Below are 60948 nucleotides of genomic sequence, written 5' to 3' on the forward strand. Positions count from 1 at the left end.
TTCAGTTTGTACAAAATGCGTGAATTGTGAACTGCTATGTATTCGAGCATGCACTGATGAAGCGATTGCCTGATTGGTCCCTTCAAAGTTATATTCTGGACAGCATATAGATCCATGATGCTATGCAGTATGTACAGTACTCAGATGTAAGGATGCATGCAGGCTTGAATCGCCATGTGAAAATTAATTTTCACCCTCCCTGTGCTGTCAGCTTGATTCGACATCATTGAGGGGTGCCATTTCATCAGCTAGCCTCGGGTGTCGAAATAGCTTGGCATGTACTTGTGTGGCCTCAGTGGCACCCTTGGCACCTGCCCCAATGCCAAGGCGTTCCTACGCCACTGTCCCTCCTCACGGGTAAGTATCGAGTTGACCTCCAAATTAATTCAAACTGTCAGCCTCAACTACCTGTTAGGGCAACTTGTTCAAGGAATCAATAACTCTCTGGCTAAAAGAAAACTTTCTACAATCCAATCTAAATCTCAATCCCTCTAATTTGCATTTATGATCTCTAGTTCTGGAATTCTTTAGAACAGTGAGAATTCCATCTTCATTATTCATTTTACTAATCCCTCTCAGAGCCTTATAAACCTCAATCAAGTCACCTCTGAGGTGCCTAATTTCCAAGCTCTGTAGCCCACAATCAGAATCTTCATACAGTCATCCTTTTGCCAATTTCACCATTTGAGTTGCTCGTCTTTGGACCCTTTCATTCAAGCAGCTTGATGTCTTTTTCAGATGACGTTTCCATACTTAAACACAATATTCCAAATGTGGTCTTACAATTGCCTTATACAGTGGGATTATGACCTCCCTATCTCTAAGGAATAGCATTTGATAAATCATTGACAGGACACCAGGCAGCCACGAAAGTCCATTTACACTGTTCAGAAAACTTCATATCTGCCCATTATTGTAACTCCCAGATCCCTTTCCTCCTCTGCTGTTTTTAATTGAACCCCACCAAGTGTATAATTTATGTGGGTTGCTATTCCCCAATGTAAGACCCTTGCATTTAGCAGCATTAAAATATAGTACCACTTCTCTGACTATCTTTGAAGTCTCTTCAAGTCATCCTAAAGGAGCACTGCTTGACACTGATCATTAACAACTCTGCCAATCTTTGTCATGTGCAAATTTTGACATCACACTTTCTATTCCTTCATCGATGTCATTTATGAAAATGAGAAACAGCAATGGTCCAAGAACTGATTCTTGAGAGACCCCACTCCTGACATTACACCAATCTGAAGAATATCCATTAATCGCAACTGAAGCCACCCAGCAATTCATCTTGATCCGACTAAGGGAACATTCTTTTTTTACACCTTCAGGTAGTTTTTGATCAGAAGCATTTTCCTCACCCTTCTGCCCTTTCCTGTCTCTTCTGAACAATAATAGTCACCATAATGGTCTTAAATTACTGGCAGAGTTTGCTTCTATTACAGTTTCTCTTTGGGTAATTAATGGTTGCACACAAGTACTCTCGGAGAAGGTGCAGGTATAATTTTTTCCTCTGCCTCTATCCTGAGTTGATCAAGTCCTGACTTCCTTAATCCTCACTTCTGACCTAGCAGTTTTCCTGAACCCTTAATGGCATTAGCAAAAACCCTTGCACTTCTTCTGTTTAAGTGCATATCATTTTTATAAAATAAATTCTCTCTCTCTCTGCCAACTAAGGCTAGCCATGTTGAGAAAATTCTCCCCACTTCCTCTGTAAGCCTTACAGAGTAGATCTACATAGCTTTCATCACACTATCCTTCCTATCGTGTCTGTGGGCAGAATTGCAGACACAAGAACACCTATTTCATGACACCTTTTTTTAACAGGACCCATTTCATAATCAATTCATCAGTTCGTTTAAGCTTTAAATGAGCTCATGGCAAGTGAAACTCAACCAATGGTATGATGAAAAACTCAGGACTCACCTGGGCAAGCAAAATGACTGCTTTGGGCCCTGTGCTCTAGTTGATTTAAAAAAACAGAATGTGTACTCTGTATGCATGAAAGATGTTTTATTTTATGTGAAAACATCCTTAGACGTTAAAGGGCCTTCATAGTCTTCACTTCTGCAGTTGGAAATTCTAAGAGAAATAATGGATAACTTTCTGGAGTGCACAATTTTACATCATTTTTATACCATAATTGATCATGGACATCACAAACAGCTTCAAATGTGTTTTTCAGAAATTGTCATTCAGTTCTTTATAGGAATTAGTCATGTTCAATGTTCTTGTAGATGATTTCATGCTCGACTACTGTTGAGACTTGTGGAGGGTTTACAATGGGTAGTTGAGCTGAAATATTATTTTGTTTCTTTTTGGATGATGCAATCGACCTCAAATTTTCTGGATTGAAATCTTCAGGAAGTTCTTGAATGTAATTTCATGATTTCAACGTTCTAGCTTAGTTTCTTGATGAGAATTCAACATAGAAGGTTGATGTTGATCAAAATCTTGAGAAACAGATTTTATTAAACTTTGCTTTTTTTTTTTTTTTTTTGTCATCTGTGTTTTTGAACTCGTTCTTTTGTCAACATGGGAGGCTTCTTTGGTGGCTTTGAAACTTTTATTCTTGCATAATATTACTACCTGCTACTTACTCTCCCGAATCAATGCTAGTGACTGAATTAGTGTCATTAGCATAATTTAGGAAGTGATGGCATTTGGCTCATTTTTCTCTCTTAGTATGAATGATGTAACGTTTTATTCTCACGCTCGCTACTTACTCTACCGAATCAACATTAGTGACTGAGTTAGCATCGTTAGCGTCATTTAGGAAGTGACATCATTTCTGTCTGAAAATTTCGCTACCAACTGGTTTTGCTTCAGTCCAAAAATATAGTAGGTGTCACCAAAGATGTTTTCACATGGAAAAAAAAAAAAAAAAAAATTTAGATATGTAACCTGCCATACAGAAATCTGACCAAGAAATTCACACAAAACAGTAAAAGAAGGTTAAAGAGAAATAGAGAACTATATTTTAATGCTAGTGTGTATGTGTATTTTTTTCAATATTTATAGCACATATAAGCAAAAATATGTGATAACCATTTTAAATTTTGTGCTGCTAATGATTTTAAGAACTTCAAAATGGGACTAATTGGTTCATTTTTATATTTTAATTTTATAACTTTTTTTTTTTTTTTTTTGAACAGAATCCATATAAAGGTTTGTTTCATTGAAAGTTACATGCGTAAAAAAATGTACACGTTTTCCCTTTTAATTTTCATAATATTTTTAATTTAGAATATAAAAATTACATATAATAATTACACACATAGTATAGCCAAACAGAATTAAAAAAAAACAAACCTGAAACAGAAAAGGAAGTTAGGTATCTGTCACTGTAGTGCAACCACTTTTGTTAAATAGGGGTGTGACCCTCAGTTAAGTGTGAACAAACTAGGTGATTGTTGAGGTGTCAGGGTGACACATATAGGCTCCTCTTGTGTTTATTCTCACATGCCCATTTTCAATGCCAGTTTTTATTCTACAAACTATATTCAGCCTCTAACAATTTTCCATATACTGCATGAATGTCATGATATAGGCAAAATATATCTAGCATGTATAAGAAATGAAACACTTTCTCAATTGCTAGATTAATATTTTGGAAATTAAAGTCTAACAGTTTTCCTTAATTTAATTTTTTAAAAAAAATAGCAATACTAGCAATGTGCTTTACTTCTCACTTTTGAATAGCTCTTAAAAGGCTGTGGAAACTGAAGACAAAACATCTGTATACTTAGGAACTACTACAGATGTATAACATATGCAAGACTTAAAAACAAAAGAAAACATAACCTAATAAAATAAAACAGTTAACAAAATAAGATATAAAATAAATTCTCATAACTAAATTTAGAAATCAGATTACTCTAACTCAAAAACCTATTATAAACAGAACTACGTCAAAAGTATCATAATGAGCCAAATTCTGTCATCCACTTTTCATGCTTTTCCAGTTCTTCTTTATTTACAGATTTGTTTACTTTTTTCATAGCTTCTTCAAAATCCAAAGGTGTTAAAGGTTGGTCAATTTCTTCTACAGTTAAATTCTTAATTTCTTCATATTTCATTCCTGATATTTTTCTTCTCATAAACATCATCGATGCATCTCTATTTCCGAAAAAAAGCAGCAGTGAAAAGTAACAAAATTTATCACCTCTCTTTTCTTTTTTTTAATGATAATAATTTCATTAACATCGGTGCACTATGACCAAAAATTCTCAACTAACCAAAAGTTAAGGTGTACTCAATTTGCACGTATGCACGTTATTTTGATATGCAAATATAAGGTTTTAAAAACAAAGTATCTAACGGAACATCATTCAATTGTATTTTAAGTATAGTTTTAATTTTCCATATACTGTATGTTATATTTTGAAGTGATCAAATGTTTATGTTTTTTGTAGTGATAAGAAATGTTTAAGAGGATCCTACATAAAACTGAATTTCAAATGGAACAAGAGATAAGATGCACAATGTTATTATTATAATTAAAGTAACGTTAAAGTAATATATAAAAAAGGCAATTGCAGACTGTGAAATTGTAGAGGAATAAGTCTCCTTAATAGTGAAAAAATATTTGCAAAAATAACAAACTAGGGAGGTACTATAGTGAAAAAATTGGAGAAAAACAAAATGGATTCAGGAAAGGAAGATCTTGTGCAGATGGATTTTTTACTTTGAAATTACTAATTGAAAAACACAAGGAGTTTAATAGAACAAACAAACATAGCATTCATTGATTATAAGAAAGCGTTTGACCATGCGGAAAGAAATAAACTTTTAGAAATAATACTTGATGAAACTTTAAACCAAATAATAGTTGCAATCTATAATATATATAGACAGAATTCAATTGCAATTAAATTGGGAACAGAAATTTCAAATTGGAAACCAATAAATTGTGGCATCCGACAAGGTTGCCATCTATCTCCTCCACTTTTCAACATATACATCAATGCCACTGTCAGACACTGGAGACTTAATAACCCACAGAAGTATTACATTACAAAATGGTAATCAAAATGGTTACATTACAAGTTAAAATACTCACTACACATTCTAAAACAAACTTACCATGGAAATATCAACTGCAAAAAAAACCAAACCAAAACAAAACATGGCCTTTCAAGGAAAGGAACCCATTCAAAGCAAAATTTTTATTGGTAATACAATTCTTGAACAAGTAAATTGCTTTAAATATCTTGGCTAGAGCCTGAATTATGAAAATAAAATTATATTAGTAACAAAATTTAACACTATAACAGAGTTTAGAATAATTTAGAACATTTAGAATAATCAATCAAGTTTTTAATCCAAGGAAAGTGCAGAGACATACCAAAATAAAAATATACAAGACACTAGCCAGACCAGTATTCATATAGGGAAGTGAAGCCTGGACCATCAAAAAACAAGATGAATGCCAAATCACTTCAGCTGAAATTAAATTTATGAGAAAAACTACAGGATTTATATTGCTAGACCACATAAAAAGCAAGGACATACTAGACAGACTAAAAATGACACCCATAACCAAATACACCCAACAGTACAGATGGAAATGGCTACAACATATAAAAAGAATGGATAAAACCAGGATACCCTGTCAGATTCTTCAATACATCCATAGAGAAAGAAGAATGCCAGGAAGGCCAACCAACCAAGAGATGGCTGGAGATTGTGACAGTCTGCTAGGTCTATTACCTGATAGGATTGTGATGATGATGGTTAGTTGGTTGGTTATTAGGAGTTTTACGTGCATGATGAGGTAGCCTTAGCGATGATTTAGATGAGTGTGCAAATTCCATGCCAAAATTATGTAAATACAGGCATCTTCTGCTTAGCACTCTTAAATGGCTGTAAAAACAGAGCACTAAGTGAATCCACATTAAGTGAAGGACGGGAAATAATGTAAATAATTTTAACTGGTTAGCAGATTAGTGTTTCTGGTCAATTTTAAGGCACCATTTCTGTATAAAACAATCTTAAATATAGTAAAAATATTTAAACCTTTAAATATAAATTTTAAATATATAAATTATGCAATAAAACATACAGTATATTTTCAAGAAATGCAAATAATCTTACATTAAAATTAAGGAACCTTATATGTATAGTGCATTTATGTTATTTATAATAATAAAACCACTAAATGTAGCATAAAATGTAGCTCTCTCCTGAATCCAGTCATTTTCAGAATTTTCAATTTAGTTTCCAATGACAAGTTTTTCCAATAGCTTTTCACCTTCTCTTCACATTATTAGCACTAGCTGACTTGATCTCTTTGAGGCCATTAAAAAAACAGAAGTTGAAACTATTTAAATGCTAAAGTAAAATCAATCACGGGGATACAAAATATACACAAACAACATATAAATCATAACTGCTTGAAGACCAAAACTAAACTGAAAACAGCATTGCTGAGCAGTGCTAGTGTGCAGCATTCAGCTAAAAGCAACTCACTGTCAGAAAATAACAGTTCCTAAAAAGAAATTTTATAAACATTTCAACACACTTCAGTTAATTAGAACCACCAAGTGGGCACTACCTTTCCCATAACACTTCTGGGTAGGAGGATGTATAGTGTATATTTTTATAATTTACAAGAAATCGTGCTTGTGTATTTTATGGCTGTGGCCACAGGAATCTTGTGCAAATACAAACAGCTACAAAAGTTAACACAGACATAAATTACTCACACTAAAAGAACTTTTGAGGCAATAAGCAGGCACTTTCTAAGTTCCTCCGTGCCATAAAATGGAAATGCTTTGCAGCATTTGTGTCCAACAATTCAGCCATTTTCTGGATAATGACAATATTGGTTAAAAAGACAATTTAAATCAAAGAACGCACCTTTGAAGGCAAACACTATGAATTGCAGTTGATTAGAAAATTAATTGGAGAGCATTAAATTTTTTTTGGAGGACTTCTCATGACACAAACACCTGCTAATGATTAACTCCCCCCATGGCATTTGGAATGAATAGTGCTATTCTGGGGGAAACTGTAATTTTAGGGGAGGATATGAAAAAAAAAAATAAAAACCAGCACGCTATGACAAATTAGTGCTGAGTAAATGAGTGAATATTTTTAACAATACTAAGTGCTAATGTGTAGCAGGGGACAACAGTATTCTTAAAATTATTGACTTCTTTCACCCCCCCCCCCGCCCCAGGTTTATTAGTTTGAATTTTAGTTCTTAAGAATTTTGGTATAAATATAACATGAATAGTCATGTTATATTTACATAAACAAGAATATTCAAATATAGCTTTTAAGCTTATAAGAGGATTTCTTTTATTATTTTATTTATTTATAGCAATTTATTGACACTATTCATTTTTGCAAGATCCCCCATCTTCAACATCAAAGAACAAGCAATAACTAAATTAAAATTAATTTTTTAATATCTGGAAGGTTTTGTACTAACAGTCCTCTAGTTGCATGGCAGTATATTTTTTACCAACCATGCTATCACTCGGCCAATAATTAGATAAAAAACCCAGGCCTGGACTTAGGGTAGGAGACAGTTGCCTTGGGCCTTGCACTCAGTTGATAAAAAAAAAAAAAAATAATAATAATAATTAAATATGCAACATGCTATACAAGCTGCATAATTTTTCCAATACCAATAGTAATGTGGTACATTAATTATTTCCCTGTTAAATAATATGTGATAAAATCCATTTTATGCAATAAAAGAGATGTTGCCACAAAACTACAAATACCAGGTATGCATACATATTTTGGTTTGATGAATTTTCCACGAATTTTGCATGAGCAAAATTTAAAAGTAGCATGTTCAAAGAACTAGCAGTTTCATACCAGAAACAGGAAAAGGTGAATACTGTATACAGGGTGTTTCAAAAATGATGGTCAATAATTTAAAGTTGAAAAGTAAAACTAAAATAAGCAAAAAAGTCCCAGTGAACATCGGGCCGCAAATGAACTGTTTTCAAGATAATGCACATTTTCTGTTAAGATCCGCCACTGACTATGGGAGCACTAGTTTAGCAAAAAGCTGTGAATCCTTTGCTAAGGGTGGTTTTATTAAACATAAGATAATACATTTTTAAGTTTTGGTTTCAACACAACAGGATTTTACAGATGTTATATTTTACAGGATGTTCCAAAAGGTGCTCAAAATGCTATCCTTGCATCCGTATGTAGCTTTGTAGTCTTCTCTGCATTGAGTTGCGAATCCTCTCAGGCATTCCTGGGTCATTTCTGATTTGCTGAAAGGCTCCTTCAACCTGGCGCTGCAATTCCTCAACTGTGTTAATGTCAGAAGTGTACACCAAGCTTTTTACATGACCCCAGATACAAAAATCCATAGGATTTAAGTCTGGTGATCTGGGAAGCCACATTACAGGCCCACCTCTACCTATCCACCGTTGACCATACCTTCTAGTTAGATACCGAATCACAACTCGAGCAAAATGTGCCGGTGCACCATCATGCATAAACCACATGTTCTGGCGTTGCTGAAGTGGAATATTATTATCGTCAAGGAGGTCTGGAAGAACATTCTACAGGAACTGAAGGTACAGCTCGCCTGTTTAGCAGAAAGTGTGGTCCAATTAGACGGTCTCCCAGTAGTTCTGCCCAGACATTCAACGAGAAATGTTGCTGATGTCATGACTTGTGAATTGCATTAGGATTTTCGTCAGATCAAACGTGACAGTTATGAAAATTAAAAATATCATCACGAGTAAACCCAGCTTCGTCAGTGAACAAAATGTTGTTTAAAAATTGGGGGTTCAGGTTAAATACTGCATTCAAAAAAATTAATGCTTGAATATCCCACACACATTTTTTTCCCTGAAGAAATGGAATCAAAAATTTGGGTCTGTCACTTATTTCCAAATTTAATCCGAAGCTTGCAATTTCTCCTGTAGCTTAAGAAAAATCTCAGTCTGTAATCTATAAAGGAATTGTACAAAACACCATGAAATTATTATCTTTCATGGTTAGTGAAAAACTGAAAATAGTTCAAAAGGCAGAAAAATTGGAAATCATGCAGCTGGTAGTAAATAAATTCATATAACTTTTTTTTTTTTTTTTTTTTACTTAAAAATGGAATGTATGGTTTGTTCAAAGATGCAGGGTATTTGAGAAAATATGGTAGCTATACAGATATGTGAGCAAGAAGCTCAGATTCTATGAAAACAACAATTTGAATTTAGTAAATAAATAATTTATAAAAAGGTGTTGCATAAGTTGCATAAATTGAATGGCAGTTATCTTGTTTCAAAATGGTGGGTAAATCAGTTTTGGATTTTAAAAAAAATTACAATTCTTGGAACATTTTCTTGAACAAAGAATAAAAGACTTCACTTTTGTTGTTGTTGTTATTTGGTTTTTTTAGGAGCATTAGCAACTAAGGCCATATTGCTCCGGGATATGCGATGGTCATTCCCTGACCTTTCCGCATTCTCCGTATTTGGTGGTGACGGGCTCGAACCCCGGTCTAATCAAGAAGCATGTGCTACGCACTGCTGCACCTTCCCACCTGGCTACGGAGACGCCTACTTCACTTTTGTTTGATGGCTAGTGTTAATACAGAATATAAACGTAGTTGTCATCCAAATGCATTATACCTAGTAGATTGTCACTGTGGTAGTACAATTTAGTACTGGGATGTACTTTTTAGCTCTACCATGATTTAATACTTTCACCTTTTTTCTTGTGTTATAATTTATGCTAAGCCAAAACTGCAATATCTTTGTCAAAATAATTAAGGTTATAACCACTGCTTAAGGTAAAATTTCATTGATGGGAACATATGTTAATATTGGCCACTCAAATTCCAAAAATTCCAATTATTTTGAGAAATTATCCTTAAATTAAGTTATATAGCAAGAATAAAAGCGAAATCGTTAAACAATCTCCTACCATTAATATCTGGACACCCTGCTGCTGTTCTGATAATTGGTCATGTCCTATCTAAGTATCATGTGTCAGACACAATTATAAATATGCTTCAAGGAGACAGTAGTATGATTGTGAATGCAAGATGCCATGATTAACAGACTTCCAGCATGGAATGATATTAGAGTGCCACATAAGCAATCAGTCTGTATAAGACATTTCAACGGCACTCAAGATCCCTAGGTCGCTGACTGATGTAACCTGCAAACGGAAGTGGGCTGGCACTGAAACCATCACAAAACAACCCAGAAAACCTCTGAAGCTGATCGAACATGATAGGAATTGCAAAGAATTGTCCATTGGAATGTAGATCGACATTACTGCAGCATGTGAAGAGATATTGTCCAAAAAAACAGAGCTGAACTGTTTGCCACTTTGAAGGCCAAATAGTGAAAAATATCAGAGGACATTTACAAAAAACTGGTGGAGAATGTTCCATGGAAGCTGGAGGTTATCATAAAGCTTAAAAGGTTTTAGCATATTAGTTTTCCTGAAAATAAAGGTTATTTGTAGATATACAGATATCTGGATATTAATGGTAGGGAAGTATATAAAAGATCCATGAAATAAATTAAAAATAAACAGTTTTATTACTCAGCTAGAGAGTTATTTCAGTAGATCATTATAAAAATATAATATTTAAGTAACATTATACATATTATATATTTATTGGCTGCAGAACAAGAGGACATCACAAAATGTACTCACAAATGCTCACCTACAAACAATGGTAATATCAGCTCCTGAATATCCATCTAGAGCTTTAGCAACCTCTTTAAAATCAAAGCTATTTGCAAGCTGTGCATCTTTCAGATTAATTCGCAATAAAGCTTCACGAGCTTCTTCTACAGAATTAATCACATTATTAATACAAAAGAATGCTGAAAATAAATTACTTTACTTAATACTAAACTAATAAAAACTGAACATTTCAATAAGCTAAACTTGTATAAAATGATTTAAATGTTGTGATCTGTAACTCGTACGCGAATGTTGCCTTCAGAATAAGAAAGAAAATTCAGTCTGAATTTTTTGTGCTTCTTTACCCTGTGAAATACTTATTTAAAAATTAGTTTGAGGTTTAATGTGCACTTCCTGTATTGCAACACACACAAGGGAAATTGTGAAAAAAAAAAAAAAATCTGGGAAGTAACAAATATTTCTTTTATTCTTCTTAAACATGTTATAATAGTGCAGTTAATACAAAACAGCTGTTGACTCCTAATTGTTTTCTCTTATTCAGATCTTGTCCTATCATGATGGAATTGGAAATCATACTTTATATAATGGTATATACAAGTCTATTTTTTCCTGTTTTTTATGAAAGCAGTAGCATAGACATGATTTGAAATGAAGAGGAAGGGGGCTTAAAATCCACATGATTGGGGTGTGGACAGAAAGGTTTAAAAATAAAATTAAAAAGTATAAGAAACAATGTATTGCTTAAAGATTATTTTTAATAGACTGCTAATATGTTTAAAAAACTGTATATTTTGGGAGAGGAAATCAAATCTTTAAATATTAAATCAAATCTGGGACTTGATTTAATGTCTATACAATAACAGCCTATAATAATAATACACATGGGGGTGAGATTCAGTATAGATCCACACCTGAATTTGATTAAAGAAATTATATTAAAGACTATAATTAATTCCACTGAATTTAGTATCAGTATTAGCAATGGCCACATGGTGCAAGAAAGCCTATGGCTTATGCTGCACCAGCCAAAAAATAAAATAAAATAATAAAAAATAAATAAAATAAAATAAAAAATAAGAATAAAAAAATAAAGAAAAAAATAAAAAAATAAATAAAGAGAAAATTAAAAAAAAAATAATAATAAAATAAAAAAAATAAGAATAAAATAAGAAAGAAAGAAAATAAAATAAGAAAGAAAAAATTTTAAAAAATAAATAAATAAAAAAAAATAAAGAAATAGACAACCTATGCATTTCCACTCCTGTAGGAAATTATCCAGCTGACCTTTGAATTTCCCCAAACTGTCAGCCGCTACCACCCATGTAGGTAACTTATTCCAGTAATTTATAACTCGCTAGCTAAAATAAAACTTCCTACAATCCAGTCTAAACATCTTCCCTTGTAACTTGAAATTATGGCCCTTAGTTCTAGAATCATTTTTTTTTTATAACTGTGAAAATTTTGTCCTCATTCATTTTACTTATGCCTCTCAGAGCCTTAAACACCTAAATCAAGTCTCCTCTAAGGTGCCTAGTTTCCAAGCTCTGAAACCCACATATTCAAAATCTTTCCTCATATGGACACCCTTTTGCTGATCTCACCAGATGTGTTTCCTGCCTTTGGATCCTTTCAAGAAGCACAATGTCTTTCTTTAGGTGCAGTCTCCTGCTTAATATTCTGATTTCAATAATTCATTCTTTCTCTTTTTTTTTTTTGGGCTGGAGGCCAATTCTCTAGAGGAAGCTTTGGACTGACTTAAAATAGTTTATGAAAGATTCTGCTATTTAATTATATGAACAAAATTTAAAATTACATATTTCAAACTTTAACACAGTTTTAGTTGCACTAAAAAAGCCTACAAGTTCAGATGGTGTGCTTATATGTAACCTGTGATTGACAAGTGTGCACATTGCTGAGGTCTTCTAATACTCATTAAAGAAAAAACTGAAGTTAAAGAAAAAAGTTAATCCTTATGCATTTATTGCAGTGTTTCTCAACCTTTTCTGTTTTACTGATCCCCCCACCCTCTCTCACCTAAGTTTGTGAAGTTTTTTTTAACATCCTGTAGCATGGATCAGTTCAACAGATAATTATATAACATACAACTATAAAGCATCTCAGAAAAATGTGCACACATTTTAGGCAATATATAAAATTAATTACAATCTCAGAAACCATTATTGGGTGTGTACAGAAGCAACAGAGTATGACACATGGTGAATTAGCAGATTTTCAAATTGTTCACTTCTAGGTACTATTCACAGTGGTGAACTGAATGATATATGTTCTAAAAATGTAACTGCTGGGACAGTTTCACATGCTTAATTTCATCCTTTAATTATTAAAAGGTAGCTATTTTTATACAGCACACCACACCCTTTAGACTTGTGGATATTCAATTCCTTGTTGGCCTATCCACAAATCTAAAATTATTATGAAAATGGGCCTGACATCTTGATGATAGTATGGATGTGACGTGACCTGTTAGCAGTAAACCACTTCATTCCCATATAGATCATAAATGGAGGGCACAATGGCACATTAAGTATGTGGAGGTACATATCACATGTATCTGTCCCTTCAAAAAAAAATATGGCCCAACATGAAAGTTTCTCTACATGAATGTTTTGATTATCAGGGTACTAATATGCATAATTATATCAGTTCACTGTTTCATTAAGCTTGAATGCTGCCTCAACTGGCCAAACAGTATTGTCTGAAAATCTTGCCTCATTCATCTTCTTTAAACCATTCACAAAACATAACCTGGCAAGTAGGATTATCTTCACTCATATCATGTAGCAATTTGGCACATAAGGTTTACACTTAGCACTTCTGAGAAAGCAGTGCACACTTGTGCTGTTGATTCCAGTCTCACAAGTAGATTGCCTTACAGATTTTGATCATGTTCACACAGATTGATGCAACAACATACAACATTTTACTCACTCATTGATGAGCAGTCTCCTAGACCTTTGCTAATACAAATCTTTCACAGTATCATACATCTCAAATTTTTAATGAATTCTCGAAACTGTTTTTTACAATTTTGGTTTTGTGGTAACTTCATGTCTCCACTGTTTTTGAATTTCACATTTATTCTTGGGTTTCCAGTCCATTTTAAAATTATTTTGTACAGTTCAAACATCCAGCTGCTATGTTGTTTACACTTTGCATTATAGATACCATTTCACTTTTAACAACTAATGCCATCTTTTATCAGAAAAATATACTAATCAAAGATGAAAAAATTTAAGTTCAATTATGATGTAAGTAATGTAAATAAATCATATTAATGATGTTTCATCATTAAAAATATTAATGATGAAAATGAGTGTGTCTTTTTTTAGGCAATGAATATTTTGATTTTATTATAATAGATTAGAAAGAATTAATTATTCCATTAAATAAAGCTTTGGTTAGGCTATGCCTCGAGTATACTATATACAGGTTTAGAGCCCCCACTTCAGGATGGAAGAGCTATTGGAAAAAGTGCAGTGAAGAGCAACAAAGTTAGTTATTGAATAGTTATTGATATAAAGAAGTATTTCTATATATAAGAAGAGTCAATTTTGTGGGTTGCAACCAAAGACTATATTGCTACATGGGGATTTGATAAAAGTTTCTTTGTTTGTTATTTGGTTTTTAGGAGCATTAGCAACTAAGGCCATATTGCTCCGGGATATGCAGTGGTCATTCCCTGACCTTTCCGCATCCTCCGTATTTGGTGGTGACAGGCTCGAACCCCGGTCTAATCAAGAAGCGTGTATAATAACATACACGTAAGTTATAATCCAGTTTAATACAAATATATACTAACAAAAATCAGTAGCTTTCGAGACGCGAAGGACCTTTCAATCCCTGACAACACTGTCATGGCATCATTTGATGTGATTTCTTTATTCACTTCAATTCCTGTCCAACAGGCCGTGCACTGCGCCAGAAGGCTCCTCAAGAACGACTTAAGCCTCCAATCCAGGACATCACTATCCACTGATGACATCTGTGCCGCCCTCAACCTATGCTTATCAAGCAGCATCTTCACTTTTGAGGATTCACTCTACCAGCAGGTACGTGGCACTGCTATAGGTGCCCCTGTCAGTTCCGTAGTAGCCAACATCGCCATGGAAGATCTGGAGGAGCAGATACACCAGAACCCACCTACACCTATTACAACATGGTGTAGATACGCTGACGATATTTTTACCGTAATACCACATGGTTCTGAAACTGCACTGCTGGAATACCTCAACTCCCTATCTAATTTCATCAAGTTTACCATAGAATCAGAGGTGAACGGTACGCTCCCATTCCTGGACTTCCTAGTGCATCGTGTAGGCCCACATCTAGAGACCTCAGTATACCGCAAACCTATGTGGTGCGGTCAATTCACTAACTACAGTTCCGGCCACGCACCAAGCCATCTCAATAGCACTGCCCGCACCCTATTCTCCAGGGCTTGGAGCCATTCCAGCACCAACACAATTAGGCGTAACGAGATCTCCCGTGTGAAGGCAGACCTAACCAAATGTGGTTATCCATCCCATGTACTAAGCAGATGCCTATTACAGGCAGAAGAACTCATATCCAACCCAAGACCACCGAACCAAGTCGGTATATTCTGCCTACATTCCCTATTATCCAGGCATGTCAGGACGGATCTCGAAGGTCCTTAGAAGTTACAACATCAAATGTGTGCAATTACCCTGCAGGAACCTATGTTCACTTGTCTCCAGCGTGAAGACTCCTGTCACACCTGTCTTATGCAGCAATGTGGTATATCGCAACACCTGTAGAGACTGTAACAGTTGCTACATAGGAGAAACATCAAGGCGTCTCCAGGATCGCCTCATGGAACATGACAGAGCAATCCGGCTTGCCGAAACTGACCAGTCCGCGGTCGCGGAACATTTTTGGGCCACCAACCACGATCTTGACCCCAAACGCGACTTTGAAATAATAGACCACTCACGACACTTTCGCCACCGCCTATGGCTAGAGTCACTCAACATAGTAAACAATCCAAAGGCATTAAATCGCCAGAAAGGCATATGTCTACATCCCATCCTAGAGACAACCGTTTTAATGCTGGATGATCAGTGGTGTAGAAAGCAGCGCACGTCCGTGCAACAACAATGACGCATGATTAACGTGCCTCACTCAGCTCGTATTTTTGTATTTAATTTGTCAGTTGACAAAGAGACACGCGTCTCGAAAGCTACTGATTTTTGTTAGTATATATTTGTATTAAACTGGATTATAATTTACGTGTATGTTATTATAAACTATGGACCCCAGTACTCCAGGCCCATTCGTTACTACAAGAAGCGTGTGCTATGCACTGCTGCTCCTTCCCACCTGGCTACGGATGCGCCAGTTTGATAAAAGTATTTAAAGCTTTAAAAGGCTTGAGTAAGTTAAATTATGAAGAGATCTTTTTTCTTTTACAGGCGGCACAAACTATGGCACAAGACATGTACTTAAATTATGGAAGTACCGTATAGTTATAAACTGGATACAAACAAATTTTTAGCACTAAGGGTGATTAACCCTTGGAAAAAATTACCATAACCTTATAGAATTAGAGAGCTTTTATAAATTTAATGAAGTGTTGGTCAGATACCTGGAATAAGCTTGGCTTCCTTTCATTAATTTGCCTTTATGATACTAACATTTAAAGAGACTTTAAGAAATATATACAGTTTCTTTCTATTGGTCCCTATAGTTCTCCATAACAACTCAGTCAGCACAATACTTCATCATCTGCCACTCATTTGGACAGGTCTGAATTCAATTCCACTGACAAGAAACAACTGGAATTTCTAAAGTCCTCTTATCAAGGCTGTAAGCTGATCTCAGGCAGAGGGTGTAGGGCCCACCCCACCTAAAGTTATTCCTGTTTTTCCTTAATGGATAGGCAGTAGTAGATTTGGTGCTTCTGGGGTTCTAGGTGCAATCTAAAGTTTTGTTCCCCATTGCTTTAACACAATTATTTGGATTATGTTCATTGAGGGTTGAGACAACAGTGTGCAGTGCAATAAAGCATAATGTGTTTAAACATGTTTCATTCTTACCTCCATTGCAGTAAGATGTTCACTCACTTATGGAAGTCTGTTATCGTCAGAAGAAAATGAAGATGTTTTCACATTTAATTGTATTTCAAAATGTTAGAGTGCACTGTGTGTGTGTGTGTATGTGTGTGTGTGTGTGTGTTGTTTTACTTTAAAATCGCAAGTAAAACATTTAATCTATTTAAAATGAATATGGTAAGTGCAACAATGTATACAAGTTTTCACAAAATATATTGCTGTTTCAGAGAGGGTAGAGAGTCTTGTCAAAAGTGTTCTGCAATTTGAACTTCAACAAATGATGAAACCAAGTGTGGAATAACTGGGGGCGAACTTTGTGAAATTGCTGAAGAAACCTGTCTCCATCAGATCCATTCATTCCATTTTAATGAAAACCTTGGATATTAGGCATGTTTTCCCAAAGTTCGTGTCATGGCTGTTAACAGAGGAACAGTGTGAACACTTCTGATGTTTTTGAATATGCAACTAAGACAAGACTTTTTTCAAATGTATCAAAACTGGGGAGAAAATATGTGCTTAATCTTCTTCCTCCTGATTGAAAAATGTGTGGCAGGTGAACAGCAGAACAAAAGCCATCATGTTGCTAGCATTTTTTGACTGTAAGGGTGTTGTTTTCCAAGTAATAAGCTCCAGAGGTACAAACAATAAAGAGTTCTTTTAACAATATCCAAACAGTAATATGATGGCTCAGCTTTTCAGAAGTGCTTCTAAGAGTGGAAAAACTGTTGTGCTAAGTGCATTACTTCAGAAGGCCACTACTTTGAAGTGGATTAAGTTGCCCATCCTGTAAGTATTCATATTGTCACTATATTGTAGAAATCAAGATTTTTTTGAAAAGTATCCAGACTGCTGCAATATTAAATTGATAAAATCAGTATCTGTAAATAGCAGTTATTTCATTATTATTTAGATAATAAATAAAGAGAGGGATCTCACAACTGTTAAATTAAGGTACCTATATCTTTTTCCATTAAATTTCTTGCCTTAATGACTTATGATATAGTGCCTTGCATATTTATACACTATTATATAAATAACTTATTATTTATACATTAGTTATACAAATATCTCAACAGAATGTTTTTGAAATGAATTTGGGAGTCTCCGAATCTGGATGTTTAACTTTTGCATATAATCAGTGCTTAACTTTTGTGTATAATCATAAATTCAACTTAGAAAAGTCAGATTTAAAATGCATTGTTTTAATGAAATTTCAGTTTATTTGTATAATAAAAAAAGAATATATAGGCATTAAGTATTTTTAAATAATACAGTGATGTTTTTTATTATCAATAATTTTTTTTACTCTTACTAATTCTGAAATAAGGTGCTAGCTTATAATTAGAACAGCAAAATGCTACATAATATTTAACCCCGTCATGGATTATCCTGAGATATCTCATTTTTAGTTTTAAAAGTTATTTGGAACTACACGAAATATCTTGGGATACAATAATACCCGAACCAAACAATAATACCTCCAAATTTAGGATTGAAACATATTTTCTCAGGCAAATTTTGCGTTAGCCAGATAAATCCCAAGATTTCTCGGGATTTTCTTGTGTTTGGCTTTCATTTTATTTATATTTACTTATTGTACAGCAATGTCAGAATAGTAGTGCACGTTCCTATGTGTTGCCAGTAAGCAAAATAAAATTTGCCATCCTAAATGCTGAATACTGATAAGTGTTAACTATTTAGAAAACTATATCGAAAAATATTTTGGTGCCCTCTTGAACTGCTGCTCGTAAGCAATGCTTACTTCACCTATCCACTTGCAGCGGCCATGTGTCAGAATGTAGTTAGTTCACGATTATTGTTTGTGGTGGGAGGTTACTACTTGTGCATTCAATTTGATTTTTAAAATTTATTTATATAATGAGTAGTGAAGAGTGTTTTTCTGTTCCTTTCTTTTAGCTCAAGCACTAATTTATCAAAAAAAATCTGTATAATTTGCAAACTTTTTGGCATACATGAGATAACTCAGGATAGCCCAAATGGGTTAATTACTCCCATGTATTTTCTACTAAAAAATTTATAAAAAACACAAAAAAATTATACAATGAGTATTCGCATGATGCATACTTTTAATCTGTAAAATAAAAAAAGTCGATCCATTATGGCACATTTTCAGGAAAAAAATGTTCCGGGAAGGGCTTAACATTAATGTTATTATTTAAAATTAATGCCTTATGGCATTGAATTTTTAAAAATAAGAAAACCTAAAGAAAGTGCCCTCTACTTTCAAAATCAAGTTAATACTAGCAGATTTCTCTTTTCTGCATGTTAAGCCTTAGTAATTTGAAGGGCATAAATGGAAATTTTTTTTTTTTATCAGAAAACAGATATTTCCCTACATGTGAATTAAGATGGTTTGATTAGATAAGATGGGCAAGATACACTTCAATACTTATATAAGTAAAAAAAAAAAAAAAATTCACAACACCATTAGGAAAAAGAAAAGCTTGTATGTGGGACCAAGGATGAAGTGCCTGTAATAATAAATGGATTCTCCTCTAGCCAGCGGATAAAAGAGGGCTGAAATAAGTAAATATTAATAAGTGTCCAATAACCAATACAAATATACATGTAAAGAAGTTTTTTTATATCTAATCTCTTAAAGAACAAGCATATGGCATGCTTTTATTTTAATTAACATAAACATGGAATTATCATTGGTCTTTTAATACTTGTGCTGATGTGATCATTATGCTCAAGAAATTACATTAGAAGAGCTTTCTCTGATAACAGCTCTAATAAATAAAATTATAGTAAATTAAGGAATTTTTCTGAGCAATGTTTACTATTTTATAAATAAAGCAGAGAATCAATAAAACTGTATAATTACCACTGAAGTTCTTGTTAACTTTAGTAGATTATCAGTTGATGCCATAACCTATATAGTATAATTATATGGAAACAGGGAGGGAGAAATGAGAATAACAGAAGGGAGGGAGGGCAGATGAGAATAAAATACATTAAAACCATTTTATAGCTAAACATGTGAGTATATAAAAATTATTTTTAATAAACATATATGATTCTAAGAAATAAAACGTAAAAACAGTACTTCCAGCATTCTACTGGCAGAAATTTATTACAGAAACTTGAGATTACATGCCCTTTAAAACTATTATATAGCAATGGTTCTCAAACTGTAGCTTTTGACCCACCTCCCATAAGTAGAGATGCACCTACAAAAAATTATGCTATAAATTAAGTTTTCTGATTCATAGTAGGAAGCAGTAGTGGGGAGGGGGTATTTGGAAGAGCAGCAGTCAGGAGATCACAGGATGAGACATTGAGAATCACTGCTATGTTTTAATAGGCTAAAAAAATAAAGGATTAATAGCATTTTAAGGTATCTGCCTATTATTTATCATTTTGAAGCTTAATTCAGTGGTGGCACCCAAAATGCAGAGAAACAATGGCAGGTCACGTGACTGGTGACCTGAACGACTTTCTGTTTAATTTCTGGAAAATGTTTTGTGGCTTTTTGCATTCTGCTTGAATACAAGTATTTCATCTTTCCTTAAATGAATTTCAATACTTATTTTATGCAACTCTTTTTATTAAAAATGAAATTAATTATTAAAAAATTCTGTTTTTCACACCTTTCATTTTCAAAAAAGCAAAATATGTATTAATTTTGATGAAAATTAAAAAAAAAAAAAAAAAAAACACATTATTGATAAAATATAAACATGAATCTGTTACTCTTCCATTTTCCAGTTTAAAAGACTGTTGTTAAAAGACTGGAAAATGGAAGAGATTATGGAAAAATTAATCCTCAAAATTTTAAACGTGTGCACGTGCATAGATTTCTACTTATTGTGTGTACAAATATTTAAAAAAAAAAATAATAATAAATTTATATACATATTAGATGCTATCATTTACTTCCATTTTCGAATATTTTAAAATTTATTTTGAATTTGGCAGTCCTCATAGCATGTGCAAAAATTTTAAATTACATTGAGAGAATATTAGATTCTCATATTTACTATGTAAAAACAATAATAAATCCTTCAAAACAAGTAGAAAGGATGTAGATGTTTACTGTACTAGCCCGAGAGTAAAACAAGGAACCTGGAACTAAACAAACATGTCAGGTGACTTATCACACTGAAAAAGGTGGTGGATCACATGACAGGTTCCCGCAATCAATTATTCCGTGAAAATTAAAAAATCAATTCAAAGATAATTGCAATAAAAGTTTTTCTATAATTTAGGAAGATAGAAAAAAATCCAAATTTTATTCACTAATCAGTGGTTAATGTGAGATCATTATTTCAGGGTCACTTGTAAGGTGACACCCCCCCTCACCAATGTCACGTTGAAAGGAACCTCTGAATTTCACAGGCAACATGCAATTATTTTGAGCCACATGGATGGTTATTAAATTTAGAATTTTGATTAATAAATTTTCCACATGATATTCCTAAATTAATATCAGATATAAGAAGTTATTTACTGACAAAACTAATTTCAAAAAATTATGCACGTGTGGTGCTGTAGTCATTAAAAAAATAGCAGGAGGTATATCAAAAACAGAGGGTACAATATATGCAAAAGTAAAGGTCTGCCAATGGTAATTAATCAAATTATTGAATATATATGCTATTCAATGTATATTATCATATACCCTCCAATACAGCATGGTGAATGACAGCCAGCATCATTCACCCAGAGCCTGATATAGGGAAGGTTCAAGAATAACAAAATAGTAACAATAATAATAATAATTATTATTATTATTTAAAATGTGCTTATACCAAGTACAACCCACAGTTCATTTGAGACAGGCATCTAATTTATTATCCTTAATGCCCTTTTTTATTTTGGATTTCCACTGATTAATGGTGGAACCTACTTTAAGCGGTACTCTTCTATTAACCACAGTGCCTCTGTTAAGTGGTAAACAGCACATAGCTAATAAAAGTGGTAGACTTTTATTGGCTACGTGCTACATCCTTTTTATAAGCATACTCTGTTAAACACTTACCTGTCTAGTGTGAACACTGAAATTAATCCCCAAATGTTCATCCCACCTGTGTTACAATGCATTTTTTACTGTAAGCAACTTTAATTTGGTACTTTTTTTTTTAGAGCTTTAGTGTTACCATAAGGTTAAAAAATAACACTTTAACATTTAAATGTTATAAGCTACAAATTTTAAAAATGAGTATAGGAAATCTGGACAAGTAGTTGATCTCACATATAGTTTCTTAATAAAATTTTATAATATATAAATTTATAATGCTTTCAGAACATCATTCTTACTTTAGTAAGAATGATGTTCTATAGTTATGATCTTATGTTACTGATTGGATCTTTAGGTTTTTGTTTTTATAGTACTTCAATATAGTACTTTAATAGCCATTTGGTGACATTTAGATGACTGAATAGATCATGTTGATCATAAGAAATACAATTATATTTCCCACAATATGTTCCTTTTGCAATTTTAAGGCTATTCCTGATATGAAGTTTATGCTCACATTATTTAAGTAAGAGAAAGTCTGATCTAAGCTTTTTATATTCTATGAAGTTCTTTTTTGACTGATCCATTGCCATTTCCTGAAGGATTTCTCTTTTTTTGGATGAATGCATTTTTAATTTCAGTTTTGAATCAGGGTTTAGTTCTAGGTGTAATTTTTATTTCTCTGGAGGCTAACAATGACAATTTGTTGTAGTTTATTGACTAGTATGGTGACCATTTCCTGTCCTAGTTTAGTGCCTGCCAGCAAGGCAGCAAAAAGAGAAAATCCATAGGACAACTGGATTAAAAGTGTGTCGAAATTCAGATATTATCACAGCATAGCAAAAGCTGTTTTATGTAAACTAATAATATAAGACATGATTCTGAACAATGAAAGCTCTAAAAATCATAACCAAAACAATTTCTAATCATAGGTAGTCTTGACGATGCCAGTACTTTAAAATTTTCATTAATGTTTTTTTTTTTTTTTTTTTTTGATTTGGTAGTTGTTGGCGCATCGGCTTCTGTGGCCATATTGCACCTCCCAAGGTTTTTGCAGTACTTTGATCCAAGCCCGAGGCGGGAATCGAACCCGCGACCTTTGGGTTGCCGGGCAGGTACTTTACCCACTCGGCTAGCCCGGTCGGCCTTTCATTAATGTAAGATTGTGTCTCATATTTTTTATATTTTGCCAAATTGCTGCCACACAGTTTTCAAAATAATTAAAATAAAAATTACCATTTGGCAGTGGAATGTATATTCTTTTTTCTAATCTTCTACGCAAAGCTTCATCTACATCCCAAGGAAAATTTGTCGCAGCAAGTACCATAACAACTTTATTGGGATGATCTGACTGTGTATTAGTTATACCTAAAGAAAAGGAAAAGGTTATTCAGTGTCTGTATTTCACATATATTATTTTTTTATATTCCCTCCATATCAAAAAAATGGAAAATACAAAAAAAAAAAAAAAAACCATAAGTTAGTTAATGTACACAATTGTGCACTGCATCTCATCTCAGGCACATTCATTTATTTATTTTTCTTCAATTAAATGATTTTTTAAAATTTTTTCTGATTAACAAAAATGATAAGTAAATATAATTATCTCCTTATCAATTAATTACTAAGATAAGATAATAACTTTATAAAACATTTAATAAACCTCTACAGGTTTTTATGTTCTCTATGTTTAGTCATTTAGTTTAATTACAACTGTATACTATTTATTACTTTCCTCCTATGTTACTCTTTTTTTTTTTCTTTTTTAAGTCTCGTTTTTCTTTGTTTATCTGTATCTTTTTACAAGCAACATCACATTCATGAATCTTGCATAACAGTATAGGTGAATTGCACATGGACTGTTTAAAGCTAATAATACTGCATTAAAACTACACTTAATCAATGAATTTCTTTTTTCCACACAAACTGTATAGAAAAAAATAATCCCAAAGTATTATAGAATTAAAATTAGAATTAAACAGTTGCAGAAATAAAAGACAACACAAAAGGGCATGCATTAGCATTAGCATAGGCATATAATGCAAGAAAGCAAGCTTATACAGCGTCAGCAAAAACAAACAAACAAAAAAAAAAAGTAGAGAAATGAGAGGAAATGTCAATTTATAACAAGTGGTAAATGAACTGAAATACTGCTTTCATGATTTTGATGTCAGGAGTGCACCTTAATATCAAGAAAATTTGGGGCTGCAACACAGCTGATTTTCAAAACTCTTCAGAATTTGAGATGAGTAGTTTTGTCTATATGCAATGGAGAGAAAAGAAACCCATTTCTGCAGGCATCACTGATGAGAATATTGTTGTGATGACTGAAGGAGTAGCACATATTTGCATTTATCTGCTAGTAGCAGAGCAGTTGCTACACAACTGAACCTTTCATGGTCAACTAGCTGCAAGGTCCTGTGAAGTGTACTACTCCAGTACCCATATAAACTATGTACAGTGCAACTTCTAGCTAACTTCTAGCGATCATCGGAACTGTTCAGATTTTGCTCTTCAGTTTCCAGCTAGGATGAAGGTGGACAACACAGATAAGGAAGTTAACAAATCCATCAAAGTTAACTTCCATCTGAATAGTAATACCAACATCCATTGTTTGATGGGGAACATCTCCACATTACCAAAGAAATTCCATTGTTACCCTCCCCCCCCCGTGTTACTGTGTAGTACAATTTCATTACTACATTCATTAATTACGAGACCATTCTTCTTTGAGGAGGTTCAACTACATGATCCCAGAATACTATCCAATAACCCCACCAATTTCTTCACCTAACACTTTAGGTGGGGAAATGAATTCCCCACCTAAAGTGTTATTCTCAACCTTCAAGTTACAAGACAGCGGTTTTCTTGAAGGATGGAGTAGCACTTCATACTGCTTACCCAGTGAAATGGCTGTTTTGTGACACATTTCCTAAAGGCCATAATTTCCTGTGTATTCCCAGCTACTTGGAAACCTTGTTCACAAAACTGAAATTCACACGATGTTTTTAGCTGTGGGTTTATTTGAAAGACAAAGTGTACTGGGAGAACACTGAGACAGTTGCAGAAATAAAAGACAACACAAAAGGGCATGCATGCATTAGCATTAGTAGAGGCATATAATGCAAGCTTATACAGCATCAGCAAAAAAGAACAAAAAAAAAACTTCCCATTTCACTCATCCATTCACTCCAAAAGTCTGTCCAGTTTTTTCTTGAATTTATTTAAGCTATCAACTTCCACAACGACAAATGGAAGTTTGTTCCAGCAATCAACTACCCACTGACTACATGCTTTGACATCTGAAGGAAATGCTACAACTAACAACATGGTTTTACAATTCCAGCATACTATTAACATCAGCAGACATTACACACTGAATAGGCTGTGTGATGTCTGCTGACATGGGTACCTTGCTATCTGAATAAACCTGTTGCATATCTGTTCACTTGTACATAATGTATTATTTCTCCAGTGGCAACTTGTGGGGTTTTTTTGCATCATTCCTTGTCTGCATTTCCTGGCTACTACTACTACTATCCATGATAAATTTCAGTGCTTGTATGGTTGCCTGATCAGTTGAGTTAATGTCTGTGGTTGTAACAGTAAAAGGATTAAATAACTATGAAGATATATCAACACATTAAATGATTACTGGTTAGATAATGTAATAAAAATTAATTAATTAGTTATAAAAAGGTATAAACATATGATATCTTTCTTCATTGGTAAAATCTGCCATTTTAACCAACTGCCTGGACAAGGCAGTTGGTTAAAAGCAGTAAAAACACTACACTTCTAGTAATAAACTGAGGGCAGGTAATTAATAAATGCTTGATTGTTAGGTTAACACTGCAGTATTTGCACATAGGGCAATTTTCTACTTTCAGGAGAGAGTGCATGAGGTAGGGGGTGGATTATACAAAGTGCCCAAGACTTCCTCCCGATGAATTTTACATACATCACATTTCCATATCCTGATTATAGGTTTAATGCAATATAATTTATTCATATTTTATTTTTTCCAGATATTTTGCCAGACTGAAAGATATTTTTTGTGAATCACAGGTCTAAAATCCACAAAAGAGATCGGAGTGCTTTGTTCAGTCAGAGATAGTGCCAAACAGAGCATTTTGACAGCCTAATAGCAAACTCATTTCCTTCAATCCCTGAATAATTCAGAATCCAACAAAAGTGGATATGCAAGTGGGGGTCATATAGAGGATACATTTCCCAGATGTTGGGAAATGTTCAACCTGTACACCTGCTAGAGCATTCAATGCACTTAATAAGTCAGTATACAAGAAACATATATAGTATTGTTTTAGATGTATATGCTTTGAGGCAAGCATAACAGCCTGGAGCTGTGCAGTATGTATGCTGATTTTCACAAGGATTTGCACAGAGTTAATATCATCTGGAAATGTTGCAGCTGAACTGGTGCTTGTTTCTAATTTTGAATCATTGTGAATTAGCACAAACTCAGCAAATCGAGCCTGGTGCACAACAAACAGCTGTTAAATAGATGACAGAACTATTGGCTCACCCCAGCTCAAAAAGGAGAAATCACACGATGGAAAATGAACATTCCAAGGTGGATGTGGTTACCAAGATGATAGCACAAGAAACTCTACTGACAGATTTAATTACATAAAAAGCTTACTCAACTGGATTCCAAAGGGTCTGTATCATAAATATTTGGCCAGAATGGAGCAAATACAGTAGTCCGTGTAGCATGATCCAGTAAAGATTTTAGTTTGAAAGCATATGTTAAAGACAGTTGTGCACGCTGAACAAATAGGTGGCCCATCTGCCTTGACATGCATTCTGCAAATAGGGGATGCTGAATTAGCATCAGTAGCAATATGGATGGACTGGTAATGGAAGCACAGAGCACTTTTCCTGGCAGAGGAATAAACTTGAACAACATAATCTGTTTGAGACTGAAACAGGGCTTGATGTAAGTAGAGAAGAATACATCTGTCTGCACCCAACAGTTCTCTATGATTGGCTGTCTGCACCCAACAGTTCTCTATGATTGGCTGTCTGCCTGTGGAGCTTAAAGATAACAAAGTTTAATTATAACAACCCTATATTCAAAGAACACCATTCTGTGTGTGAGAAACATTTTCTAACTTAAAAGCTGAATTTTACGGAGAACATTACATAAAATTTCATAAATAAGAAATGAAAACATTGATTTCTGTGATGTATATATCACCTACCATCCATCTGTATTAACAGTTCAGATTTCATACGGCGACTAGCTTCATGTTCTGAATCTCCCCCACGCCGAGAACAAAGAGAATCTATTTCATCAATAAATATTGTACTTGGGGCATAAAATCTTGCCTGTTAATTGAAAAAATATATATTTATTTAGTTTATGAAATATATGACCCTGTTCACAGGTCCTTAACCAGATATGGAAGGAAAAGGATAAAAATTTATTCCATAGAATGGATTTTATTGGAAAAAAATGGGTGAATGGAAGTGAACATGAAAAGATATTTATATTACATTCCTTTATTACTATAATATTAATAGCAAGTATAATAGAATTCCAGTCATCTGAAACAATTGGTGTTTGAAAAAGTAAGGTATTTGAAAATGTTGATTTTTTCAGAAAATTAATTTTAAATGTACTCTATCTATATGGAAGCAGAGAAGCAGGAAAAATTTAATAAGAGAAAACTATACTAATTTGCATTTATTATTTACACATTATGTACTGCACTATTATATAGCTTTAAAATAGCTGCCAGTGTTTTGCTACTTGAAATATGTATTTTTTTCTGCCGCAAGGTATTTTCATTACACATGCTAATTGGCTCTTATTCAATTCTTGTGATTCAGCCCACCTAGTAGCAATCAGAAGGTTAAATGCTTCACTGCCTGTTTGTTTTCATGATATATATTCATTATAATGTTTTCTCATCGTATAAATTTTTTTTTATCCGATTCAGATTAGTATTTAATGATGAAGCTACTTCCTCATTTGTCAAATAACTGTTAACCTGGATTGTATGAAATTCTATGTAGTTATTGTACGTAGTTATTAGTATTTAAGACTGGTTAGTCTGACCTCAGTGGTAGGAAAAATCTTGGAGGCAATGAGACATCCAGGGACATTTAGATAGATATGGCATTCTGATAAGGTTATTTGTTAAGGGAAAATCAAGTTTAACTAACTTAGCAGGCTATTTTGACACAGTTACTTATGAGCTCGATTTAGGGAACAATTTTGACATAGTTTATTTGGATTTTAGAAAAGTATTTGACTTGGTCCTTCATGAGCATATAAGCTTGAACAGGTTTGGATTACTGATAACATTCTAAGATGGATTGCTGGTTGGCTGCAGGGCAGAAGGCAGAGGGTTGTGATTAATAGATATTCTTCGGATTGGTGTAACATCAGGAGTGGGGTCCCTTAAGGATCGGTTCTTGGACTACTATTGTTTCTCATTTTCATAAATGACATCGACAAAGAGAAAGAAGGCATGATGCTAAAATTTGCAGATGACATAAAGATTGGCAGAGTCAATGTTCAGGGCCAAGTGGTGCTCCTTCAGAATGACTTGAACAGACTTCAGAGATGGTCAGAGAAGTGGCAGCTATGTTTTAATGCTGCTAAATGCAAGGTCTTACCACTTGGGGAATATCAACCCACAAATAAATTATACACTTGGTGGGATTGAATTAAAAACAGTGGAGGAAAAGGATCAGGGATTTACAATACTGACAGATATGAAGTTTCCTGAACAGTTTAAACAGGCAGCCAGGAAAGCCCATGGTGTCCTATCGATGATGGGCTACAGAGCTTGGCAACCAGGCACCTCAGAGGTGACCTAATTGAGGTTTATAAGGCTCTGAGAGAGAAAAAGAGAGATTAGTAAAATGAATGAAGGCAGAATTCTCACTGTTTTAAAGAATTGGGGGAACTTCCCAGAGCTGCTTTACAATTAACACTGTTCTAAAGAATTACATAATTTCTGGAATTCTTTAGAACAGTTAGGTGTCATAAATTCAAATTACAGGGGTTGAGGTTTAGGTTAGATTGTAGGAAGTTTTCATTTAGCCAGTGGGTTGTTGATTGCTGGAACAAATTGCCCTCACAGGTAGTTGAGGCTGACAGTTTGAATAAATTCAAAGGTAAACTGGATAGCTACCTGTGTGAGGAGGGAAGCATATAATTTGTATTTTCCTATCTACTTGTTTTTTTTTTGTGCTAGTGCAGCAAAAGCCTGTGGCTTCCTTGCACTATTTAGGGAGAGAATACTATTACTATTTATTACAGAATTCACTAAACTGTGCAAAGAAAATGGAAAGTTAAATCGAGGGACTCTATCAATAAAAATTTAAAGAACAAAGCATATTAAAAAAAAATAAGAAACTAAGAAGTTTTGCCTGTATATGGACAGAAAAAAAAGTCAAGCAGTAATATAATGTTTGGCATGTTGCATAATTTATTTATTTATTTTTTTTTTTAAAAACTTATTTATTTTTGATAAATAAATAAGTTTCAGTTTTTTCTTGAGACAGCTAAGGCCAGTAGAGTTTAATATTCAATGTGAATTAAGAGCAGCCAAAATTTTTTTAAATTTTTATTTTTTTCTGGCAACACTTGGATTGTGTGCATTTTGTGGAAGCATATGGGCTCAAATCTGGAAACCCTTACTTGTTGCTGTGCATAACTGGACCAAGGTCAGCCCCAAATCTAAACAGATTTAGTCTAGATTTAAATAACTAAGTTGAAACTACACAGGTAAAGTTTTTTCAACTCAACTATTTAGATTAAAGTCAAGCAGCCTGGATAGATAATTCATGCCACTTCTATATAACATTAATCACACTAAAGTGATGCCTAAAAGCTCTGCTTAGAAAAAAAAAAAAAAAAAATCTACAAATTACAAATTGATTACTATGTATATTTGTATATTTGCAGTAATTTGAGTAATGGTGAAGTTTTAATACATCATATCGTAATTTAAGTAATGGTGAAGTTTTTATACATCATACATAGTTGGTATCATACAAAAGTTACATGGATGAAATTTACTCTTTGCTTCACTCATAAAAGTGAAAAAAATTTCACATAACTAAAATTTTGGATAACTGGTATTCAGGTGATTGGAATTCTACTGTTATAGGAATACAGTATAAATTATGCAAAGTTGATAGGAAAGTGGATAAAAGAGAATCTGAGACCCTAAACAGTCCTTATCTGGCTAAGTTCTGTAGAATATGGGCAAAATTTTGGAAAAATTGGAAGGTATATAAATGATTTGATAGCCACTATCTTCTATCTTATATTAGACAGGGCTTTTTATATATATATATATATATATATATATATATATATATATATATATATATATATATATATATATATATATTACGGTAAAGCAGCAGGGTTTGCAAAATAAAAGAAACAGAAATGCTTGTTTTTCAGTTAAAAACCTAAACCATTGATTAGTTGTGAACAGTTGTGGAAGCAGCTGCACAAAAAACAAATTTTCATAGCATATAAAAATTTTGTACTTATCTTCATACCTACCAAATTTTAAAAACTGGAAATTGTAAAGCTTTTAATAGAGATCTGCTTTTCTGGTGAAATTCATTGGAACAGCATTATAAAATATTTCTTTTAATTTTTAGGGTCCATAGTCTAATGAAGGACCCTTATAATATCACTCAGTTGTCTGTCTGTCCGTCCGTCACAGCATTGTATCTCTGGAACCACTCAACCTATTGATCATTGTTGACAAAAATTTGTTTGAGAAATAGGGGGGGGGGGGGGTAAAATGTAGGGGGACAAACATTTTGTAGACAACCTATAGCTTATTATACACCGTTGGAAACAGCTCAATGAGTAGGTTTAAAATATAATTTTAAAATATTTTTAAAATTAAAAATAGTGGCGCCAGATAGGAAAATGTGAGTAATTTTCGTGCCCCCCCCCCTCTATTTCCATCGCTAATGGAGCTAAAAATTTAAAAATCACATTAGCTATGCATTATTTGATGCCAATCAAGGGAAAACTATTCAGATTGAAATCTATTATTTACTTTTTGTGTTAAAATTAAAAAAACAATTTTTTATTGCCCTTCGGATAGCACACTTCTTTGTACTAATTAACTCTCCTTTTGGTGACAAAAAGGTTGCTAAATAGTTAGTTAATAATTCTATAAAGGTCATTTATAAATTTTGCGACGAGATGTATTTTTTAACAATTTTCAAAGCTAGAGTTGTCCTGGCAAGGAGATACTCAGAGAGCCAGTGTTGAGGTCGTGGTGGTGGGAGGCACCTGTGTGGAGTCTTGCATGGCCCTCACCTGCCAGTCACTTCTCCCCCAAGACTTTAATCGCTTCTCTAGGAATAAGTCGGAGTCGCTTCTCCCACCCATAATTCACAACAAATGGAAAGACTCAAATAGACAACTTTTTGTTAGTTCCTCAGTTTTAGGCCAAGCCAGGGTAATAGAAACGTTTTTCAGTTACCATAAAGCTCTCTATTTGAGATACTACACTAACGACCATTCGTGACTACGGACCCTTCATCCTGAGTGCCCGGCACTCAGTAGTTAACCAATTTATTTTTTATATTATTATTATCAACTGTGTGCTGTAAAGACCTGGTACACAGTTTTATTTGATCTCTGCTTATTTATGTATATGGCATAAATGGTTGATAATTTTAGACCTACAAGGGAGATTTGTATTCACCCAGAAGTAGTTGTGATAGAAGGTTGAAACAAACACCAAAAAAACAAAGTGACACATTTTTGCCACCACTCAATACATCTGCAGGAGTTTTGTATAAGTCCCCTGACTGTCCTTCAAACCATGACTCTGCAGCAGAAATCACCTCATCAGCAGCAGTAAAATGTTTTCCACAGAGAAAGGACTTCAGGGCAGCAAACAGGAAGAAATGTGAAGGAGAAAGATTGGGAGAATAAGCAGGATGCAGCAATATTTCAAACCCACAAATGTGGGCACACCTCACTGCAGCATGTGAAGAATATACAGGGACATTATCATGGAGCAGGCGCATATCTTTCAACAGCTTTCTCCATCTTTTTTCTTTTATAGAAGCATACAGCTTTATGAGGAGGTTGAAATAATACTTCACTGTCACAGTACAGCCCTTTTGAAGGTAATCTGTTAGTATTACACCATGCTGATCCCAAAAACTGACAGCATCATCATTCCACCTTTGCCTTTATTGAGGGTAGTGATTCTGCACGCTTCCATTGTTTTGACATTTGTTTAGTTTGGGATCATAGTGATGGATCCAAGTTTCATCCATGGTGACAAACCATGGAAAAAACCCTTCTTGCTTTTCCTGGCACATTGACAACATTTTACGAGCACACTGTGCCCTTTCCTTCTTCTGGTAAGGGGTCAGAAGTCTGCAAACCCATCTAGCAGACACTTTACTCATATGCAACTGTCGATGGATGATGTTCTCCACAGTTCCCTGCACTAATTTGGAGCTCTGTAGCTAGCTCTTTGATGCTAATATGGCGATCTTCCAGGATTAATGCCTCAATTTTTGCAGCACTCTCTTCTATTACAGCAGTTGCTGGGTGTTCTGGGATTTCTTCATCATGCACTGAGGTTCTTCCACATTTGAATTATTTAATGTACAACAATAATATGACCTGTCACCTGGGCAGTCTTCTCCACAAACAGTGACCATTTCTTCGTGGATTGTTTTGGGTGTTTTCCCTTGCAGAAAGAGGAACTGAATCACTGATCTGTATTCCACTTTATTTACTGTGACATTTCACTTCATTCAACGCTGCAAAGAAAAAAAAAAAAAAACAAATTTTTCAGATCGAAACCAAAATTTGTGTGGTTACCATAGAAATTTCAAGGTATCAAACAAAAAAGAAATTTCAACTTTCAATGACAACTACTTCTGGGTGAATACAAATCTTTTTTGAAACCTTGTACATGCATCAGCAGCAATATGTGAAGATATGGGCTAATAGATATATTAGATCACATCTTGGAATGCATAATTTTAAATACATGTCAAACTAACAGAATAATGTCAGTAATTTGTCACCTTCATTCATCACACTGTTTATTTCATCATTCCTTTTAAGTCCCGACTACTCTTCCACTGGTTTATACAGTTAGCTTTCTACTCCTTTTAAATCGTCACGTTGGGTGACTTTTCATAAATGTGAGATTCCCACCATAATGAATTACCTTACAGAGATCATTGTGTATGTTGGTATATAAATTATACTAAATTACGTAATGCTTACCATCTCAAAAAGCAAGCGTACTAATTTTTCAGATTCTCCTCTGTACTTGCAAGTTAATGTGGAAGAAGAAACATTAAAAAATGTTGTTTTACATTCAGTGGCTACAGCCTTTGCCAGCATTGTTTTTCCTGTTCCTGGTGGACCAAACATAAGTACTCCCTTGAAAAAAAAAAAAAACAAACAATAATAATAACTAAAATAAAGCAAATGGATAGTTTTAAAAGGACTTTTTTAATCTGGATTATAAGCATTATATTAATCTCAAGCATAAACTTTTAATCACTTCAAACCTTAAAATATATCGGTTACAGCTATTTTTTAAAGATCTGAAGAAATGGCCAGTTTTCAGCATAGCATGGGAATGTTATTTCTTCAAATAACAATGACAAAACTATTAAACATTTTAGTAAAAATATCAAAAGTTCATTCACTAAAAATTTTAAATTAAATGGTCATTAGATGAATAAAATTTGAATTGTATCTGTGTTATGATACAATTCGAATCTGATTTCCAACTGAGAAGTGTGATTAAAAGGGTGAATTTTTAATAGACACCTGAACTTATACATAAAAATGAGTGTTGTCCCCATGAAACTGGTCATCTTGGGAGAATACATACTTATCAGAATATATACTTATCACAATAGTGCTGGCATTGTAGAAAATATTTCTGGAACCCTTGGAATTGACTTCATCAATTCCAAAATTGATGATAATTCATCAATGATGTAAATCTTCATCTTTTGAGGGTGGATTTGGGTTTTGCAAAAAAAAAAAAAAAAAAAAAAAGACAGTTATAAGCTACTCAGAGTCTGCAAACTCACAGAACATCAGTGAATTAATGCCAATTCTAGGTAATGCCAATTTTGGTCAAAAACAATTTGACCAAGTATACTGCAAGCTGCATTAAGAATCTAATCATTAGCCACAGTTTGTTCCTTTTGTATCATAGAATCTCTTGAGCCCTTTAGAATTTCTATATAGTATGTCTGATTAACTGTTTGATGCTGTGGGGTGAATTCAACACAAATAATGTCGATGTTCAAATAAATCAACATTATCTTCACTTGTGATTTTGGCATATATGTTTTCTTGTGTATCTTCATTTTCAGCAGGACCTACAAACAAACTGTCAAAGTTTGTTTCTAGATCATACTGAAAATGTTGTTTTGTCAATGGTTATTTTGTCCATACAGACACATTACTTTGTCTAGCTTCCCTTCTTTTTCTGTGAACTTGCACCCAATGTGGTGCAAGTTCACAGAAAATTTCTTTGTGTTCAAGTTTTCTTTCAAAATGAATCTGTTTTTGATTTACATTTAACTCTTCAACCATCATTCTCAATTGATTATCTATTCGAATGAACCGAATCTTTAACCCTTTCAACATTTTCACCAATCCTGCAAATAACTTGACAACTTCTTTCATACCTTTTATAAACCTTTTGTACCAGTCTTGCCCTTAACATTACTTCATCTTTAAAAGCTTCTTTTGCTCAACTTTTTTGTTTGTTTAGATAGTTAAAATAACAATCAGTGAGGAAGCCATAAAATAAATTATGAAGGTGCCATGTTCACACAATACAAACAGTAGATATATTAAACATATGATACTAATGACAGTATGCTGCTGCTGCAACAGGATCTAGAAAAGTTGAGCAGATGGGCTGAGAGGTGGCAAGTGAAGTTTAACATTGACAAATGTAAAGTAATGCATATGGGAGCTTGTTATTGTTGTTGTTATTTGGTTTTTAGGAGCATTAGCAACTAAGGCCATATTGCTCCGGGGATATGCGGTGGTCATTCCCTGACCTTTCCGCATCCTCCGTATTTGGTGGTCACAGGCTCGAACCCCGGTCTAATCAAGAAGTGCGTGCTATGCACTGCTGCTCCTGCCCACCTGGCTACGGAGGTGCCATATGGGAAGCAGTAACGTATCAACTGTGTGGTACTACACTGACAGTGGTAGAGAATGAAAAGGACCTGGGGGTAATTGTGCAGGCAACAACAAATGGATGACATAAAAATGGATAGCATAAAATTGGTAGACCTAGCTTTTTCATCTCACTGAAACAGTGTATACTATAATTCATCATTCCAAGGAATATAAATTTCCACTCCACCAATGCCTAGTTTTTCCGAGCATGGTGCCACTATAACAGTTGCCGAATACTGGCTTTTGAGATCATGAATTTATGCACAGCTTATCCATGAAAATCATTTTAATACAATGCCCTGCATATGGCAGTCATACTGACAGTCTCTCCTGTATGCTCCTTGATCTCTTGAGTTATTTTGTTAAAGTTGTAGTTGTGATTTTGCCTGGCAACACATTTGACCATTCTGAGGCACTTCATAATTCAACTTTAACATCTCCTTCAACATAATGTTCTGTACAGTTGTCTGTGGGAATGTTAGAACCTTCAAAATCCATCTAACGTTAAGTTCTACTAGGTTAGATGGTGCCCAACTATTTATACCATTCAGTTGAGAATTGTTGTGTAAGTAATTTATGAAGATGCATTATCAGATAACAAAATTTTCATACCTTCCAAGGTCTGCGCAATCCTTTAAAAAAATCAGGCACCCAGAGTGGAAGAACAACAGCTTCTTCTAAGAGTCGTTTGGCTTCAGCCAAGTTAGCAATATTATCCCAGCAGACATTAGGATCTCTCATAAGGATGTCTCTTTCTAACATTTCAACTAATTCTGGATCATATCCTGTAGAGTCAAATCTTCTTTCTTCCTCTTCCTAAAAAATAAAGTAATAACCATAAATTTGTTTGATATGAAAAATTAAAAACCACCCAAAAATTGTATATATATACAAAGAAAAATTGTAAAACCCAAAATCTTCTGGTTATGAAAATCTTTGTTGAACGCTGTTATATGACAAGTCACCATTCTTTAGTATAACTATGGAAATGTATAAAACAGCACACCTCACGATACTACTGAGTTTCTTCACAAAAGCTGTAAAATAATGCAACAAGTCAGACCAGCCAGTTGTTTTTTGTTAGAAATGATATGGCTAACAATAACCACTCTGGTCACATGGAAGAAATGGAAACCAAAAACATTTTGCTTGATATTATTTCAAGCACTTCAATGGCTAATCTATTTTGTCTAAACAGTTTAATGGCTAAGCTATTTTTAAAAGATCAGCCTTTTCTAAGTTCATTTTATAAAACAAAGTTTTTATTAAAGTTTTTTTTTTTTTTGCACACTAAAGTATTTTTATATTTTGTAATACAGCAGACTCTCGATTTACCGGGATCGGATTAACCAGGACACTTCAAGACTCCAAATTAAAAAAAAAAAAAAAAAAAATCAATCAAAAATCATAAAATTCAAGTAATAACTAGAATAAGTATGAACAGATGTTTTGCAAAGTCATAAACAAGTGACAAGAAGCGATGTTATAAGTTGTCATTGGGAGATTATTATATTGCAATCCCTCTATCTTTCCACCTGCAGCTCAAAAAAAAAAAAAAAAAAAAAGAAGAGACACCAAATGTTTAGTTTGTTTTAGTGTGTTGTGTCAATTGTTGTGTTCCGTTGCACCACAAAAAGACAAATTTTGTTTCGTTATTTGTCAGGGATGTCGAATTTTTTTTTATAGTAAATAATTTTTTTTTGTTTAGAAAAAGAAATTGGTAAACGCAAAGGAGTTGCGCTTTTGGTTAAACAAAACTTGAAATTATTCAAATGTTTGAAAACAGTGCATCTGTTAAATCTTTAATGATGAACCATTATAATGTTGGTCGACCAAACCATACGTGACATTGCAAAAAATAAAGGGAAGTTATTCAATTTAAAATTGACATCTCAAAAAATAAACAATCAATAACGACGGTCGTGGCACGCACAAGTGAAATACAGAGTAACAAGCAAAAAAATAGGAAAGAAGAGAAGATTCTTGCAATGTATTTTTTTTTTTTTTTTATATATGACTGAAGATTTCAGTCATAAAAAAAAACACACTTCACTATAATAACGTAAAAATCCACAGAATTGCAGTTATCAGTATTTTCGAAAGTGCAATAAGATGAGTTTACTACTGTTTATAATTAGATGCACGAACAGAAAAGCCCAATAACACGGAAAGTGCAAATTGTTTTTAATGTTTTTTGGTAGTGATCTCCAGAAATGTGCTTGAGTAAAATGTGAGCTCGCGAGGGGTGATAATAGTGAGTTTTTGCCTTAACCCTGTGATGTTCTTTACAGATAATTCATTTTGACCATTATCCTGGTGCCGACTAAGAAAATAAGTGACAGTGGTACTAGCAAATCTACCAAGAAAAGGAAAGTGATTGATTTGGATCAGAAAATTAAACTAATAATCAAGTATCGCACTGAATTCAGATTTTTCAATAATAATATGTTGCAATATGTTATTAGTCATTCCCAAGTTACGTAAAACTCGATGAAGTAAGAAGTCCTGGAACGTATCTCTTACGCGTGTCGGGGACTTATGTATTTTTGGATTAACCGGGAAATCGATTATCCGGGATTTGTTTTTTACCATATATCCCGGAAAATCGAGTCTACTGTATTTATTCTACAAAATGTTTAATTAAGGGGATTGAGTTGTATGGATATTTACCTTCAAAATGAACTAGAATACTTTCAAAGGATTTTCTAAAATGAATGTTGTTCTTTATGCAAGTTTTACATTTTGAGAATGAATTCTTTAAACTTTTTTTTGAAAGGTCCTCAATGGCAAGAAAAATAATGCACATAAAATAATGCACATAACATAACACATGACATGTTATGGAACATACTCTCAAAACTATTTTTTAAACTGTCTCAATACTGGTACACCTCAAAACAGGAAGAATTTCTGCAAGAAATTCTTCATGTTTTGAGGTGTACTTCACTGAAGTATACAAGTTATTGTAGAATTATTGCAGTTTTAGTTTGAAGAGAACTCTATATTTGTGAAGAAAGGAGGTCAAAAGGCACTATAATTAATAATTTTCATTCTGAGTCTCCAGATGGACTGAAGATGCAGGAAACAGATTTATCAGTTTGTGTACAATATTAAAATTATGAATTATAGATAGACTAGACTTCACGATGTGTAACAAGGAGTTTATTAATTTAGATAACTAAATTACATTTGATTTAGAATAAACCTTACATTACAATATCTTTCTTGAAATTTTCACCAGAGGTTAAAACAATACAAAATTTGCATAAACTTCATGTTTTTGGTCAAGCTGTCTCACAGTCCTGTAACAAAGCTGAGCAACAATAATGACAAGAAAAAGAATAACGTGCTTTCTCATGAAATTGCAAATCTTGCCCAGATTTTGTGACAAACTAGTTTAGAAGAGTAATCCTATGCTTTGTTGGGAATGCAGAGTAGTTTGACCACAAACATGTGAGTTTATGTAATTTAATTTTTGTGTTGTTTAGCCGCCAATGAGAATTTCAATAATCAGTATGGTTTACATATCGTTAAACAATATTAATATTATAAAAAAAAGTATACATACACAACTATTTTCAAAAAGTGAGGCACTGCAAGTAAAAATCATGAGTTTACCTACAAACAACTGCAGAGTGAGTTACAAATTTCTACCACTAATACCAAGCTGGATGTTCAATAATGAGAAAGAAGCAGTATGTAGTATCCTACATGAACAAAGAATGTTTAAAATTTTCAACTGTATTTATGACAAAAAAAAAAGCCTATAATTTGTATTTTACATTATTGCCTAACATTTATTTAGGTATGAAAGGTATTTTTGTTACAGTGTTGATTTTTTTTTTTCGTGCATTGTATATCGTGCAAATATTGCATCTGTCTCCTTGCTCTATGAGCTTAAATCTGTATTAAGTAACTAGAAAGGGCCAAAAATATTACAATAAAAATGTGTCTTAATACATTTAATATCTTATCGCCTAAGAGTATAAGTATGCAGAGGCACTAGAAAGATAATCAGTATTATGAAAAAGTAAATGATAAAAAAAAGTAAAGAATATTATACACAGTCGAACCTTGTAATAACATGCATCAAGGGACCAACAAAATTTCCTCATTATAACCATTACTATATCAGTGATGAGTTAAATCTACCTCCTATTTTTTTAAATTCTCAATAACTTGATAAAAAGATAGATTCAAAAAACAAAAATATTAGAGAGAAAAAAATAATACAGTATATTATCATTAATAGTAGTAGTATATTATTTGTATTAATATGCTTTTTTTGGTTTTTAAATCGATTCAGCCAACCATTGTTACATACAAAATCATTGAATCCAAATTGCTTAGCATATTTTTCTGCCTGAGCCTTCAAGATCAGGCCATCTATTGAAAATCCAGCACTTCTTTGTGTAGTGCTGGATTCATCGCACTTCCTAAATTTTTGTAACCTTGCACTTTCTAAATTTTTTTTTTTTTCCGATTATGTTCCTTTCTAGTGCTGATATGTAAACATGTTTATTCTTCCACAATGTCGATACTGTTGAAGAGGACAAAGAAAACTTTATTACACCTCCACTTCAACATTTTTTGCACCATGTTCTAGCTCGTGAATAATTTTGACTTTTTCGCAAATTGAGAGACACTTCCTTTTGTTAGTAGACATGTTTCCGAAGGAAGAGTTCATTTCTAACTGATTTTACTTTAAAATGACAGTAAAGTGATCTGCATACAAAGTTCTTAGAAATCCTGAAATGCATAAAAATTTCTTAGAAGTCCCAAAATACATACAAAGTTCTTAGAAGTCCTGTTTCCAAAATTCTTAGACGTCCCGAAATAAATTTATGGTTCAGTGAATACTAGACATTACATTATGTATGTTTCCTGTCACAGGGTGGCACCAGATCTATATCCATCTCTATCAATATAATTGTAGGCATAATACTCCATCTAAATACAAAGGGTACTAGGAAAGTTTTGCAATACAGCTTTGTTTATTTAATTTTTTCAAAGTAATTTCCTTTACATTCAATACACCTCTCCATCCTCCGAAACCAATCTTTAAACCAGTTCTGCCAAGTTTCACTAGGGAGTAAAGCACACTCGTTGTCCCAAGCCCGTAGAAGGTCCTCATCACTGGAAAACCACCTCCCTTTTAGCTTCATTTTCACATGCGGGAACAGTGCAAAGTCGCAGGGAGCAAGGTCTGGACTGTAGGGAGGGTGCTCGAGAAGTTTCAGTCCTGTCGTGGTCAAATATTCGGTGCAGGCTTTGGTGCGGTGAGCTAGAGCATTATCGTGATGGAGGTACCAGGTGTCCATTCTTGACTTTGGCCGCAGGTTCTTCATAGATCCAATGACTTTAGGCAGGCATTGTTCAGTATACCACTTAGCTGTGACTGTCTTCTGCGTGTCCAAAACGACACGTTCCACAATTCCACTCGATTTGAAAAATACAGCTATCATTTTCTTCTTTACAGATCGGGATTTTCTGACAATTACGGGTGTGTCGTCATCATCAAAGACCCAAACTTTGTTTTGAGCCTTGGTCGGCAGATCGTAATAGTACAGCCAAGTCTCGTCACCTGTCACGATGTTGTTCACATACCGAGATTGTCCCTTATCAAACTTTTTTAACATCTCCCGGCACCAAGTCACACGTCGTGTCATCTGCTGTTCAGTCAGTTGATGCGGCACCCAGAGAGAACAAAGTTTCTTCACGGTCCTTATCTCATTTCGTGACCACGATGCCATCGCAAGCACTTTACACTCTCACTACTAATGAATAACTGAGCCCATCGACTTGGTGCGGTGGCTACTATACACGTATGAACATGTCTCGACATGCAGCAACAAGCAGCTTCCTGTGATTCATTGTTGCGTCATATTGCAAAACTTTCCTAGTACCCTTTGTATGGTGGCCTGTCAATGTAAGAGTGTGTAAAAGTGTACAGTATGTTATAGTGAACAGGCCACTCAGCCACCAGGTGATAGCCACAATTGGGCAAATATCACCCGGTGCCTGTCCTGGCATGAAGAGCCAGGCCTGGGTCAACTATCATAGACGGTACGATATGTACCTAACTCTCACACCCACCAGTGAAGTGCAAGACTAGTGAGTGCCAGTATCCAGCGCCTAGGATGCCCACTCGTAGGAGCACGCAGAAAAAAATAAAATAATAATATATGCATATATATATATATATATACACACACACCCCAGGAGATAACTCCCAAATACAGGGTAAAACATCCCACAACCTGAATCCACAGGAAGCCTGCAGGGGGAAAAAATGGGTATAGGCATAATAATTAATGTAAGCATATTAGTAACATCATTAATGCAATTTTCAGTAATAATACTAACTGACAACAACCTCCTCTTTCTAAAAACCATTCTACAAAAATGCTGTAATGCATCATAATTAACAACTGAAGACAACACTGCCTCATTCCCCCTGCCAAAATTAGCCACCAAATGTATAATGAGTTCAGCTCACATCTGAACTCATCATATAAATTACAATCATAAAATACATGATCCTGCCATGCCACAAAGATGTAAAGCTCATCTTCCAATCCTAACTCATGTAATTTCACTTTCCCTCCATACAAGGATAAAACTTGTTTAATTTATTCTTATAATTAAATTATACACTAGAAATAAAAGAATATGTTGTCCTACCAGTTACACTTCACTCCCAACACTCCTGCCACAAATTAACTAACTTAGATAATATATCCCTCTTGTTTTCTGCAAATGTTAATGATAAGTGAATACAAGACAATCTGTAAATATGGTAGTGCAACGAGCGGAATGCCAATGAACTATTGTATAGCCCCTGTCCCCGAAAGGACAAGGTCATAAACCAGCCGCTAATCCGATGTGAGTGGTCATAAAAGCTAAATTGACCTTTTTATTTTTGTCTATTACAAGAATTGGGTTTTTCTAACTACCTGAGCAATTAAGAATGTAGTAGTAGTAGCATGTGATGCAAGACAGCAAGCATATGAGCTTATGCAGCATCAGCCAAAAAAAAATTACGAAACAATCCCCTCTATATATTTGTCCAGTTCCTCCTTAAATTTATTCAACAACAGATGGAAGTTTGTTCCAGCAATTAACCACCCGCTGGCTAAAGGCAAATTTCTGCACATCTATTCTACATCTGTCCTTCCTCAATTTCAATTTATGCCCCCTTAGGTTCGTAATCTGAACAAGTGGAAGAATCCCATCAGAATTCAGTGTGCTCAACCCATTCAAGGCCTTATACACCTCAATCAGATCACCTTGCAGGTGCCTAGTCTCCAGCTGCTGCAATTCGCAGAACTTAAAGCCTCTCCTGGTAAGAGGATCCCTTCATTCCCCTCACCAATCTTGTTGCCCTTCTCTGTACACGTTCAAGCAAATCTACATCCTTCCTAAAATGAGGCCTCCATACCTGCATGCAGTACTCAAGGCATGGCCTGACCATTGCCTTATACAGAAGGACAATCACCTCCTTTTCCCTGCTAACAAAATTCCTGTATATCATTGACAACACCCCATGACCTGCCCTGGCAGCCTGTCTGCATTGCTCAGAAAACTTCATATCTGACTGTACAATTACTCCCAGGTCTTTTTCATTTTCTATCTCCTTAAGTGTAGTACCACACGGTACGTTTCTCTGTGGTTACTTCTACCCATATGCAGTACTTTGAATTTGTCAATGTTAAACTGCAGTTGCCACTTCTCAGCCCATCTGCCCAAATTTTCTAGATCCTGTTGCAATAACACACTGCCATTACTGTCATTAACAACCCTGCCAACCTTTGTATCATCTGCAAACTTCGATACTAAGCCTGATATACCTTCATCAATATCATTGATAAATATACAAAACAACAGTGGACCCAACACAGAACCCTGTGGACTCCACTAATAACATTCGTCCACAAAGAGCAGCACCCATTGATTACCACCCTCTGTCTTGTCCCACTCAACCATCCTTTTATCCATTGTAGCAACTTACCCTTAATACCATTCTGCTCCAATTAGTACAGAAGTCTTCCATGCGCAACAGTGTCAAAAGTTTTCCTGAAATCCAAGTATATGATATCAAAATTATTTTTTGTATCCAGTTCCTTTGTAACCACATCATAATAACCAATCAAATTTGTCAGACAAGACTTTCCCTTAACAAACCCATGCTGTGTCTGAATTATTGCTGCAGTCTTGTCTAGATGATTCTGCAGTGCATCTTTAACCAGCGACGCCATTATTTTACCTGGAACAGAAGTTAAACTAACTGGTAATTACTCGTCTCGCCCTTCGATCCCCCCTTTGTGAATTGGGGACACATTTGCACATCTCCAGTCCGTGGGGACCTCCCCTGAGTCCAAGGATGCTCTCATAATTATGGCTAAGGGTTTGCTTACTTCCTTTGTCGCCTCCTTTAATATAACTGGATAGATCCCATCCATCCCAGATGCCTTTCTTATGTTTAACTTCAACAATTTCTCCTCCACTTTGTTCTCAGTTATTGCAAAATCATTAAGCACACTGTTACAATTTGATAACCTTGTGGCATTTTCAAACCTTAATAACTCCTCATATGTGAATGTGGATGCAAAATACTCATTCAGTTTGTTTGCTATCTGAGCAGGATCATCTACAGTCAAACCATCGATATCAAGTGGACCAATCAGATTCATTCCTTTCCTTTTAGAGTTTATATAAGTAAAAAAAATCCTTGCTGTTTTTCTTAGCATCCTTTGCCAAAGGTTTCTCGTAATCTGCCTTCACCTGCCTAACCTCCTTTGTGACTTGATTATAGACTAGCTTATATATATCATAGGCTTCTGTGTCGCCTGATAATTTATATGCATCCCATACATTTTTCTTCTCTCCCACAAGTCTCATCAGTTCATTTGACAACCATTTAGGCCTAAACCTTGAACAATATTTCTTAATAGGTACGAAATGTTTAGTAGCTTCCACTATTAATTCCATGAATGCTTCCCATTTAAAATTTGCTGTTGGTAACATCATCAGTTGGTCCCACTGTACAGAATTTAAAAACTGTCTGAGACCACTATAGTCACCTTTACGGAAGCAAAAACCCCTTCCTTTACACCTGATGGTAATTATATCTTTAAGTAAATCCCACATCAGTACACTGTGATCACTGCCACCTAATGGTTCCTTTATCTGCAAATTCTTAATACACGAATGATCACTGCTGATAACCACATTAAGAGTATTATCCTCTCTGGTTGCCTCTTGAACATGCTGCTGCTGCAGAAAACAATCATCCAATAAATTCACAAAAGTCTTACTAGTGTGTGAGTGACCAACCCATAAGTTCCAGTCTATATCTGTAACTGTTTGCACAGTTACCAAAATTTGTACAGTATATCTGTGTAGTACACTCATTATAACAGTGAGTGATTATATGGGAATATGCATAAATTAAAATCATTATGGCTTTCTGCTCATTACAGCCGTGATCTTGTTATTTCCGTGCTTGTTATAACCAAGCTCGACTATATACATGCATATTTTTTGTGATCAAACTATCTGATACAAAAAAATAATAATGCCAATAACCAAATGATATTTAAACTCTTCCCACTTTACATATGGTATCTGAATTTTTAGATTATCAGTCCCCTTATAGTACCCCTTTTCCACAACTGATGGAAAAGGGACCACAAGCAATTTTTAATAAAATCCCATATATAAAGTCTGGCATCAAATCAGGCAGCCCTGGTGGAAAGGTGGGGAAGAGGATTGGACCTCTAGGACTAATCCAAGAAAAATTCAGGAAACTGGTTACAACCTGTGGAAGTGTGGTGGAGCACCACTATATGGAAAAGCAACTATCACCAAGATCACCTAACCTGAAAGACTGACATATTGTAAATGCTATTATTCCTTCAGGCTGAGGGACTAATCACATTTCCATCATGTGATTAGTCACGATAGACAACTATTATTATTTTTTCAAGAAGTAATTCAAGAAAATAGAAAGTAACATCCACCTCTAGGCAGCATCCATAGGTAAAGAGATAAATACAATCATCAATATGTCACATTATATATATCAGAAATCTATAATAACTAATTAGAAAGGGCCAAAAATATTACAATACAAATGTGTCTTAATACATTTAACATCTTATTGCCTAAGAGTATAGTAGTTATGCAGAGGCAGCAGTGTTATCCAGAATAAGGAAAGGTATACAACTGTAAATCAGGTTTCTCCTGCACACAAATGTTGCATGGGAAGGACAGGCAGGTTGAAAGTTTTGAAACTCCAATATGGCACAGGTGTCAAGAAAAAAAATTTTGTTCTGTAGGCCTTGTCCTCACAAATAATTTCAGAGTTGATTTGTTTGGAGATGGTCAAACCACTGATGTTTGCTATATAGGAATTTTTCTAGCAGGGATAAGGAGGTGATTATTCCCTTGTATAAGGCAATGGTCAGGCCACACCTAGAGTACTGTATACAGGCCTGGAGGCCTCATTTCAGGAAGGATGTAGAGCTGCTGGAACGAGTACAGAGAAGGGCAACTAGATTGGTGAATGGGACAAAGGGGTTCTCTTACGAAGAAAGGCTTAAGTTTTGCAAATTACAGTGTCTGGAAACTAGGTACCAGCGGGGTGATCTGATAGAGGTGTACAAAGCCTTGAATGGTTTGAGCATGCTCAATGCTGATGGGATTCTTCCTCTAGCTCAGAAAAATCACCTGAGAGGGCATAAATTCAAATTGAGGAAAGACAGATGTAGGATAGATGTGCGGAAATTTGCCTTTAGCCAGCGGGTGGTTGGTGGGTGGAACAGACTTCCATCCCTTGTCGTGGAAGTTGATAGCCTAAATAAGTTTAAGGCTCAGCTGGACAGGTATTTTGAACGAACAGAGGGGTGAAGTGGAAGTGGGTTTTTTTTTTTTTTTTTTTGGCTGATGCTGCATAAGCTTGCTTTCTTGCATCAAATGCCTCTACTAATGCTAATGCTAATGCTAATGCTAATCCATGATTCTTCCGTTATTCTTTGGTAAGATGATGGAACTGTGTGTCTGGAACATTGTTTGTCCAAAATGAATTTGCAGAAGTTGATAACATTTCAAGTGGTGATTACCTGTTTTCAGAGTCATCCCAGGCAGCAAGTAATAAATAGCCTTAGCAATAGTGTGAGGAGGGGGAAGCCCAGTGGTTCTATTTAGGGATTGTAAAAGCAGGTACTTATATTCCAAGAACTACTGTCAGTATGTTGGTGGAGGATAGATGGCCAAATCTCTGATGCATAGAGAGCCACTGATACTACACTATTTTGAACAAATTTTGTGATAAGTTTAGTACTGTGTAACACCAATAGCTCCAGTTACAGTCTGGAGAGTAGCACAGAATTTCTTCCTTGCTTAATAGAAATGCCAGTGAAGGGATAGTTCCCATCCTGGGACCAAATCAAGATCTTTATAAAAGTTGACATTTTTAATTTTACATCCATTTATTGTGATAAATGGATGTAAAATAAGATTGGGTTTACCTTTCTACTCTTTGATATCAAGCCCAATTGACTCAAGGAACATATTGATATTGCAGAACTGTTGCATTGCAGCTCTTTGAACTTAAAGTACTTCATTCTGCTAATCTGGTAGGATGAGATGAAGCTTCAGATCACCAGTGTACAAAGTCATGTTCTAGAACTCTGTCAAGAGTGATTCCAATAATGATGAAAATAGCACTGCAGATAAGACACCACTCTGGGGTGTCTATATTCAAGTACTATTTTTAGAAAAAAAAAAAAAAGGATTGACGGAATCCACCATGAGCTAATAGGAGATGCCTCTCGGGTAATATCTTATTGAATATAGTGAGAAAAGATTCTGAAATAGTTTTCCAAGATTTCAAGTAAGGCTGCAGCTATGCCTTCAAATCGAATGTTTTCTGTATATGGAAGAGAGCATCAAGCAACTTGGGTAGTGGTAGAGCTTCTATAGATAATGGAATTATTTGGTTTTAGGTGCATCAGTGACTTTGACCATATTGTGCTATTGTATATTATGTCTGTACAAATTATGTCTTTATGGGATAATTTGTATGGGATAAAAACTCATAACATTCAGGGAAAAAATCTACTTTCTCCCTGAGATTGGCTAACTACAGCCAACTGAAGAATTGGCTTCAATCTATGGCAGGACTCAAATCTAGACCTCTCTACACAAGTGACAAAACCACTATACAATCATAGAGGGCAGATAACAGAGCGGAAAAAAAAGGAAAAGAGCCAGTGCAAGACTACACAAAGCATACATGCTTATGACCGTTGTGCATATGCTAGTCAAGAACTCACCTGTTGACATCCCTCAGGGTGGCTCCTGTTGTTTGCTATCTTCTGTTCCAATATTTCAGGGAGGTCCTGGATTCACATATACCAATAATGGTTTTTTTTTTTTTTTCATTTTCCTGACTTTGCCATGTTAACAATACATATTCTGCTGTAACTACACTGATCTCAGAATTCAATAATTAACTATGTGAAAGTTCTTTGGTCTTTACATACACTAGGCCAAAATGTTATGTATGTTATGTTATGTTATTTTGGTTTTTAGGAGCATTAGCAACTAAGGCCAGCATTAGCAACTAAGGCCATATTGCTCCTGGAATGTGCGATGGTTATTCCCTTGACCTTTCCGCATCCTCCGTATTTGGTGGTGACGGGCTCGAACCCCGGTCTAATCAAGAAGCGTGTGTTACGCACTGCTGCTCCTTCCCACCTGGCTACGGAGACGCCTCGGCCAAAATGTATTACATAATTTTCTCACTCTCATTTCTGTGTCTCATTAAATCCAATGTCTCATTAAACATGAACTTCCACAAGTCTGAATTATTGCCATCCTCAAGCCAAATTCTTTAGGGATGATACTTGACTCAAAACTCTCTTTTGATTCCCATATCCTTTCTCTTGGGTTCAGAGGGGTAACTAGGGTTGGTGGCACCCAAGGCAAATAAAAAAATGGTGCCCCTTGAACACACAGAATTGGAATTTTTGCATTTTTAACCATAAAAATGGCACATCCCAAATCTGGTGCCAAGGACATGTGCCTCACCCTAGTTATGCCACTGCTTGGTCTCCAAATCACCATGAAAAAACAGAGAGTTACTATCATCACTGATTTTATTTTTCATCAGATAGTTTGATCACAATAAAATTTTTAAACTCTATAGTTCTTTTGAAATAAGCATATATTTTCATTGTTATTTTCCTGCATCCAGCAATTATCATTCAAAAATGTCACACATAATTCCTTATAGAGAATAATACCTTTACTAAATCTTCTTTCTTTATATCTTTTCTTCCTCTTGAATCTATTTTTCCTCCTTTATTTTCGATTCCCATTTTCCGTCTACATTTATCAACTCCTTTCAAGTGAGGTGTTTTAGAAATTTCTCCTCTGCGAGCATTCTTATAGTAGCGTAATCCTTGTCTTAAAAAAATTAATTTAAAAACTGTCTGAACTCATGTATATATAAAAAATAAATCACACCAGTAAACTAAATAATATAATAAAATATATTTATACAGTACTCAATAATATTAAAGAAACATATATATGCATTTATATTTTTGCATCTTAAATAACTGATACTCAAGATGTTTACTAATCCATTCTTTTACCGTATACTTCAATCCAGTAGTCATAGAAATAATGTCTGATTCTAAGAATGTTACTCTGGTAGATTCAGATTTTATTATTAATTTTTAATTCTATCATTATTCCAAAAATAGTTCAAAAATACTAAGGTCATCATTGTGTGAAATATGCTTAATATTTCTGACATCCTCTGTAACTTTCATTCGTGTAAGTACACAAACTCAGCCAATGATCAAAGATTCACCAAGTGACAGTATTAACAGTAACAGTGGTTTCTCTCCTGCAGGAAAATGGCTATGCCCAAACAAATTTTTTGGATAACAAAATGATGCATCCTTGGTAATATGAATCCATCACAGCATTTGTCACAGTACTATTAGTTTGTGTGTGCTTTCTCTGTGTCCATATAGTCACCATCTCTTTCTCATTTCAAGAGATCTGGATTCAAATCCCATTGGGGACCAGAGGAATTAAATCTCTCTTCAGTCAAGGCCCATGCAACACGAAAATCAGCCTCTGCATAGACACAATACAACTGCTATTTTTTTGGAAGCCTTTTGGCGCACTGACTTCTTTTAGTACATCAGTACATAGAGTTTATTGACTATATGAATAACTATACAAATTGTTGGACCAAAGAGTTTCCAAACAATCAAATATGCTAAAGAACCCAAATGAACCACTTTGAAAGAGTAAGGTCCCACATGAAAATTAGCAGTTAAACTGCAACAGTCAGTAATAAACTGAGAATGCAGTTAAATTTTGTAAATGACACAAAGTTAAATTTTGTGAATGGAAAGAAGAAGTGGCCATACTAAATCCAATAATTATGGGTGTACACACTGCCACTGAGTTGAAATGCAGCCTGTTGGTTCTCAAAATGTTCCAAGGTCACAATATAGCCATGGAAATTTCCATGGCTATATTGTGACCTTGTTTTTATAGGGCTGAACCCAGGGTATCCCAGCAGAATATCGCCCAAAGCATGACACCACTGCATCCAGGCACCATCACTTCCCCAGGTAAACAATGCACATGTACCCGGCCATCCACATGGTGCAATAGGAAACATGATTCATCGGACCAGACGACCTTCTTCCAATCACACAAGGTCCAGTTTTGATGCTCACGCTGTCGCCGGTGAACCGTGGTTAGCATGGGCACTCAGAGCAGCCTGCGGCTACACATCCCCATTTTCAGCAGGGTTCAATGTACTGTGTGTTGCGACATATTACTCCCCATCACCAGCATTCCAATTACAGGCGAGTTGCACCACAGTCGCCCTTCTGTTGCCACGTACCATCCAGGAGAGCCTTTGCTCACCTCGAGCATCAATGAGCCGTGGTCGTCCAACAACTCGCCGATGGTTCATGGGTTCCCCCTCCTCGGACCACTTTCGGTAGGTACTAACCACAGCTGACCGTGAGCACCCCACCAGCCGTGTCGTTTAGGATATGCTCTGACCCAGTCGCCTGGCCATTACAATTTGGCCTTTGTCAAACTCGCTTAAGTCCACTGCCTTTTCCATCTGAAGAACAAGAGTAACACTGATTAACGGAGCTCAATATCAGGTGTTTTTTATACCATGTCCCGACCCGCGCATGCGCCGTAGTTCACCTGAAGTTGCTTCAATTTGCATAATGACTCACTGATCATAATGTTTTGGCTAATTGGTGTATAATATTCTATTATAGAATAGAATAAAAAGTGCTTTACTTTTTATTCTATAATTATTCTATTATAGAAGAGAATAAAAGTAGAGCAAAAAGATATTTTCAATGTTGGACCTGAATTTTTGTAGACTATAATTTGTAGAAAATACAGAAGGAAGGAACGTTGTTCCAAAGAAGTAGACAGTCTAAATGAGGAAGACAAAAAATTAGTTAAGTGACTTTAGAGCTGAACTGTAAATTAACATTGACTAATTGCTGTACATGTTCAGAATGGCTTGGAAGACACAAAATTACAGCTGTTAATTTAGAAGAAGGGTAACTTTCTTCTAAATTAACAGCTGTAATTTTTTTTTTTCACAGATATATTTATATATCTGTGAAAACAGCATGTGGCAGAATCTGTGTGACAGAAAGTAAAGTGAGTTTGTAAGAGCAAGATTATTAAATAACCTGACTGCTCTCTTTAGAGATTTCTGTTAAACTCTAACAGAAATTCTCTAAACTCTAAGAGAGATTTCTGGGGCATCATTTTCATCTGAGAACAATATTCTAAGGAGTTAGGGAAATTTTGTGATTTGTGTGGAGTTAGAAAGGTAAAGCGTAGAGCAAAACAGAAATAGCCTTTTTTTTTTTTTTCCCAACGAGGAAGCAACATCTATGATGTGCATATGCTAAAAAGTTTAGAAGTCTGAGTTATCCCTTATGTATGTAAGCTTGTCTAAGCATCTCAATGTTGTTAAAGATGGATGGTAGGTCATTAATATATAAGAAGAAAAGAGTAAGTATAAGATCAGGATACCTGAAAACACCAGCATTAGTTGAGATGTTGAAGATGGAGAACAATTTGCTATCACAAATTGTGGGTGGTCAGAGAGGAAACCGACTCCCAAATGCAAAAATCAAAATACAAACCATTATGCGAAATGTAACTGAAAGCCTGAGGAATATTAAAAGCAACTACTGTACTTCAGTTATCTAAATATTTTCATGGAATTTGTCTGCAAATGGGCAACATAAGTTGAGATATCACTAGTCGATCAAGACCAAAGAAATTCGTATTGGCGATCATCAATCAAATGAAAGGTTTAAAGTGCTGGCAGTTAGTAGGTTTCTCCATTACTTTGGAAAGAGTTGAATTAAGTGAAATAGGAGACAATAACTAGGAGGAGGCAGAGATCTGTCACTCTTTTGTAGGAATTAGTTAGATATAAGCAATTTTCACATACAAGATAAAAAACACTACTGGAAGAAAAGCGTAAAAAGGTAACACAGTTCAAAAGTTAACTCTGGATTCAATATTTTAACAGCATGTGGAAAAATGTCATCAGGATATAAAGATGCCTTGGCATTAAGTTTGCTTAGTTTTTCTAATCACTTTCTGTTGGAAAAACTAGGTTGGCACTAAATGGTTTGATTTGGTAGTTGTTGGCGCATCGGCTTCTGTGGCCATATTGCACCTCCCAAGGTTTTTGCAGTACTTTGATCCAAGCCCGAGGCGGGAATCGAACCCGCGACCTTTGGGTTGCCGGGCAGGTACTTTACCCACTCGGCTAGCCCGGTCGGCGGCACTAAATGGAATGTGTTTGGTATGATAATAGGAAATTTACAAAGATCATCAATGAAAGAGTTAGAAGGAACATAAGATACTAATGAGTCAACTTATCTTTGGATGAAAACACAATAGAATCAATAAGATGCAACAGACAATGGAAATATAAGTAAACAGAAGTTGAGGCAATGGCTTTGGAAAGAGATCAGAAAACTTGTATACTATGGATAAAAGACAAGTTTCTTATTTTTAGACTTTTTCAAAATCTACTTTGGATTTATTAATAACTTATTTACAGATGCTGAAAACTTTATTATAGGCCGAAAGGAAAGCTAGCAATCTGGATACAAGCCAACTGCAATATGGTGTATTCTTTATCTCTAAGTTTTATCTTGAACAGCCTTAACCAATGTATATATTGATACCCTAACAATTCTAAACCCCACTTTCATTTTCTGGAGTATTAAAGCAAAAATCATCCCTCCCATCTTCACTCTCAAAAACTTAAACACATTTCTAAAAAATAGGAGGAAATGTGTTCAAACTAAAGTATGAGCTTTCAACAGTCAATGTTTGTCAATATAGCACTAGTAGACATTAAAGCTAGCCTTAGTAAATGACAATACAGAAACATACTCTGATCACTTAATTTCTCTTTCAAAATAAGATCTCACAGGGAAATTCTACTTGCAGAAGAAGGGCTAAGAATGGGGAGTCATTTCCCCTCTGCCTGGTTACCATATTGAGAGTCAAATGGACCACTTTTGCCTCTTAATAATCAGGGCCACCAATTCTGAACTGGAGCATTCTATCAACAACTAGAGCAAGTCTAAGCTGTGGTCCAAATATGTGGATGATATTTCTATGATTCAGAGTCACAGTAAGGAAAATTTGGATATCATCCATTCCTACATAAACAGCATACACCAAGACATTATCTCCAGTTTGAGGCTGGAGGTGATATCACCTCCAGCCTCAAACTGGAGCAGAATAATACTCTTCTATTCCTTGACACTTGTGAAGAAAAAGCCTGGAACTTTAATGTAGCAAACAGAAAACTAATAGATACAATGACCCTCTTACATTATCATTACAACACACTACACTAGATAAGGCAAGCTGTCCTTAACAATGGACGCCAAATTAATTTCATCACACTCATCCAACTTCATTATTTGTCTCCAGTGTTTGTACACTAGAGACAAATAGGGCAACCTGGAAAGGGCCACTTTTGCCTCGATACAGTAACGAGGTAGGTTAGTTATTTGGTTTTTAGGAGCATTAGCAACTAAGACCATATTGCTCTGGAGATATGCAGTGGTCATTCCCTGACCTTTCCACATCCTCCGTATTTGGTGGTCACGGCTCAAACCCCAGTCTAATCTCTAATCAAGAAGCATGTGCTGCTCCTGCCCACCTGGCTACGGAGGCACCACAGTAACGAGGGATGATCACAAAGGCAGAACACACATGGATATTCTTTGTTTATAACAGGAAATGGGAATAAATTTTGACAGTCATGGATCTCTCTTCCCAAACCCTAGTCTGAGATGGTTACAAAAAATAGCAGTCAGAAGGGCAAACAGTCAGCACGAATGTGCAGCCAGAAACCTATCATGTGACCTCACCTAGGTCAAATGAGCAACAAACAGGACTGTTTCACAATCTTTTGTTACCACAAGGAAGAGCACTATTTACCTCTTTATAACCATGCAGAACAAGACCTGTGTTGTGAATGGATAACTGCTCTGGTGAGTTTTTTTTTTTCCAGAAAAAAATTCTCTAAATCTTAGCAGACTATAGATGGAAATGAATAATGCTAAGAATGAAATTGAGACTACATACATTTTTTGGGGGGTTCATTATTATTTTTTTTTGCACATAACTTTGTTTCATAAGTTTGACTAATGATCATTTAGATGTAGAAGAGGTAGAAATTAGGGAGAACATGTTGTCTCACCCCCAAACAACTTAATACAGCATATATTTCTAAAATGAATGAGAAGTTTTTTTGAGGTTTAGTTCTTTTTTTTTTTGGAGAAATCTGTTGCATTAAGTTTGATTATTTATGGTGCACTAGCATAAATGAAGTAAAATTTTGCGAGCAGGAAGTACATGTTCTTATAATGTGATAAGACTTTTGGATCGATTTCTAGGCAAAATGATATCTCTCTTTTGGGGATTACCCTGACTTCTAATCTCTCCTGGCACAAGCACATTAGAAATATTGCTTCCTCTGCATCTAAAAAACTTGGTTTTCTCTTTTGCTCTCGGCATTACTTTTCTTCCAAACAGCTGCTCACTCTGTATAAATCGCAAATCCGCCCTGCCATGGAATATTGTTCCCACATCTGGGGTGGTGCCCCCAAAACCTCTCTCAGGCTTCTTGATTCCATTCAGAAGAGGGCAGTTAGGTTAATTAATGATTCATCTCTAACAGAGTCTCTTCACTCGCTTTCTCATAGTTTCTGCTGCATGCCTCTTCTACAGATACTTCCATAGGCACTGTTCTTCTGAATTGGCTTCTATAATTCCCGCTCTCTCTTTCAAAACAGTCCGAACACGTGCCGCTACCAGCCAACATCCATTTTCTGTCCAACTTCAAACCCACAGAACCAACTTTTCATCTTCCTCATTTATTCATTCAACTGCCATTTTTTGGAACAACCTTCCTTCATATGTATTTCCTGAAAATTACAATCTACAGAAGTTCAAGTCCAATGTCAACAAATATCTTCTTTCGTCTTCTCAACCTCCAACCCAAGCATGGTACTATGTACTATAGGTTCTAATTCCTCTCGTGTTTGGGGTTCACATAAAAAGAAAAAAAAAAAATATATGGCAAAGATATACTCCAACTCCTTAACCTGGGAGTGGTCACACAAGTTGTGTCAGGTGATTCATGAGAAAAGTTTTGCACATTTCTTTGTGGTTGAAGATTAATAACTAAAAATTCAATCATTTGTGCCTTCGGGGTATGTTGTGTCTCACCACAATATGCCCATCATAACCTCAAAGGATGTGGCGTGACTATTACTTATTACTCTCGCTGTACATGTAAGACATATCTATTTTATACAAACAATTACTATCAAAAGGGTTCTTATGTTCTTTTCCTTTATATATCCATACTTTGTCCTTTGGACAAAGATATATATAGCCACCATCTTTAAATGGGATGGCCAAATAATTTTAGCAAGATATAAAAAAAATTCCTCATGTCTCCTCCCGATTTAAACTGTTTAAAGGAGCTTAGCAATTCAGTATCAACTGGAGAGTGTACTACTCATAACCACAACTAATTCATATGGAATGAAACCAGTGTCAGTTGGCTCTCTCTCTGCTAATCAAAGATGTGAGCAAAATATATATCCATTGTTTGAATTCTAAGAAATTAATTGACTGTTGATATTTTATAAACTATGGGAATACAATTGGTAAGGATGCCAATCTGCTTCTGAAAGAGTGCACCTTTGAATCCTGTCCTAGGGATGAATATTTGTAAACTTTTTTTTTAAAATAATATAAGATTCACTTATATAAACTTAGAATTATGGAATGTGATAAAAATTTTAAACACTACTTTTTAAAGATGAAACTTATTAATACTATAATTACTGTAAAGCATACTTATAATCTTTATTCTTTAGAAGAATAAAGATTATAAATTATTTTATAGATAAAGATCTTCTAAAGAAAACCTTTATAAAATTATTCACCTGTCTTGCTTTTTTGTCAAACTGAAATCCAAACCATTCAGCAAATTTAAAAAATCAGACATTACTCAAAAGCTCGTGTTTGCAGTCCAAAAGGAAAAACAGATCCTTCTCTATTATTGGAAATGGAAGTAGCTATCGAAATAAGATAACTGCAAAATGGTATTCCATCAAATGAAAGGCTCAAAATCTTCTGCTGAGTATGAATATTTTCTACAGAATCCTGAATCCTTAAATCGATCTGGAAACACCCAATTTCCTACTATCCTGTCCCAATCACAGATTTTGAGGAATTTCATCTCCTATACTCACCATTTCATAGTAAATAAGATTAACTTTATGCTGAAACAGTTGACAGGAAAATTAGATCATACTAATATCTATAATTTTATTTCTCTTAAAAAGTTGTTCCATCGCCCATTTCTGGAATTTACCTATGTTAACTTAAACCCTGGATAGCAATTCTGATTGTTTATCAAAGAATGCTTTTAACTTTAATTATCCAAATAATTATTACCTATGTTCCACTGGAGTAGGAGGTGGCCAGACATCAGGATCATTGGACAGGTATTCTGTAGGCCAAGCACTAATATTGCTACTTGGATCATCAAAATATTGTTCTGACTTACTAGAGAAATCAGATTTATAACTGTTTAGAATATTTTGTATGTCTTTCACTGCCTCATATTCTGCTGCAACTTTAAGCTGAGCCTGAAAAAAAAATAATAAACAAATAAACAAAAGTTTGGTAATGTTATAACACTACATTACATTTCAAATGTGTTCAATGTTTTTTTTAATTATTTTTTTGTAATTACTTGTATTTAATTATCTTTATTTAATATTCTAAATAGATACATTTTTTTGACATTTAATGAAAAAGTACTGAAAAAATATACCCAAAGATATGCATCATGTCCCCTATGACAGAATAATGGTTTTGTTACTCATTTGAAAAGGACTGGTTTGATACCTGCTATAAACAGTAAGTCCCAACTGAAAGAGGCCTTGAAGAATTCCTTCAGAGATGGAAGGAATTCTTAAAAGCTGCTTTGGTTGGAAATTTAGTTAACTGATTTCGGATAGAGGGTGTAGAATTTTCTCCTGTGAGTTATTTTTGAAGTTTCAGCTCACACAACATACAAATTGGCCCATGAAAGCACACTTGTATAGGTGTAATACGCTGGTGCAATATGCAAAAAGCTAAGAGAATCGTAAAGCTCAAACAACCGCCACCAAGACAAATTACAAAATTGAACAAATACAAAAAGAAAAAAAAAAAAACTGACAGATTTTTTGTCCAATTTTAATGCAATTTGGAATGGCTCAATAAATTTGGTTCTACAGAACCAAATATAAAATTTCATGGAAATCTGTTCATTGAGAAGATTATTAATTTTTTTTAACAAATAATATTTATAGAAGTATAAAAATTCCATTGACAAATGCTCTATTCATGAATTTCACTACTTACTGCTTTGCTTTATTAGCCAGAGACTTCTCATACGCTGCCATAGATCACTTTAATCCCTTATTGACTACGTACAAGTTAGTGCAAATGCATCATATTAGTACATAGCTAAACTCTGAATTAGCAAATTTATGCAAAGGCAGCATCATTTAAGTTATATCTCATATTGTGAATACCACAACGAGTTGCCATGATATTGCACCACTTTGAATAAGTAACGCTTCACCAAAAGGAGAAGACTGTTGTTACTTATTCCCAGCAGATACCACCACCCAGGCGGCAGAGATATTTGGCCCTTCATCAGTGGGTGAGTAGGTACTCTAGTGATGTAATGATGGCAAAACAGTTATGAAGTATAACTCCACAATATGAGAGAAGCCTGATGGTGTATAAGATGAATTAAGACTAAAATGTATTAAGGGCTTATTGCATTTTAGTCTTAATTTCTCTTCCTCAGGCTGCAAGAGAATTCTCTTGCAGCCTGAGGCATAAGCTCTTAATGCATTTTAGTCCCTTATTGACTTGATTGCAGGTTAGTTTATACTTAGCATTTCGATGTCCCCTGATAATTTATAATCAACCCATGCATTTTCCTTCTCTGTCACTATTCTCAGTTCATCTGTCATTCATTTGGGTCTAAACCTTAAACAATATCTTTTTTTTTAGTTGGTATAAAAAGCCTAGGATCTTCTAACCCAGAATGCTTCCCACTTGGAATTTGCAGCTGGTGATACATCAGTTGCTCTTAATGAAAATAATTTAAAAACTATCTAAGACTATTGTGGTCACCTTTATGAAAGCAAAATCCCCTTCCTTTTACCCTTGACAGTAGTTATATCTTTAAGTAAATCCCACATCAGTAGATTATGACCACTGCTACTTAGTAGTTTCTTTAGCTAGAGATTTTTAATGCATGAAGAGTCACTGTTGATAACCAGAGAGATAATGCTTTTTCTTGTTGAATACTGCTTTCTCTTATTGCCTTTCTAACATGCTGGTGTAGAAAACAGTCATCCAATAAATTCAGAAAAGTTCTGCCACTGTGCGACTGACAGACAAGTTCCACTCAAAGTTAAAATAGCCTTTACCAGTTTCCTCTAGTTGTCTGTACAGGTGTTCATTATACTTATCACAGTCATTTGGCTTATAACATATTCCTATTCTCATTTTTCTTTTCCCAGTTCTTATGTCATCACATCAAAACTAATTGAGCATTACACTAATCACCTATGTCAACCAAGTGCACTGCTTTAGATCCTATGGTGCTGTTCTCTCTGTTCTGTCTGTCCTTTTTATGCACAGTGTACTCACTATATTCAAATTCTGCATCCCTTATATATATGACTGGCACCATGTTTCCGATATCCATATAATGTCCATATTTGATGATTTAACCAATACTTCAAATTTGTCCAATTTTAATGTTTGCTTGTACACTAGCATTAGTGTATTAGCAAGAATGTGCTTGTTTATACTCTTAGTAACCCTAACAGCCCATATATTTGCTTTTTTTCACGAAGACCCCCAGCAGGTCTTATAATCTCCTACGTTTTACTTTCCAAGCTGCTATATGTGCCAATAGAAGCAGCACAAGGATCAATTTCATCACTGCTTGCAGCTACCATTAAACTATTAGTCCATGTAATGGCAGCTGCAAGCCCCCCCCCCCCCCAAATAGCAGTTTTATGATTTATCTAACACCTCCTTAATAGAATCAGCAAATATCCTCGCACTTCTGCTTAGGTATATCCTATCCCTGTAAAAACATTCTCACCTGTTAATAATTATAGACCATGCTGAGAAAAATTGTACCTCACGAGCTTTGCACAATCTCTGGCATAATTAATTGAAAAGGCCTTCTCCCATACTCCCTCCTATCATGTCTGATCAAAATTCTAGACACCTTAAATTTTAATTCTAACTTGTGGAATTTTCTTAACATGTTCTATATCTGTTCAGTAAATTCCTAGATCACATATTCTTAATATTATTGGTACCAATATGCATAACAATATCACCTTTAGTATCCTTAAAAAATGGTAACTGCTCTAGAACATCATTAATCTTTGCCCTGAGATACACCCTGGCCCATTCAGCCCATCCTTCCCCTGTACATTATATTTACATTAACTACTTCCTGCAGGACCAGTGTTTTCTGCCATTGGATTTCTTCTGTGTTGTCTAATGCATGAATGTAGGCTCAAACAATGAGTAGGGCAGATCAGTGCTTCACAGGTCCCTCGTTTTAATTCCTTCAAGAGCATCAATTAAGGGCACTGTTCTTCAAACTCATATTCACCTTTCAGAATGCTGAATTTGCACCTAATCTCCTTACACTCTTTGTATCAAAAACATCCATTTTGACTTTATCATGTCCCATTACAGATGGAGCATCTGTAGCAGGGCATGTAGTAAGTAGTGCACCTATTAAACCCTGATTCATAGGAGGGCTGCCTTTCCTTTGGCAGTCCTCCCAGATCTAATGCATTCCTGCTACTTTCAGTTTTTTGTTTTGCTGCTCTAGTATGAGGCATGATTTTTGCTTAAATTTAAATTAAAAATACCAAAGTAAGAGATATGTAAAAACAGTAATAAGACTACACTATAAAATTAAGTTATCTATTATGTTATTCAATTACATTACAAAATCATGTTCGTGTTATTATAAATTTGTAGTTTAGACAATAAAAACACCTCTAAGAAACACTTGCAGATAATCACACAGAGAAAGACAGAGGAGTTCTGACATGTCAGGATCTTCAACATGCTGTTGATCCATGCTGAATCTTCCAATGCTACTAGTGAAAAATCATGGTTGCGCAGTTATGACCTGGAAACAAAGGCCTAGTTCTCTTACTGCAATGCTCTATTTCCTCCAAGGCCCAACAAAGCAAGACAATCTCGATAAAATTTCAAGCTAGTCCTTGCACACTTGCTTCCATTCAAGGATTTCATGCAAGGCACTCTATCACTGTGGTCTCCTGTCTTCCTCACTCACAAAATTTAGTTTCCTGTGATTTTGTTTTCATTCCCAAGCTTAAAACCTCCCTTGAGGGGTTACAGCTTTGTAGCGAATGAGGAAATGATTCAGAACATGGACACAGGAACTATTAAAAATTCCAAAAGAAGTCTATCAGGAATATTTACAGCAGTTGCAAAAGCTTTGTAAGTGTATATAGTGTCAAGGGGATTACTTTGAAGGAGATCCATCTGATAGCTGGTAAGCTTCATTATTTCCCAACTATTAGTTTAGTCCCCAAACTTTTTCATCAAATCTCATAATATTCATCGTAGTTATTTGGTCTATAACATATTTCACTCTCATTTTTGTTTTTCCAATGATTTTTTCAAATGACCACTTAATAATTTTATATGTGAATATCTGACTAACAATTTATTCTTTAATATTTAGAAGGAATCAAGTTTTATAGTTCTATTTAATATATAATCAAATTCATACTAACTTTTTGCCAATGTTCCTTTCGAAGAGGGTCATCTACTGCAGGAAGAAGACGGTAAATCTGCTGTATAGCACACTGATAATAAATAGATGCTGTTTCATAATTTGATAGCAGAGCATATTCTCGTCCCATCTTTATATTTTCACATATTGTAGCACAAGAGGGCACATCCATGACTATACATTTGAAATATTAAAAGTTTAACCTGAAACAAGAGATGGCTACATCTAAATTTAAACAGAGAACATGTGTTGAGAACATTAGATAAGTAATTGAATTCTTTTATAGTATGCTAAAAGACAGGTAAATTAAAATATATATAATTATACTCTTATATAATTATATTACTAATATTAATTATATTTACATATTTCTGCAAAAGCTGATATACATAAACTTTCCAATCTTTGTATTATTAGCAATACTTCAACATCATGCTTGTCATGCCTTCAAAAATGCCATTAACAAATATTATGAACAAGGGCCCCAGAACCACCTTTGGAGAGG

At 34.7% G+C, this 60948-nt stretch overlaps 1 protein-coding gene across 1 annotated transcript; it reads right to left on the reverse strand.

The window, feature by feature from the left end:
• Positions 1-3923: 3923 nt before the first annotated feature.
• Positions 3924-60615, reverse strand: LOC150083688 (katanin p60 ATPase-containing subunit A1-like). Its single transcript, XM_090377438.1, has 9 exons — positions 60445-60615; positions 56027-56220; positions 48241-48403; positions 35543-35746; positions 32996-33154; positions 26943-27069; positions 22954-23085; positions 10661-10787; positions 3924-4122 (listed from the first exon to the last, which is right to left on the reverse strand). Exons 1-9 carry the CDS (start codon positions 60613-60615, stop codon positions 3924-3926), a joined length of 1476 nt encoding a protein of 491 aa, XP_090233564.1.
• Between the last annotated feature and the right edge of the window lie 333 nt (positions 60616-60948).

The sequence above is a fragment of the Mastigoproctus giganteus genome, chromosome 7 (genome assembly GCF_048544385.1).
Source record: "Mastigoproctus giganteus isolate SK-2022 chromosome 7, ASM4854438v1, whole genome shotgun sequence".
NCBI lineage: Eukaryota > Metazoa > Arthropoda > Arachnida > Uropygi > Thelyphonidae > Mastigoproctus > Mastigoproctus giganteus.

What these genes read in the sequence shown, in the direction of transcription:
- LOC150083688 (XM_090377438.1), bottom strand. Translation starts at nt 60,615, where the DNA reads ATGGATGTGCCCTCTTGTGCTACAATATGTGAAAATATAAAGATGGGA. An exon ending in CCTACTCCAGTGGAACATAG is followed by an intron (nt 48,404 to 56,026) that starts GTAATAATTATT and finishes AATTTTTTTAAG; the next exon opens with ACAAGGATTACGCTACTATA. An exon ending in ACTGTTAATACAGATGGATG is followed by an intron (nt 23,086 to 26,942) that starts GTAGGTGATATA and finishes CCTTTTCTTTAG; the next exon opens with GTATAACTAATACACAGTCA.